This window comes from Physcomitrium patens, chromosome 2, assembly GCF_059467195.1.
Source record: "Physcomitrium patens ecotype Gransden chromosome 2, ASM5946719v1, whole genome shotgun sequence".
NCBI classification, from domain to species: Eukaryota; Viridiplantae; Streptophyta; class Bryopsida; order Funariales; family Funariaceae; genus Physcomitrium; species Physcomitrium patens.
Genome location: NC_143411.1, coordinates 16,792,982 through 16,865,070, shown reverse-complemented (window position 1 = coordinate 16,865,070; position 72,089 = coordinate 16,792,982). Strand labels below are relative to the sequence as shown.

The 72,089-nt window shown below is 33.7% G+C and overlaps 4 protein-coding genes and 1 long non-coding RNA gene across 14 annotated transcripts in view; all 5 read right to left on the bottom strand.

Moving 5' to 3' along the window:
• Positions 1 to 10,129: 10,129 nt before the first annotated feature.
• LOC149989765 (uncharacterized) lies at positions 10,130 to 12,912 on the bottom strand. The gene is made up of 2 exons (XR_016501212.1): positions 11,241 to 12,912; positions 10,130 to 10,943 (listed from the first exon to the last, which is right to left on the bottom strand). It is a non-coding gene; the product is annotated as an uncharacterized LOC149989765 (long non-coding RNA).
• A 5,702-nt stretch (positions 12,913 to 18,614) lies between these two features.
• On the bottom strand, positions 18,615 to 24,121 carry LOC112278824 (cyclin-T1-3). Of its 8 annotated transcripts, none has more exons than XM_090248067.1 (11): positions 23,776 to 24,100; positions 22,984 to 23,033; positions 22,574 to 22,693; positions 22,375 to 22,447; positions 22,142 to 22,223; positions 21,865 to 21,999; positions 21,493 to 21,665; positions 20,994 to 21,145; positions 19,731 to 20,679; positions 19,065 to 19,348; positions 18,615 to 18,918 (listed from the first exon to the last, which is right to left on the bottom strand). In XM_090248067.1, exons 6-9 carry the CDS (start codon positions 21,979 to 21,981, stop codon positions 20,327 to 20,329), a joined length of 795 nt encoding a protein of 264 aa, XP_090104193.1. In that variant the 5' UTR covers positions 21,982 to 21,999; positions 22,142 to 22,223; positions 22,375 to 22,447; positions 22,574 to 22,693; positions 22,984 to 23,033; positions 23,776 to 24,100; the 3' UTR covers positions 18,615 to 18,918; positions 19,065 to 19,348; positions 19,731 to 20,326. The 8 variants fall into 8 exon arrangements, with proteins under 8 accessions (XP_090104193.1, XP_090104188.1, XP_024368405.1 ...); XM_090248062.1 differs by having other exon boundaries at positions 19,591 to 20,679; positions 22,379 to 22,447; XM_024512637.3 differs by having other exon boundaries at positions 22,379 to 22,447.
• A 775-nt stretch (positions 24,122 to 24,896) lies between these two features.
• LOC112278823 (uncharacterized) lies at positions 24,897 to 31,874 on the bottom strand. 3 transcript variants are annotated; one of them, XM_024512633.3, is made up of 10 exons: positions 31,395 to 31,858; positions 29,464 to 30,502; positions 29,173 to 29,254; positions 28,910 to 29,044; positions 28,438 to 28,613; positions 28,062 to 28,139; positions 27,623 to 27,774; positions 26,481 to 27,514; positions 25,789 to 26,087; positions 24,897 to 25,535 (listed from the first exon to the last, which is right to left on the bottom strand). In XM_024512633.3, exons 2-10 carry the CDS (start codon positions 29,697 to 29,699, stop codon positions 25,433 to 25,435), a joined length of 2,295 nt encoding a protein of 764 aa, XP_024368401.1. In that variant the 5' UTR covers positions 29,700 to 30,502; positions 31,395 to 31,858; the 3' UTR covers positions 24,897 to 25,432. The 3 variants fall into 3 exon arrangements, with proteins under 3 accessions (XP_024368401.1, XP_090104184.1, XP_024368403.1); XM_090248058.1 differs by having other exon boundaries at positions 31,509 to 31,646; XM_024512635.3 differs by lacking the exon at positions 28,062 to 28,139 and having other exon boundaries at positions 31,395 to 31,874.
• Positions 31,875 to 50,581: 18,707 nt separating this feature from the next.
• On the bottom strand, positions 50,582 to 53,484 carry LOC112278267 (ABC transporter F family member 4). Its single transcript, XM_024511514.3, has 2 exons — positions 53,384 to 53,484; positions 50,582 to 53,265 (listed from the first exon to the last, which is right to left on the bottom strand). Exon 2 carries the CDS (start codon positions 53,238 to 53,240, stop codon positions 51,057 to 51,059), a length of 2,184 nt encoding a protein of 727 aa, XP_024367282.1. The 5' UTR covers positions 53,241 to 53,265; positions 53,384 to 53,484; the 3' UTR covers positions 50,582 to 51,056.
• A 16,095-nt stretch (positions 53,485 to 69,579) lies between these two features.
• Positions 69,580 to 72,089, bottom strand: part of LOC112279011 (ERBB-3 BINDING PROTEIN 1) — a 4,345-nt gene continuing 1,835 nt past the window's right edge. Inside the window, exons 4-9 of the mRNA XM_024513040.3 lie at positions 71,858 to 72,011; positions 71,424 to 71,639; positions 70,845 to 70,981; positions 70,511 to 70,602; positions 70,045 to 70,224; positions 69,580 to 69,853 (exon numbers count right to left, since the gene is read on the bottom strand). Coding sequence (XP_024368808.1) covers positions 69,777 to 69,853; positions 70,045 to 70,224; positions 70,511 to 70,602; positions 70,845 to 70,981; positions 71,424 to 71,639; positions 71,858 to 72,011 — 856 coding nt within the window. The 3' untranslated portion in view covers positions 69,580 to 69,776. The remainder of the gene's footprint in view (positions 69,854 to 70,044; positions 70,225 to 70,510; positions 70,603 to 70,844; positions 70,982 to 71,423; positions 71,640 to 71,857; positions 72,012 to 72,089) is intronic.

Here is a 72,089-nt window from a genome sequence, read left to right as displayed (position 1 = left end):
ATAGAAGTAATAATCAATGGTCATAATAGCTTTGTAGTATTTAATATCATTAGATCTTCCTCTAATCTAGTCATTTTAGGTTTATCGTGGTTAGAAAAATACAACCCTCAAATTGATTGGATTTCTTGAACTCTTACTTTCTCTAAAAGTATAACTAAGAATGTAGTTAATCAAGTAGAGAGTCATAAGTCCAGTTCAATTAAACCCGTATTTATAGGTGCAAAAGCTTTCTTGTATGCTGCTATGAAAGAATCACCATATATTATTTATGCTACACCCGTTTCTACTGGTGAAAAGACTTCAAGTGGCATTCCAAGCCAATATCAAGAATTTCAAGATGTATTTGAAAAAAAAAAAAATACGAACACACTCCCAGAACATCGTTCCTATGATTGCTCAATTGACCTTCAAGAAGGAGTACAACCACCATTTGGACCAATCTACAGTTTATCACAAAATGAGTTGGCTGAATTCAAGGAGTATATTGAAGAAAATCTAGCCAAGAATTTCATATGCCATTCTAAATTTCCGACAAGAGCTCGAATTCTATTTGTGAAGAAAAAAGATGGATCATTGCAGATGTGTGTTGATTATCGAGGATTCAACAAGATTACCATCAAGAACAAGTATCCACTACTTTTAATATCTGGACTTCTTGATCAACTGAATCAAGCTAAGATCTATACAAAAATAGATCTTCGGGGAGCATATAATCTAGTATGCATCAAAGAAGGAGATAAATGGAAGACTGCGTTTCGACCTAGGTATGGACATTTTGAATACAACATCATGTCTTTTGGACTTACAAATGCACCAGCAGCTTTTCAATATCTAATGAATCATGTTTTTTGAGAGTTTTTGGATGATTTTTTGGTCTATTATCTAGACGACATCTTGATCTATTCTAAGAATCAAGAAGAACATGAACTTCATGTTTGTCAAGTGTTACAAAAATTAAGAGATGCAGGATTCTATGCCAAGATAGAAAAGTGTATGTTCCATACTACTCAAGTCAATTTCTTCGGTTACATCATTTCAAATGATGGACTTAAGATGGATCCTAAGAAAGTTCAAATTATTATAGACTGGAAGATCCCAAAAACGGTAAGAGATGTCTAATGTTTTTTGAGATTTGTCAACTACTATCGGATCTTTATCAAAGACTTCTCTCGAGTTGCAGCTCCACTTACACGTTTGACTTGTAAAGACAAACTCCAATGGAATCAAGAACCGAAAGTTGCTTTTGAATCTTTGAAGACAGCGTTTGTTTCTGCACCAATCTTGTATCGTGTTGATTTTTCCAAAGCATTCTTTATGAAAACAGATGCATCGGACTTTACTCTGGGTGCAATTTTATCACAAATAGAAACAGATGAAAAACTTCATCCAATAGCCTTTAATTTAAGAAAATTCTGAGCAGCAAAAATCAATTATGAGATCCACGACAAACAACTTCTTGTAATTGTAGATTCTTTTCAAGAATGGCATCATTATCTAGAAGGCGCTTCCAATCCAATCACCGTATATACAGATCATAAGAACCTCGAATATTTTATATCAGCATGTGTATTAAATCATCGCCAAGCTCGTTGGAGTATGTCTTTATCAAGATTCGAGTTCATCATCACTAATTGGCCAGGAAAAGAACAAGGTTTGTTCGATGCCTTGTCTAGACATTCTTATTTTATACCAAAAGAAGGAGATGTAGCTTTTGAGCAACAAAGAACGGTTCTCTTAAAGCCACAGCAATTTCATCTTTGAGCAATAAAATCAACATTGACTATTGATTTAACTTTTCTTAGGCAAGTCCAATTAAGTATGTCTTCAGACCCTCTTGTTCATGATATCAAGAATAATTCTTCTAAATCTCATGATCCTTCTAAATTTGAATTCAAGCACAACCTACTCTATTTCAAAGGACGCCTATATGTTCCAGAAGGAGAAGCACATTTATGTGTTCTTCAAGCTCGTCACGACTTCCCAGCAGCAAGATATTTTGGATATAATAAGACTTTGGAGCTGATATCTAGGGATTTTTGGTGGCTTCAAATGAGGAAGGCAGTTAAAGATTTTGTACAATCATGTGATATTTGCTCAAGATTAAAAACTCCTCGTCATCGATCTTTTGGACTTCTTCAGCCATTACCCATTCTAGAACAACCATGGTCTTCTGTTTCTATGGACTTCATCACGGATCTTCCAATCTCATGTTCTTATGACTCTATATTCGTGATAATAGATCGTTTTACCAAGATGGCACATTTTGTACCATGTACAAAATCTATCACAGGTGAAGAAATAGCTAAGCTCTTTCTTGATAATATCTATCGCTATCATGGATTATCCAAGGATATTATATTAGATAGGGGAACTCAATTTGTATCAAGATTTTGGCGGACTCTTTTCAAGATTCTTAAAGTGGATATAAAACTATCTTCGGCATTCCATCCTCAAACTGATGGACAAACGGAGCGTGTTAATCAAGTTTTGGAGCAATATTTAAGATATACCATTAATTACCAACAAGATGATTGGACAACTCTTTTACCATTGGCAGAGTTTGCTTACAATAACACGGTACATTCTTCTACAAAACAAACACCTTTCTTTGCTAATTATGGTTATCATCCACGACTTGATACTTTTAACTTTTCAAAAGTTGATAATCCTGCTGCAAAAGATTTGGCACTTCATTTATCAGAGTTACATGTAACGATGAAGGCGCAGTTAAAAGAGGCTCAAGAACAACAAAAGGTCAATGCGGATGTCTATCGAAAGGAACAACCATCATTTATCTTGGGTGATAAGGTATGGCTACTTTGTCACAATATCAAGACCACTCGTCCTTGTGACAAGTTGGACTATCGAAGGCTGGGACCATTTTTTATTTCTGCACAAATCAATCCAGTTGCATATCGTTTACATCTATCGGAGTCAATGAAAATCCATCTAGTATTCTACGTGTCTCTTCTTGAACCATACAAGATAGTGGACATACCAAGAAGACGACAAGCTCCACCTCCTCCTATAGAAGTGGACAATAATGAAGAGTTTGAAGTAAAAGAAGTCTTAGATTCAAGGCGGCGCTGAAATAAATTAGAATATCTTGTCCATTGGCGTGGATATGGTATTAGTGAATGCACATGGGAGCCAATAAAGAATCTTGCAAATGCAGCAAAAGCGATGGAGGCTTTTCATCGATGACATCCATTAAAATCAAAATGAAAACTTTATTTATAAAAGAAACAACATCTAGACATAATCATGTAAGCTAGTAATTACATATATGAATAGGTAGAAGTAAATAAAAATAGGTAAAAGTAAGTAAATTCTATAATATTTAATATGGAAGCTTCTTAGAAGCTTCATAGACGCTGCTTTGACTTCATAGGTGTCTTTAATTGACTTTTTGGATTAGAAACGTAGTCAACAAGTTGGTCATGTGCCACACATGTTGTTAGCTTGAAGATCAAGCTAACTATGTGGCCCACACAGAGAAGAACTTGCCTTGTAAGTTAAGGCATGTGTCTTACAAAGTCAACACATATTAGATGTCCTATAGAACGTCGCTACATAGCCCCTAATTAGATAGTATATATAGAGACAAGAGTGAAGCCTTCTTCACTCTTGTCAACTCCTTTCTTGCTTCTAGTCTAGTTTCAAGGGTCTCTTATTTTCTTGTCTTTTGACAATAGCCATTCCAGTTTCTCTTTCAATATATATACTTATGTATATATATTTTGTTACCTCTCTTTGAGTGAAGGCTTACTTGTCTGAATTTTTTTTCATCGAGTTCTTATCCTTGACATATATTCACCCTCACAATCTCCAATTGTAATACTCACCCTCACAGCTTTCAGTACACAATTACCCTCATTCCAATCACTGGAATTCTTTACTCAAAACTGCCATTCATGTTATGGTATTTCATACAAAGACAGACTCATTCTCTATGCTGAACTACAATCAGATTTCAGCATTCAATCTTTCTTCTTCTCAAATAATACCAATCACATTTCTATTCCATAATTCACTTCACAATATTCAGAAACTCTCAATCCTCTTATTCAAAAGTAAATAACAAACAAAAGAAAAGAAGTAGCACTAAGCTTACCCTGGCTCACAACTATCACATCGATGGCACCTTAATTAACTTCTACAACTCCTATATACTTTCCATTGATTCTCCAGATTTTAACCGTAATTCTGTAATTAATCACTTTTAATAATTAAATCACTCATCCGTCCTCCTGAATTTCCTATTATATGGACTATTAATATATTTTATCAATATCTTTCAAAAACGAATTAATATCTATTCTACAACTTTTAACATAAAAAAATTTTTATAAGAAAAAATATATATAGCCTAATTTTTATGCTTTAGAGCCAAATAATTTATGCTCTTAAGTGAAAATAATATCATATTTCAAAAAGATATTTTAAACATAAATTTTAATTTTAATAATTTTTTGGAATTATTGACATCTCTCACATTCTATAAAACAATTATGAAAGTTACAAAATGTTTGAGGAAAGAGATGAGGTCACATTGCATGCAATTTATTTTCTACTATTTTCTTTGAAAAGTAGAATATATTTATATGTGCAATAAAAAACCTCTCTTCTTCTTATTTTTTAACCCAAGAAAATTGAGAAAAAATAAGGCTTTTGAATTTCCCTCCTTATCATCAAAATTAAAAGAATTAAAGTCCATATAGTATAAATTAACTTGGTGGTATAAGTGCATGCTTGCCTGCCCAAGAAGATAAGTTTTGGATCTATTTGAAATATCATTTTGAAAAAGAGAGTAGTTGGACAAGTGTAAAGGATCTAAATCTGAATTTTAATATCTATGTGCAAGGATTTTTAGCTTTATTATATATACTAGAAGTGAAGTTTTTTTTTTTTTTTGGCAAAAAATCAAAAAGATGCATCTAATTTGTACTTGTTATTACTTGGTAGTTTGAGTTAGGAATAATTTCTAAAGTTAAGAGATCCACTTCTTTCATGGGCCTTGATTTTTCAAGGAAAAAAATATTTTTTAATAATCTTTAAAAATGGCAGGCTTCCTTCTACAAATTTAACATGTTGTCAATAGTTGTTGAGCCTTGGGCGGTAGGATCTTCAGAGGTTGAGATCCTAGAATCTATAAGATCTTGAAGATTGTTGTTATTTTAGTTAGGATGTAGATTAAAGTATACCCACAATTAAAGTCCACATTCATCCTTAAAGTACAATAGATCCTTTACTAGCCATAAATTTGTAATCTGATTTTTTTATGTTTGTTCTTTGGCCAAAGAATGAAGGTTAATAATAATAACAATGTTATCACAATCAAATAAATTTCTTACAATTTTAAACATAGATACTTATGTGATTTTAAATACAATCTTGATTTCTTTTCTTTCAATTTTTATAATTTAAAATTATTTTTTCTTTAATTGAGTAATAATTATAATGACTTTGTAATAGATGATTATGCCTAAATTTTTTTGTAATAATATCACTAGCTTGTAAAATTTTTAGTGTCCCTACATGCATGTTAAATTCATCTATATCAATCTCAACTAAACTATGAATATATTTTTTGTATTTTTAGCTTTAGTCTTATTGGATAATTTTATAACATACTATGAATAAGTAGAGCCCTTTTAAATCTTATTCTTCATGTATTATACCATCACAAAGCAATTTGAATTTCAAATACATATTCTAGAAAGTTTCAAAAGATGAGATATATTATTATTTAAAAATAGTGGTATTGGCACTAATATAGTCTTAGCTTTATTGATTCCAAAAATAGAAGTAATATTAGCTTTTATTTTATATATTTTTATTCTCTTTTTTTCTTCTTTGCTAGAATTAAATATTCTTTGATGCAATGTATAGTTATCAAATAAAATCAACTCCAAATAGGAAAAACCAAATAATCAATACAAACAAAAATGTTAATGTTGGTGAAGAGGTTTTTTTCTTTGAATTTAAGTTCCAACCGACCTAAAATTCAATAAAAATAAAAATAAAAACCAAGGTTTTAAAGATTTTTTGTTTTTTGTTTTAGTTTCAATGTTTTTTCTAGCTTAATTGCAATATTTTTTATTAGAAGTAGAAATTCTATCAACATAATTTTTTATGCAATCTAAGTTGATATTTTAAAACGATAAGAATTTTTTATATGGATTTTATACAATGCATATATTAAATTTAAGATTTTAAGCTTGAAAAGTATAATGTTTAAAAATAAATTTGAAGAATAATAAAACTAGAATTTTGTGCACCTCTTTTGAAGAAGCTTTGAGATAGATGTAACTATGGCCAATATTCTTTTAAAGAGAAATATTGCCCTTTGAAAGCCTTTTAAGTTCTATCTTCTAGTTTATAATTTGGAAAATTTTGGTTTGTCAAAACAAAACAAGCTATGATAATAGATTTACAAAGCTTCTTCACTTCTTTCAAAATACTTTTTTATTTAAAATTATCTTTTTTGGCTCAGTTCTCAAAAGAAAATCAATATAGCTATATGAAAATCCAAAAATAAGTGATTCACCAACTAATTGTCAAATTAGATGCATTTGCCTATTCTTTTTGCCAAAGCCATAAGTAGTCAAAACTTCCCACTTCTTTGTTGATTCTAATGGAAGTTGATACATTGCACTTTTACTTTTAAAGCTTCTGCAATTGTGTTCTTCTATATGCTCTCATGTGTTGTACTTGATTATATTTATATAAGTGATAATTGTATATTATGTTGTATTTTAAAAAATAAATAAATAAATAAAATAAAAGATAGTTTTATTATAATATCTCATAGTATACTTCCTATAGTATATTATTAATTGTGTACTTAATAACATAGCCTCATATGTACATATTAAGTGTTCTTTGAAATCCTAACTTTGTTGCTTTGTCCTTGAGCACCATTCTAGTTTTTTTTTAATCTTTTTCAATCTTTCTAATCTTAGTTTATAATTCCAATAAAGAATTATTTACAAAACCATAACGTCTCTTATGCCAAATAATTGTACAATCTCCTACATCCAAACTATAAAGACAATCTATAATAAATTTTATACTTTTTTATTATTTTTATACCACCAAACTTTAAATTATGATAATATAATTCATTAATTTATACAAGCATTGATACATCACTATTAAAATAAAAATATATATATTTTTGTTTGTAAAGAGTTGAAATCTTTCAAAAAAAATTAAAAATATAAAATATACAAGAAAAATAATAAAGATATAAATAATAGACTTAAATTCAAACTAGAATAAAAAAAACTTAATAAGAAATATAAAAATTAAAACATTATTTTTTTCTATTGTAAATCATAATAAAAAAATTAATTTTTTTAGAATATTTTTCTTATTTATATTATTTTATGAAAAATTAGTATTTCCAAATGAAAAATGGTTTTTTTCAAATTAGAAAATATAAATAATATTTAATTTTTTCCTTCATTCATAAAAAAACAATAATAATTTGGTGTTTAAATTGTAATTTTTTTAAGTCATTATATAAACTATATAAGTATAACAAAAGTTTTAAATTATGAAAATAATACTAAAAATTAAATATACATATAATATTTTAAAATATTTCAAAGTATCTCTTAAATAAAATTTTCTAAAATCACAAAACCTATTTTTTTTTAAATCTTGATTGAATGTATTTTTTTTAATATATTTTAGTAACCAAGTTTGATTTGATCATAGAAATAAAAACACATAGATTCTTTTTTAAATCACCATCAAAAAAATTAAATTTTATTATTATATATATATATATATATATATAGTTATAGTTATTATTTAATTTTTAAATGTGAATGATTTCCATATATTTACATGTTTCTTTGATTTTCTTAGTTTTTAAATTAAGTTTTGCCATTGGAAAGAGATTTTGCAAATGTGATTTATAAATAGTGGCACTATTTGCCATCTTTAAAACATTCAAGTGTTTTTGTCACCGTGCCATTATTTAAAGCTCAAGCACATGCTAGACCATATACATGCATTATCACTAAATAAAGAAAAAGACACCAAATTGGAAGCAAATCATGGTTCACAAATACTGCACAAAGATGGCAGATTAATACAGTGAGGTTAGCAATTCAAATCCCAATTTTGTGTGAAATCCTTAACTTTGTGTGATGAATATTGGAATGAAGATAATGACTTTCTCGTGACAAAAAACATTTAAAAAGGAAGAAGATAACAATAACAATAATAATGATGTAGCACAAGGCAGTCCTCTGCTGGTAAAGATGCTGCCATACAAGGCAGCTCATTGCTCCTCGTCCTCCCCACCTGGTCACATTTCCAGCAATGTGAGCTCCAGGGCCACACACCCCCATTCCAACTTACAGTTTTAGCATTTGCAGTATCAAGACAATTCTAGTGTTGCTCAGTGAAGTTGCAGCACTGCTGGAGGCGGCTTCACAGACAAAACTTGGACCATGGCTTTCAACTACAAGTCTCCAACTTGGCAAAGCTTCAGAGACATGGAAGTCGCGTTTGGGCCTGACTTGCTTCTGGATGATAATGGAGCAACTTCCCAGAACAGTCTTTCATGTGGGGATTTGAACAGCATTAAGAAACACTGTAAAATTCTTACCTCCTAGCCTTTGCATTTGTAGTTCCACTTGTGTAAACTTGCATGTAAACGTGAGTTTTAGATTGGCCTCGGACTGACCTTGCTCCTGGGCTAGTTACTACGTTGAAAGGAGTTTTCGGGCTCACTAGACATGTCCTGCATGAGCATGTGTGCTCAAACCACAATTTACTGAAACAGTATCACTGAGTTGATTCACCTTGCCGAAGTGCTCCCACGTTGGCAATTAGCACAAAGCACAATCTAAAAATATTCTCAATAGCAGTGGATTCAGGGAGTGATTCTGATCGTGAGAACACCAGAGTTGATGTCGTCTCCTTCTGATTGGCGTTGGTTATTTTTACTGGAGTCTAAATAGCTCTTTCTTGTCTCACGTGCGCTCCGAGCAGAAGGTTTGATGATGCTCTGAGATAACTCGGGCAACTGCATAGTTATCTCAAAAAGTTCGAACCAGAAAATAAAAATAAAAATAAAAATAAACCTGCGATGTAAAAAAAATATACATATCGGGAATTCAAATTGAAAGCTACTGGGCATCCTGAATTGGTAGTACTTGTTTGTCTCCCCGCAGGATGCCGGACTCAAGGTGTTGTTGATGCACACTGTCCTAGTAGATCTGTCTCCCTGCAGGTCACAGCCACAAGTACCCGACGGTGTGGGTGTTGCCAGAGTTGAATAACCAAGTCATGTGTGAAGGTCAAGAGTGTCAGAAGAACCTAAGCTGTGACCGGATGAGCAGTCAGAATTCAGCACAACTTTTTTCAGAACTGCAACACAATCATCTGGTCAGCCGTGTCTATGCAATCCTTCCTCAACATGAGACGAGGCCCTGTCACTCACATCGTGCCTATGCCTTAAGTGGACGAATGTTGGGAGACTAAGTGGTGGGGTAAAACTAACTCCAGTCCGTGTGTCAACATATAAGATACTAATTACCCAAAACAACACCTCCACTTCCGTGTTGTAGGCCTACCCAGCTCGACTGTCTGTGGCTACAGGACTACGGTCAGTGCTCAGAATTCACATTAGATTGGGCTGCTGGAACGTGAAATACGGCGTTACACTTCTGCAACTAATTGTAGAGTAACTAGCAAGTTTTGTTTCAGCAGAAAGATGAGATGGGGGACATTTCACGGTCAGTGGCTGCAGCTGTGACATCACTCCACTGCAGTGAGTACCAAATCCTGACCACCCAGAGTTGGGAGGTTGAGAACACTGAACGACGTTTACAGTGCCAACTTGGTGTTCAGGGGTTGAATACACCTGTTGCGATCTAAGCGTAGGAGATAGAACAGACGATCCACAGAGAGGAGCTTGATATATTCTCTGCACCGTCTAATTCCTTACAACCGACGACCGACCCACGATAATATGACTTGCCCAGAGTTAAGAGTAGGCCAACTACGAATGAGGATTTTGTAGATAACCATAGGAAATGAGTGCATGCTAAGAGAGACACAACCTAATGAAATTGGATATTTTGAAAAATCGTTTACAAAGCAGGAATTGAATGTCTTCGCTTTTATTGAGATAGTTTGAGAAGCACACAGCTTGTAAAGATGTCAACATGTGATGAGAGCAAAAGCCCTTACATGACATCGCATTTGTCTAGATTCAAGGCATAGTGCACCAACAAATCAATAACTCATGATGAATTCCGAGAAGAGAAGAGTATTTACGCATTAAGTGTCAAGTTGCATGAGAGGTTTAGATTCAATTGCATGTGCAGAATCCTGAGCAATAACGCTGGATTCTGCACCGCGAGCCAACTGTTTCTGCTCAAGACAGTAGCTGTTGAGTCCCATTGAGGTTTAGGGTGCACAAAGAGGCATTGCACTGTTTCGCATGTCGAAAGAGTCACGACTGACATTGTTCAGCAACTTAAGTATATGTCTTGTACCCAATGGAAGTGATACCATCGTAAGCACACCCACAACCAGATGTTTCAAATGCTACATTGTGACACAAGTTCGAAATGAAAACCTAGAGCACCGCTGAAGTTAAACACTGGATTCATCCGTCATTGTACTAGCAACGAGCACAAACTTTGACGAGGCACTTTTCTCATGCTAAGAGAATCCTTTTCACAATAGCACCATAAGCACAAAAAAACTGTCACACCTGCACACTACCACGAGTTTGATCATAATTTCAGGCTACAAAACACAAAACACTGGAGAACGGTTCAGAACATTCGTCACATCCACAAGTAACCAATGCTGGGTTCATGGAGGTGTTGCAGCATACAAGTACTACAATGATGCCGATTACACTTCCGCGCATCGAGACTCTGAAGAACTGATTCGGATCAATAGAAGGGCTGCACCATTACCGGTATTGTCAAGATACTACTAGAATAACAGCACAAATCTATGAGGCAAACAAGGTTAGTAAGAATTGATGACCACCGTAGCTTAGCTAGGATGCTTCAGTTCCACAGTGTAAACAACACATCTCACTAGAACAAATGATAATACAATATCTGATGAAGGTAGCAGATAGTTAGAAGTACAAAATCATCGGCTGTGAAAATCTAGTAAGATAAGCCATTAAATTGAAACCGGGTGTACATGAGATGGAATGACGTGTAAATTTCGCTGGAAAAGAAGGAGTTTACCTCTATTGATCAGCAGGAGAGTTGGAAGAGAAGAAACCCGAGCTGAAAGTTGTGTAAGCACGAGACACTTGCAAAGCTCAGAATGGATAACGCCATATCTCTGCCCATAGCTAGCACAAGCTGGTTTACCAAGTGTCGATAGAGAAGAACAGAGAATGGCGCTATCCCTCCTGAGCTTCGTAATTGTATCATGCAAGAGGAACCACTTCATCTTCAGGCTGCAATCTCTTGGCGAGCTGGAGAAACCAAATATCCATGTCGAACAAGATATACCGCAAAATTGTGAAACTACTAGATCTATGTGCCATCGTCACACTGGGCAGTATATAACTCCCCTTGCAAGCGATTATATCCTTTTTGCGCATTTTCGTGATCGCTGTTTAACCGACCAAAGCGGGGTTGCTTGATGTTATTGTACCCAAAGAGCACTAGATAGCTTTCGGTAACACATGATTTGATCATGTAACATCATGTTTCAAGACTGTTAACCACCAGCTACACTTGCAAACAGGGCAAACCTACCTAAACATGTTGGACGCATGCAATTGGGACAAAACGTCTGCTAATTCAACTGCGACAAGTGCGTACAGCGCAGATGGGTGGTGTACCACAAGGGTTACAGAACGACAGATTGATCCTCATTAACTCAAAATCTCATTTGAATCCAGACACCACACTAGGCCTATCTGCTGAATCAAAGTCCAGGGTTCATAAGTTTTGGGGCTTCCGCACCTGTCGTCTGCTGCCGCGACATTTTTTTACATGCACCAGATTAGCAAAAGTGACAGATAAGAGCCCTGCATTCTAAAGTTATAGACCAAGTTACAAATCAGGATTACTACCAACGCTCAAGGATTCCCTATTCATCCCTGTCAGAAGCTGACTCGTAATCGGTATTACGTGAAACACATGACAACACAAATAAGAGATCTCAAACCACCAATTCTGTGACTGGAGCCAACGGATAACATATGATTATAAACCAATCTCTGAAGACGGCGCAAGAAGGTCTAAGGCGGCATACAGCAGCACGACATGAAACAAAACAGTAACTCTGGCGTCGTTACACCGCTTCGGTACACACAAGAGGTTTTCAGATGGCTCCGAGTAGACTCATATGACTCACAAGTGATACGCAGCCGGCATAAGAGAAATGGGATCAACGGCTGCTGGAGACGGTGCAGACTGGACCGAGGTAAGCGGCAAAACGTTGGGATATGAGCACCGGGAAAGGGTGTGCTTAGCAAAGATAGAAACATGTGCGAACAGCCCCCACCCTGCACTCATTGCAATCGCAGAGCCTTCACTGTGGCACTACGATTCCTCCTCCACCAAAAAACCGCATGACTGAATCTAGACGCACAAGCTTGAGTGGAATGAGGACTATATACGGAGAGAGGTATATATGGACACCGAGGGTGTAGGCGCTGGTCCCCACTCTAGCTTGTCATGTGTAGTTGACAGGTAAAGTCTGAGCGATGGAGTCCATCGTGACCCTCTTCTTGCCTGCTCACACGAACATCGCCCAGTCGAACTGGAAAAAACTGAGAAGGGAAACAAGTTAGCCAACACGGAAACAAACCCTTTTTTCAGGACCCTAGGTATTCTGGGAAAAAGCCAGCTTGCTTCAGCGCCTTCATTGCATTTGCGGCAATGCCGCAAGTCCTGGAGAGGAATTCAATTACCAGACTGATAAGTGTCGGAAACAGAAGCGTAAATAAGGATCCAACTGGTAATAACGTGCGATTTATGGGAATTGGGCAACGCCGAGGTGGTCAGAAGCATTGCATGATACAATCAGAATCCAATCTCCTTTACAATCAGCACCACCACGAAAAATCCACATATTATTATTATTATTATTATTATTGTGATTATTCTGGAATGTTTAGACCAAATAAGGAAGATACTGATAGGTTGAACCGATCGACTGCCGATTATCGCACCGACAGTTGAGCTTGCACCACCGTATGAACACCAAACCTTGTGTGGGTTCGACCCGTTACTCTTGTTTTTTGTTTTGTTTTTTGTTTTGTTTTTTTTTTTTTTTTTTTTTTTTACAACTGGCAGGGGAGGTGCCCCCCCCCCCCTCCAGAGGAATTGCAGGCTTCGTCCAGGCCGAGGTTGTTGTAAGCTTTGTGGCACGGACTACAGTGAAAAGGAGCCTCCCACTCCCACTCCCACCTCCACCTCCAAAGGTAATGTGGCAAGTGATCGAATTCCGCGTGGCAATGTTGATTCGATCGAGGCTGGAAAACAGGCGATTGACTAAAGCCACACCTGCCACACCAAATGGCAGCGACGGAGTCGGACTAGAAAAGAGGAAAAATCCTGCAGACCGATACATGCGACCGCAATACTGTTCCTGTTCGCAAATGATTACCACGCCCTGCTCTCAATCCCTGTGACGCTGCTCCTGCTGCTACCTCGCTGGTCTCGCTGGTCTCGCTGGTCTCGCGGTCTCGGGTGGCAAGACCACATCCAAATCCTGAACCACCACCACCACCATCCCTCATTCTTATTTTACCCAGAAAACCAGAGCTGCGTGGCGAAACGTCACCACCCTACCTCAGTCTGACGGTGCAGACAGGCTTGCGAATCCAGAACCACCACTCAAGCACTACTAGACCTCCGATAGGGAGGGAAAGGAGGCCTTTCTAGATGCGGGAGTTATCATGTGCTGCTGCCATGTATGAATGATCTCTGTGTCGTGAAGATTCCAGCAATGGTTTTGGTTCCACTGGGAGGGGGCGAAACGAGGAGGGGTGGGGGTGTGCGCTGCTGGGATGATGCTGGTGGAGTGCTCCTCAAGCTTTCCGGAACTCCGTCCATCATCATCATCTCATCATGCCTCCTTTGCAACAGGCGACGCCTTGAATTATGCCCCCTAGTGCCTGAAATAGTCCGTGGCGCCAGGCATGAAATACTCAGCGCAGCTCTCGTTCTACTCCCTTCCTCCCCCAACTGGTTCACCTGCAACCGGTAAAGTGCATGACCAGAATAGCAAGCAATCACCGCAACCTTATCACCAGACTGAGTAAGTGAGTGAGTGAGCGAGCGAGACCGAGAAAGAGAGAGGGAGAGGGGGCGAGAGAGAGCGTCGTGAAGCCACAACGAGACCATGACGAATCCACTCCGATGATGATGCACTATAATCGTTGCATGAGTTTTGTGTTGCGATGGATCGTCATAGGAGAGCTTCGATCTATCCAGTACCAAGTCTGAAGTCGGAGGAAGCAACTTGCTCGCACTGTTTTAGAGTCTGCGTCTATGCTGATGTTTGTGTAGATGTTTCAGCGATTTTTGTGTTTCCATGGCAAATTCTCTGTCTTGTGTCGAAGCCACAAAAAAATAGATCGATCCATGGATCACTGCATGGAATGTGAATATTCCTTTGTGCCATTACATTAAAAACGGCATTTGTCACTCCACCCACTTGGCTTTACAGTCAGCGCAAGCCTCGTGAGGATGGTCAAACTTGGTAGAATTCTACATTTACATGTTGCTCTATGTTTGTTTATTTGTTTGTTTGTTTGCGTGTGTGTGTGTGTATTATTAAATAAGATTAAGATTGTCGTTTCTGATTTTGTGTATAGTTGAGCTGCCAATGAAGTCTTTGGATCACCAGTTACTAATATCGAAAGACTAAAATACTCCATGAAAACAATAGCTGAAGCACTTCCAAGGCATTCCTACGCAATACCCAATCATTAGCACTTGAAGTTTTGTGTCGGAGAATTATTCTTATGTCAAAATAAGAATGTGCAAAATATAGGCATTGAGTCTATCTTTTTCAAAGTTGATTGTCTATTGATATGTGTGTATGAATATGTTTGTGTATATAGAAATATATATTTATATTTATATAGTTAACTAGTTAGTAGGAATATGATGACAATTTTTATTTTTATTTTTATTTTTTTCTAAATTCTCAAGGAGAGTAGATTTAAAGTTTGAAGAATATGTGTACAACTATATAATTACAACATGATTCTATCTACGTTTTCTTTATATATTTTTTTCTTTTTTCATGTTTTGATTTACATGAAATGCTTTTAGAAAGTCTCTAGTTGTTAAATACTTTAGATTTTCACAAAACTGCATTGTTGTTGAGACTTTACAAAATTAATTAATTAATTAATTAAATCTAATATGAACAATAAAATGGCTCCATTTTTTACTGTTCCAAAATGTATTAAAATTCTTACTTTCTACACTCTTTTCGGGACCAACTCAAACCAATCTCATGCTCACTTTTACAAGTGGTGTTCACAAGACCTAAAACTTTCTGTCCTCTTTTTCACACATTTTGGCTTGAAAGCTTTGTCACAGTATTTATGGCAAAATGCTATCTTGTGTACATTGTTCATTTATTTCTTGTAATGTTTTACAATTTTTATTATGTTCAGCAATTTCATGAAATGACTGTAAAAATATCAATTCAGAATACATTCAGTTTTCTTGAATTGATTTTTAGAACAAATCAATAAATATGAATATTCTAGTTACCATTATCTCTGGATACAAAAACTTTAAAACAATCCAAATGAATGGAATTCATTGAAAATTTCTTAAACAGGTCACAAGAGTTATTGTTAACTTCACAATTTTGATTAGTTTGACACAACATTACACTCAAACACAGCACCAAAGTTAGTATATACGTGTGTAAGTCACTGTAAGTTTGTGTGTGTGTGTTTGTGTGTATATATATATATATAACAAAAAAATTAACATGACAATTCTTTTCATGTTAACATTACTCTGTGTTCATCTAACTATTGAAGATTTCATAGTATTATAAACTTTCCACCCAACTTGCCATTTAAATGTGCACAAGGAAATGAATTTATTACCTAGATAGTGACCATAGTGTACAATGGATAATATGTGTGTGTATATATGTGTGTATATATGTATATATATATATATATATATATGCAGGATATGATATGATATTTTCATTCACTAGTGATGGGATTGGAGGTAAAGTCCCAAAGGGAAGGGAATGTGGAAGTGCGACGGGGGAGGGCATGAAATTTGCTTTGCCATGTGATATGATCAGATGGGCCCCAGATTGCTGTCCCTCATGGATGGTGTGATCCATCCCAAGTTTCCCTCCCGAAATATCTAACGAAAAAGAATTCTTACTGAAGAAGAAAAAAGACGAAAGAAAAAGAAAAAGGAGAAAAAGGTAAAGTCAGGGTGATGACGTGGAAAGGGAGCAAGGGAACTGGGTGTTGCGCTGGGTTTTCTGAGTTCAACTGGAAGATTCTGGATAAACAGTCCAACGAATGAATGAATGAACGATATACACCCATTCATCCATCCATCCCCCCTCGTGTGATCCTTCCTTGAATTTTTGCTTTTTATCACATTTGTCATTCACATGTTGGTTTTTTACCAAATATGTTTCATTTTTGTGGGCTTGTTGTAAATTGGGTTACTATATAGAATGTGTAGAACTTTTTAGAAGGTTGAATTATAGGTTGCATAATTTTCAATCCATTGAATGTATTTCTAGATATATATATATATATATATAATCATGCTTATGTGATCATGGGAGTTTTTATGAACCATGAGCATGATTCCTACATATTAAAAAGCATAATTCTTTCAAAAAAAGTGAAGATAAATAAATATACAAATAAAATAATTCTGAGAATGAAATGCAAAATGATTATATCAAGGATATTTTATTTATCATGTTCAATTTTTCTACAACATAAGATTCTAAAGTGGGAAATGAATGGATAGAATGTACATATTTCATTAAATATATTTATCTTAATATTTAAAATTAAAATTAAAATTAAAACTTGGCTATTTGAATTATAGTCATCTGGATAATGAAAAGTGAAAGGTAGAGAATTGCTGTTATAAAATTATTTATTAACTAAACCCACAACTGCTTTAATTGTTAGAATGTTAATCACGTCAGCTGTAAGACCCACCTACTAAACTATGCACATTTAAGCTTTTTCTGACATGAGTTTATTGCAATCAAACCCACACTATGCTCATATTGATATCAAGTCAATCAATGTCTCAAGTACGGATTTTATTGAGTTGATTCATTTGTGGACATCAAAAGATAAGACGATATAATTTATAGTGCATTTCCAAGTGAGGCAATGTCATTCCCAGTTAATCACGACTTGTTGAAATTTCCAATCCTTAATTGTGTTTTAAAATATATTACAAATGATATTTTTGTAGGGGCTCATTTATGTCTCAACAAACACCAAAAAAATATCCTTAAGATTTTTTTGCTAGATAGGACTAAAACTCCTATTGGATAATGCCATAACACCTCTTTTCACACGAAACAAGACATTCATATCCCTAGCCAAATTGTTTTTGACTTAGGTGAATAATCCATGACCTTCAAGTCATTTGATGCAGACATTACAATGACTTAGACGTTACAAGTTCATTTTGATGATTTTAAAGAAAAAGGTTATTATGATACCCCACAATCTTAATCAAAGAATCTAAGTAAAAATCATGATAATAAATATTGGAAAAAAAATGATCATTCTTTAATGATTTTTATCTAGTTTTTCAGATGTGTGTGTATATACATGTAGGGAATTGTAGGGAATTGGTTGAGGATCCAACCATTTTTTTATTTGTTTTTGACCAATGTAGATTCAACACTAAAGAATTGTTTTGATGATGGTTAGAATGGGTGGGTCAATTTAGTAAATGCCTGGGTCAATTTAACAATTTTCTATATATTTACATTACAACAAACAAACTTGTGAAATTTCAAATTTTGTGAGAAGGATCTAGAATATTCAGATAAGTGATAATTACAAAATAAAGTAAAAAATAAACAAAACGTCTTTAAATAATATCTGTTGACTAGCCAATAGAAGACCATCCTTCTTTTATTTTATTTTCAGACTATAATGTCAAAACATTAATTATATATATTTACAACATTTTATTTTATTTTATTTTGTAATACTTGAATGAACTTTGTCATTATTTCTTCTCTTGTGTAATGGTGCACTTGCATTGTTGTATATGTGTGTGTATGTGTAAAGTCTTGAAACATGTGTGTGTAAAGTCTTTCAAACATAATACCTCACTTAGTATGTATTCATATCCGAATCCATATCAAAGTAATGTTTAGATCTTTTTTATTTATTTATTTATTTATTTTTCATAGTATCTCTAAGTTTGTTGGCCATGGTTGATATTTTAGCCACAACAGAAAAGAATATTGTTTTCAAACTTATTCTATTTTAAAGTAAAATATGTTATTAAGAAATGTTAATACCTCACAAACTACGAAACAACTTATTGTAATGAAATGTAACTTATTGAAATGTAACTTATTACTGGGCCATGAAAAAGATCAAATATTTGAAATGTAAAATATAATTTCATGTATTAGTCGTGAAAAGCAACATTGCTTTTCACAGCCTCAATTGGGAGTTTCTGAGTTCCTTGCCTAGTGATCACCAACTGAGCACTAGCTCTAGTTACGAAATCGATGAAACACAGTCCAGAACAATTTCCCTGCCGCTGAAGACGACTGCCTCGTGAAAAAGCTCCATTGAAAGTACCCAACCAGAGCACAGTCGAGAACCTGGAGTCCATGCAATTTCGTTGAGGAAGCTTGCTGCAACATTGGGTCTAACATCCACACGGTATTTGACCACACCTGACGAACAGAGCACAACATAAACAGAAATTAATATAGAAATGCAAACCCAACAACCCAGCCAAATGAACGAGTATTGGGGTGAACAAGATAATCAACATATCAAAGAAGCCACGCATTCACACCAAGTGCCATATAGAGCAAACCTGTGGAATGAAGAATGTTGATCTCTGAAGTGCTCCCGCTTGTGAGAGGAATGCCTTATTCCTTCTTTCCATATCCCGTTCTATTCATGGCTTCCTAATGTTCTGAGCATCCAGACTTGGACTATGATCAGGTAATGAACTCGTATATGTTGGTTGTGGTGGAAATCTCACGCTGCCGCTTGTAGTAAGCACTACATCCTCCAAACTTTCGGTACAATCGTCCCTATTCCACTAAATCGTCCCATTCTCACATCGGTGAAGTCACTGAACTCAGGTGGATTCCCCTGCAAGCACATATGCATCTTAGAATCAAGCTAGCTAGGTGTTCTGTAAAATATGCATTCGACAGTGAAACTGACACCTAAGAACATTACAAAGCCTCGAACAAATGGCCCAGTCCTAAATAAATTTTGGATCATTCAATTCCAATATCCGCCGCAGCTCGAAAATTATGAACGAAGCTATACCGCGACAAAACTGATGAAACTAAATAACATTCGCTGTTTAGGTTCAAGATGATGCTTACTTGGAGATAACAGCCCATGGAAAGAAAACTGCTTCCATGTCATTTAGTTGTAGTTTGATCATTCAGGTTCTTAGCATGGTCAAGCAAAATTCAAATTGACAGAACCAAAGCAGAAGGGTATCTAGAAGAACGAAATATACCTGTTCCCTAATGCGCCTACAAAATTAAGCCTCCTTCAAAAAGTTCTTGGAAGTCAACAAGAAAAATAATTCCCACGAATCATTTCAAGCCTGATCACACTAATGAGTGACAACGTTGGCCTCTCCTAAATCTTTTGGAACCCTTGATTATTCGAAAGAACCGACACGATGGTACCTTCTTAATACATCGACTTTCCCAGCTTTGTTAGCAAAGTCCCTAGCCAACATATCCTCCTCCCAACAAATTTTCATTGGGGATCACATGCTTGACGCCTGAATCCTTTATCCCTGAACATGTGACGCGTATTTTCTTTCTCACTTCAGCTTCCTTGGTGACATATTCAAACTTATAAATCCTCATGTCATTTTCCACCGCTGTAACTCGTGTTTCTGATACCATTGTTTCTACATCGCAGCACCAGATTAGACCATGTTGACCTTTCCGTTTCTACCCAGTTCAAACCAAAGCATACTTTCTTTGCAAATCTCATGCAACAGGTTCTCCGTCCCTTTTACCGATTTTGGCAGCGTTGAACTCGTCCTTTCTGTAATCACGACACTCAGGTTTGTCGCTACTAGATCAAACCATTCCATTACTAACAGTTATCTCCTGCTTCATCCCCATTAAGGTTTTGTCCTCCAGGTGGCTCGGGAGTGCACTTCCGTCGAGCATTCGAGGATTGATTAGGAGTTGACGATGACCGCAACGTGCCGACAGTATTATCTTCAACCTCGCAGCTGGAAACTTCATTCGCATTTGTTTCCACTGGTTGAAATATTCCTGAAACGCTTTGTTGATGGCGATTTCCATTTGCAGATGGTGCTTGGATGGAGCTTACAGGAGCATGGCCTCGATCTAGTTCACTGGGGCTTAGTTCGTTAGCCAGTGGCCCAGTTGCGCCGTTAGTTCTGTTCTGCTCGTAAAGCTCCAACATCTGATTGCTTACTTCTGCAAAAGATTTAAGAAATGAAATCGAAATCAAAACCAAAATCAAACTTGGCTTGGTAGAAAAGTAAATGATCTGAACGCCAACACATTTTCATGCGAGAATCCAACTCGACAACCATCAATTGGAAAGTAAAAGATCCACTCTAGATCGAATAGGAGAAGGCCTAACAAAAGTAGAACAAAATTAGGGACAACCACTGGGAAGAAATACAAGTGGCATGAGACATGGTGTGAAAAAGGGCGAAAACGATCGCAACAAAGTACCACTGTAAGCGATGCACAATCTGCATACATAATAGGAACAAAAGGTTAACCTTCTAATTGTCTGGGTGTGACGTCGAACCCTTGCCACCACACCTTGTCACCTTCCTCAGGCAAGTTCACCTTCAGAAACTTAGCAGCCAGGAAGATAGCCCCCGCAGCAATATGATGAGGCTTAAATTGTAGACAAAGTGATGTGCGGAGACTGCACAATAATTTACACTCCCATCAGCCCTTTCCTTATACAGAGGGGAAGTACTTTCTACAAAATATTCGTTCACTGGCAAACTCTGAAAAGTTTTTTGTTTTTTGAATTTTGAATTTTTTAACTTAAACAAAACGGATGTTGATCGAATAATATTACCGAGCACGAGGATGAATTAATAAATAAGCGAACTAAGACTAGGATGTGTTTTCAGTACACACGACAATGCAAACCATCCAAAATCTGTTTCTATAGAATCTAACAGAACAGCTCCGTGATGGAGAAAATCCTTAAATTGATGAAAACCAGCACGGCCAGAGGGAAGCAGAGTTTATGCTCCCACCTACCTATCATTCACAAAATTCCAAGCAACCTGCGCAAGGGTTTTCTGAGCCTTGAACCTCTTGATAGCTGCTACTAAGGGTTTATAAGGATGATGTATGTTCAGGTCAAAACCCAAAGTGGTCAGAACCAAACGCTCCCCAGCCAAAACCAACTCCTTCTGTTCCTCAATGACTTCCTGACGGACACAAGAAACAATATATGTTGGCAAGTGGCACAGAGGAATATCACTTACTTCACGCGTAGTCCCCAATGTAGACTGCATCCACATGATTTGCAATTCAATATATTCGAAAGAGTAAATTAATCCAAGCTATTCTTTGGTCATTCATCCAGTAAACATCTGAATACAGGTAATGGACAAGTAGCACTATTACCTTTTGTTCGATTCGCTCCTTAGCTAACGGATCTATCCTGAACCGAATGTGATAAGAGAACACGATAACTTCTCGAATAGGACGATGTGTCTCTTCTACTTTTCCAGCCAAAAACATACATGCAGTTGCTATAATCTGTAAAAATACACATACTCATGAGCACAAGAACAAATAAAAGTTACAAATTGTTCACAAATCCGCAAAGCTGTAGTACATGCCTAGGATCACAATTCCCTGGACCTAAATAAGGAGGAATCCAGGGCTTGCAGATACTCACAAGTCTGTCATTTTTTGCATGTGATTGTCGATGGAAAAACCGATGGCAGAATACAATGGCAGTTGCAATAGTCACTTGGGGACTGCGGTTTCCATGAGGATTAATAAAATACACTAAGATCAAGCCTAATGAAAGTCAAGCAGTGAGCAGGAACGGAGCTTAACAGGTGATTATACACCGAGACACAATTTAAACAGTGACAGAATGAGACTCCTTAGTAAGAAGGGACGTACCGACCTAAAAACGCAATTGCAAACGGATAGGAATATCAAAGACAGTATGATAGTGCCCGCTGGAGACTGCGGCCTGACATTGAAGACGATAGAATCTATTTATATCATGTTTATCTTCAAATAACAAGGCATCGGAAGAGAAAACAATTGGAGAGGGATGCCCCACTGAAATAAAGCGACACCAGATTCGAAGTCTTACACTTTCAACCGCATGCCAAGATCTTGCAAAAATATATAATATTTTTTCCGAAAGTATGTCTCCTTCTTGAGATCAACTCCATCCAATCGGGAAGGCGAAAACTTCTCAATCTCTTCCCATCTGAAATATCAATTGACACTTGAATAATCAGGCTCCTCGAGTCTGCCGTTCACACTGAATGTCGCGCCTACCAACGCTGACTGAGCTGACATGTCTGACAGTGAACACGCCATGGCACAGAGAAGCAGTATGCAAGCCTTTACTCGTTTTCCTTCAACAACATAAACTTCTCCTTGACAAAATTTTGATAAAGCCGCGGCAAGATAGAATAACCTCCTGTTCCTGATAAAAAGATCGACAGAGGCCTTTGCATGCTCTCAACAGGATTCCGATTAAGTTTTAGAACTCACTATGACACTTGATGATTGAAACTTCTCAGCCGCAACTATGGCACTGGGACCTGAAAAATAACAAGATAAATATAATGGCCGAGATCTCTTTACAGCTGTTGACACAATACCAACAAAAATGACAAAAGAAAATAGAAGAGGCTCGACATGCTAAGCAAAGTTGGGCAAAACAGTTACTAACTCTAAAATGCCATACAAGGATAGTAAAGAAATCGCTCCACGATCACGAAAAATAACGTCTGCAACCCTTCTTGTAGAATTCACTCGTTTATCCAAATAATTGAGAAATGAAAATAAAACAGCAAAAGACACTATCCTCATCCTCACAATTCCACCATCTAAGCCCCAAAGACCTAACCACGCTCTCTCTACTGGTACGGCATCGCAACCCTAAGCATTGGGAATACCATTTCGGAAACTTTCATAAAAATATAACATCCATATTCACTTGACTCTCATCGCGCGGACTCGCTAAAAACAAACAAAACACCTCAAACATCGCTTCATCTAAAAATTTAACCGTATCTCAAGGGATTCAAGGCAACCAAGTCCAGCCATACCCGCAAAAAATCGCTCTGCACCAAGCCAAGCGAAATAAAACAAAAACAAAACAAACCGACGTTCACGACTACAAACCTCCTTCCTAACTTCTTGATTCCAAAGAAGAGCAGAACACTTCCCTGAATTACAAACACCCAAGAGAGAAGAACGCAGAAAAAACACACAAAAAAATTAAAAAATTAAAAAAACTAGATATAAATATAAATATAAATAGATGGTTTTTAAACATACCACCGAATCACCAACGCTACCACGACGACCTCCCAAACCTCGAACAGCGCGTTCCATTCCAGAATCTGATCTCAGCCAATCCGATCTCCAACCACCACACCCCCACCGTGCTAAAACCTCAACCTCAGACCCACCAAACTGACACAAAACGCGGCCAAACCGAGCGCGGGGGGTTCAAAAGAAGCGGAAAGGAGAGGAGAATATCGTCAGTGTCTCCTGGAATGGAAACAGAAACTCCCGATGGAGAGGGAGAACAGGACGAAACGCAAAGAGCGATGGCGAGGGCCTACGGAAGAGCACGAAGCTGATGAAAGGTCGCAAGCCCTAACCAGTGCTCTGTTCCCATTCATACACTACTTACTGCTCCTAGTTTCGCCTCGTCCCATTTCAAATTTCTAAAATCCTTTGAAAGTCGTTTTCCCCACTTTAACTTTTTGGTCTTTTGCCTTTTTCCGACCAACTGTGACCTTCTCTAGCTGACTAGGATTTCGATGTGACGACGGCAGTCCACTTGGGCGAATCCGATGCCACCGTGGAGGTCGCCATGTCATGGTTTTGGCGATGTGGCAAGCTATTGCCGGGGTTTGGTGGTTACGTGCATCAAACCATCATCATTTGCAAACTAATCCCTAAAAATTACCCAGTAGTTTCAGAACAAGAAATGCACTTCAAATATAACATCTTAAAAATTATAGTTTTGAAGTTTTAAACGTAAATTGCTCGAGTTCAAGTACACATCTAACACTGGGTTTCAACTATCATTCATCCTTATTTGTCTAAACATCTTTACAAACTTAAGTGCATGAAAACTCACATGCAGCTCATCATACACATCTAATGTCGCAACATGTTTTAAGATATGTATCATGATGTGTTGAATGTATATACAAACACTTCTAGATATTTGTTACAGAAAAGAAAATGGAACTGTGCGCTTCAATATTTCTGCTGCATTAGAAAAGTATCACCTTTCCTATTGAAGTTACAATCTGCGACATTCTGGAGAAATTCAATTACTGGTTATTTGCGATTAACTCATACTTTGAGCATTATAACTTTCAGCACATCTCTAACTTTCTAGTCACTGAAACAGATCACAACATGGGAGTCACCTTGGGAGCTAGTGGCAAAAATATGCCTCAAAACTTGAGAACTATGCATTAGCAGATGGTTTCTGTCACAATGCAAGTTTGAAAACCGTACTGTGTGTGGCAACACAAGTAATGAGTCATGAAAATATACCAGAAAAAAAGAGCTTTGCTCTTGTAAGGACAAATACAACTCCACAGAAACCTCCACTAACTGACATGCACTCTATAATCTCTAAAAGGACCAAACTCTCTAGGCATCTATTAAAGAACATTTTCTCTTTCCTACCTTGCCTTGTTCACACATGATAAATATAACTGATGGCTTATCTTGCATACAACCAATTTAAGGAAGCTGCAGCATCCACTGACAGGATAAATGGAATCACGTGTGGAGACGAAATACTCAGTAATACAGCAATCCAGTGCAGAAACTCTCCTGTCTTTGGAGAAGCACTGACACTCGGCTGAGTCATTAAGAGGCTTCAATCTAAGCAGCCCAAGAAAACATGTGTGGACGTTTTTCCTGAAAAACCAGATTACCAACGCCCAAATAGCAAGTAAATTGATCAGTCGTGACGAGCCTTCTTGTGATCACGGTCAGACCAGTCCCTCTCTTTGTGATCACCTCGATGGCGATCCCTGTCACCATCTGAACGATGCTGGTCGTACCTGCCAGAGTGGTAAATTATTAGTTCACAAGAACGTATCCTGCCATCAGAACAATACAAAAAAAAAAACCCAGAAAAAGGAGAGAAGAAGAAAGTAAAAAATAAAGAAAAATCAGAACATCTGAAAACTTTAGAATGAGATGTAGATACAATCACTATTTACCCTCACGATATATAAGAGAAGTACCCCTAAAGAACAAAGATCCGCGGAAAAACATCATGTGGCATCCAGCACCATAAAATGAAGTAGGTACCTATGGTGTGAAGAATGGTGATCTCTGTAATGCTCCCGGTTGTAAGAAGAATGTCGCGCGTCCTTGTAGCCTTCTTTCCGATTCCCATACTGATCTCGGCTTCCATAGTGTCGCTTCTGGCTTCCAGGACTCACGCTACGATCAGGAAAGGACCTCTTATCAGCTGATCGTGGTGGAGACCTTATACTGCCGCTTGTGCTCGGTACTTCACCTTCTTCTACCCTCTCTGGAGTACGTTCCCTTTGCAACCTGTTGTCCCTTTCTACATCGGCGTGGTCACCACTTTCAAGTGGTTTCCCCTAAGACCAAGAATACATTTTTGAAAAAACATTATGCAGTGCCTCATAAAGTCTGTGACTTTCAGTGTGGTCTAATAAGAAGGCAGATTTTCAGGAAAAAAAAAAAAAAAAAAAAAAAAAAAAAAAAAAAAAAAAAAAAAACTCAGTGAAATCCATTAAGGCCTGGGAAGGATTGCATAAGGGGATTTTTCTCTACCAGAGCCTGTGAGAGAGTATAATTTCATATTTCAAAAGTTAAAGCCAATATCGAATAAGAAACTAGAGAAAATGCCAAGGCAAACTGTTATAACAAATTTCTCATTCTAAAACCTGCATGGTAGAAACAACGGAAGAGAACACAAACTGTATCTGTACTGACGCTACACACACTAATTGCAGGATTAAGGAATGTACCTGCTTCCTTTCAGGTTCCTTCACAGTTTTCTTCCCATTCGGAGGAGCAAGATCAGCGTCCGCAACTCGTTTCTTCAAATCCGTCACATCATGCTCAATCCTATTCTTAATGTCTCCCTCCTCTTTTACCCTTGAATTTTTGGCCCCTGACTGATAGTCTTTACTAACTAAAAGGTCATGTTCACCCCTTGAAAATTTTCTATCCCTTCTCTCTTTAACAGATTTCTCGGCCTCCGCTGCTGCATCCACACCGCTCTCAAGCTCCCGTTCTAATAACTCTTCTTCGTTGGTAGGCTCATGCTTAACACCTTGAGGTTTAAATTCTGATACTACGCGTGATTTTCTTCTTTTCTCCAACGCTGCTTTAATCTTGTCTTTGTTCACTTCATCCAAACTAACAAACTCTTTCTTGACGTCTTTTTCTTCAGCTGGCTTTGTCTTGGCCTCCACCATCTCAGGCTTTACCACTGATGATGCCTTCTCCTTGGGCTTCTCCTTGACAATCCACTCCTCAGTTTCTCTACGTCGCTCCCGAGTACCTGATCCACCATCGTCATTGCGATCACCTCGACTACCAATCGTCTTCAACTCGCGATATTCATGATAATGCTCCACTTTCTCGCCATTTGAGCGCCCAACTTTTTTAACAACTGTCTCCTGCTTTACTCTTTCGTTCAACATCTGTGCTCCAGATGTCTCAGGAACACCACTGTGCCTTGCATCCGCCTGTCGATCAGAAGGGGTGTCACTGTAGGTTCTCACCACATTAGGCGTGTACAATGGTGAAGACGACTGCATTCTGCCGCCAGCATATTCGTCATCGCGCTGGCTGAATGCTTCATCCACTTTTGATTCAACCAATTCTGGCTTTGCTGAATGACTTTGGTGCTGATGATGATGCCCATTCATAGAAGGAGCTTCAGATTGGCTTTGACCCCGGTTCAATTCGCTGGGACTTGGATCATTGGCAAGCGAACCCGTTGGACCATTGGTTTTGTTCTGCTCGTACAGCTCCAACATTTGATTGCTTACTTCTGCAAAACAAACGAATTATCAGTGAAGTATTTTGATGATTGCATATACTATAATGCAGATAATGCAGCTTTCTGATTAAACGAAAAGTATGAGAACGTGAGATTCACCTTCCAATTGTCTAGGAGTGACGTCAAACTGCTGCCACCACACTTTATCTCCATCTTTGGGGAGGTTCACTTTAAGGAACTTGGCAGCCAAGAAGATAGCTCCCGCAGCAATATGATGAGGTTTAAATTGCAGACATAGCGAGGTGCGAAGGCTGCACAACCCTCCCCTTGCCTCAGCCATTCACTTGCAACAGACATGTACATTACACATGTTCTTCTGAAAAATAGGCTTACCTGGCAAATCTCTATGGAGAACAATATGACTGTGTAAGCAGAATAGCAGCTATGTGTTGACCGGACAATCTCACTGGTTGATAGATGGATTAGAGGAGAGGAAGACCTTGATGGGATTAATAAAACACCAGATTACCATTTCAAGCGACGTTTATTTGCAGCAGCAATAAGAAGACCCAAATCCCAAAATACCGGGCCTACTTACCCATCATTCACGCAATTCCAAGCAACCTGAAGGAAGTCATCCGGAATCACTTGGAACTTCTTGCTTGAGGATTGCTTGCTTTGGAAACATGCAAACGTATTTATTACAAACGTATTTATGCAGAGAGCACAGATGAGCGGGAGAAAATGAGGAGATACAGGTGTCTATACACAAAGGAAAGAAAAATTGCAAGGAGAAAGTATCCACAGAAGATAATATGGATCTTCATCAAGCAATCCTCAAGCCCAGAAGTTCGAGGAGTATGCCTGACTGCGTCGGACAGGAGTTCCCGAAAAAGGCGCAACATTCACAAATCAGCTGAAACTGACGTAAGCATTACATATATATGAGTTTTAATAATTTCGATCGTACTCACCCGTCATTTACAAAGTTCCAAGCGACTTGCGCCAGGGTGTTCTGTGCAACTTTGAACTTCTTGATAGCTGCTACCAGCGGTTTGTACGGATGGTGTACATTCAAATCAAAGCCCAAAGTGGTCAACAATAACCGCTCCCCTCCTAGCACCAGCTCTTTTTGCTCTTCGTAAACATCCTAACAAATAATAATGGAGACTCAATATCAAAAAGTGTCATAGTCGCTTCAAAAATAAATTGAAATAGCTTTACGCTATTTAGAAAAGCACATTAAATAACCTTACATTTTGTACAAACCATTTAAGATAAAGTCTGACCAGCAGGATAAACCATGCATGTTAGAGACACGACAACAATAATTTGAAACTCCTAAAAAGAAGGCCCAAACCACACAAGTCCCAGAAAGAGATAAGAATCTGAAATTTTATCATTGAAACAACTCAGGAAAGAATCAACAAGCTAAAAAAACACTACCTTTTGTCTAATCTTCTGAACAGCTACAGGATCTTTTTTGAACCGAATTTCATAAGAGAACATGATAACTTCTCGAAGAGGACGAGGTGTCTCCTCCACTTTCCCAGCCAAAAACATGCATACGGTTGCTACCATCTGCTACCACACACCACACCGTTGTTCACACAACTGCAGAAAGGCTCCCTGCAAAATAGATTCAAATCATAATACTTCCAATCCCCAACTAGAAAAATGGCCTAGACTGAGGTAGGAGAAAAACTCACGTGTCTGTCGTTCTTTTTATGTGACTGACGGTGGAAAAATCGATGGCAGAATACGATGGCAGTTGCAATGGTCACTTGAGGCCTGCATCATCGTTTAAAAATCGGATTCGGGGGTTCAGATGTGAATTATTACCAACCAAAGTAAAAACAACAATGAAATTTATCTGGTGTCTTTTTAACGGACCTTATCGATCCAAAACAGAGAGTAACAGAGTCAAAATGAAAACTAACCATAATTTGATTGCTGACTAAAATAAATGAGGACAGACTGGCACCAAGTCTGGGTCTTACACTTTTAATCGCATGCCCAAATCTTGTAAAAAAGTGCAGTACGATTTCCGAAAGTAAGTCTCTTTCTTTATGTCGATTCCATCCAACCTTGAGGGCGATTGATTCTCAATCTCGTCTCTAGTGAAGTACCAGTTTGCACTTGAATGATCAGGTTCCTCGAGCTTTCCACTCCCAGTGCTAGCGCCTGCTAATGCCAATTGTGCAGTTGCATCTGCGCCACCTAGTAACCCTGCCATAGCAGAGTAACCTAACGAGAAATACTTGCACTTCTCAGCCCTCTTCGGGTATGTGGGGAAATCAAACTGAGTAACACTTTGTGAGAGCTGAAGCAGGAAAGACCTCCACACAGAAGGACAGTCACCAAGTTCTGGTTGAAGAATAATACTAGGTTGATCATATCCTCAACAGTTACTGATGGGCTGTAGATTTCATGTCCAATAGCATTTCTCCAATGTGGTCATACCACACAGATGACTCTGATGTTGCTGGTCACAATTGGCCGAAAAGAAGCTCTTTAGGCTCACATGGTCCCCAGAAGCCACTTCATTCGTCTACATTTTCTCGCACCCTCGAGAATGTTAAAGAGCAGAGACCAACAATACGACAGCTAACTATAATGATCAAAAAAATAATAATGATAACGTGCGAGAAGAAAATATGAAGAGGTTATACTACCTTCTCTGTGTTATCAAATCGAAAAACCAGAAAGAAACTGGGCACCAAGAAAAAAATGATTCTTCTTTCCCAAATGGTGCTAATATAAGACTTACACTTACACTATCAAAGTTCTAACTCGATTAGAGTAGGAACTCGAGGAAGACATGAACATGCCTTTTATGTACCTCTTAGAATCATGCAAGCACGGAGGCTCAAAATTATGTGAATCTAACAAACTGAAGAAAGAAGAAGCGGGGCTACATCAACGTATAGTTGCTGAGGCTACGCGCCTCTCACCGAAAAGGACCACCACGAGTTTCTCAAGGCAAATTGTGCCACATGCAGGTCACCGCTCTTCGGTATAGAACTTCGACATTGGAACCTGAGAGGGCGATTCATGCAAAGTAAAGATTAAAACTTTAGAACGAATGCATAGAGACATCTACTACCCAACGGAAAGGCAAAAAAGAAGAATAAAAGCAGTAGCAGCAGCTCCGATAAATTAGACAGAGTACAAACCACTCAGCTACAAACCCTAAAATTATACTAAAAGATGTGGACCAATCGTACTGATGAGGAAGTTAAGAGATACTAATAATAATCCACACTGCAATATTAAGTGCCGAGAAATACACTCTATACTCAACCATCAGTAAACAGCCCACGATCTACTAAAAGCGTTACACCTTCTTGAGACATTCAATGTTGCATTGAAGCCAAGTAAGTAATGCACAAGTTAACAATTGATGTTTCTTTTGTCGCACAATTCGATCGTGAAATGATTTATACCCCAATCAACAACCTTAAATATATCTGCCCATATCGTAAGGGTTGAGCAATGACTATAAGCCCGCAAACAGTTCAATCCTGCAGATTCAACCCTTATCGATCGACCTTGTGCAAAATAAGCGCATACAAGTCCTCTAATTTCTTCGCAGACAAGCACACTTGCGTTTCACTGCGTATCTCAAAGCACTTCTCTACAGACCTACGCTCAGCTAAAGAATACCGAAAACACAGATTGCCGATAGATGAGTCTGAGATTCTCCTCAAAAAAAAAAAAAAAAAAAAAAAAAAACACTGAGCACTCTCTTCAGCACAGTACGATGCACCCATCCTTTCCAGTTCAGCCCAGCGGCTTGACCCAATTTCAAGCCGCCTGGTATCAAAAACCCAAAGTCGTTCATTCTAGACAAACTAAACATTCCCTATCTATCTATCTATCTATCTATCTATCTATCTATCTGTGTCTGTGTACAAGCATTGATATATACCGTTCCAAGACGCCGAATTCATCAATTGAAAGACCCAGAAGCGCAACCAAAGCCCAGAGCCTCACACCCACTGCTCCGCGCCAAATTCTAGCAAGTTCCGGGGGGAGAGCGCACCGCCACGGGGAATACGATACCTCAAACTCTCCCCCGCTATCAGCACTCTCTTCCAGCCGTCCGCTCAACGCGTCACCAATCCGACACAACCTCACGACCCGACACTGTCCTCAACTGCACCAGCCAGAATCTGCTGACATTATCCCAAGCAGACTCAATCCAGGGTCAAAACAGCCCAGGAAGAGGACGCAGCGCAACGACGACACCACCGCGACAACCGACGCAGACACCAAAGAGAAGGAAGAGCGAGAGAAGGGAGCAACTATGGCGATACGAGGCAGGAGGGGTGGGAAAAAGCACGCAACAAACCCTAATTCGTGTGGAAAGGCAAAGACAGGCAGACACAGAGAAGTAAGTCTGGGCAACATGCCCCACTGCGCTGATGTTCCTCACTTCTGGCCTTGGTCTTGGTCTCAGTCTCCGCCTGGAGCCAGCCTCCGTTTCCTTTCGATTCCCAAGACCCACCGTCTTCCGGACCCTACCTTGCCTTCGTCTCGGGGTATAATATCCGGTGCTTGCTCTTCAGTTCTTTGGCGCATGGAAATACCACGTCATGGATGGATCAACGACGCGATCGAATTGTGTATGAATGGATAGATATGGGTGTCATCCTAATGGAGATGATAAATGATACTTTCGTGGTTGCCGATGATAAGTTTGTGGGAGGAGAGTCGGATGAACGGATGTGAGTTGGACGGATGGTGCGATGACTGGTGTGAATGAATGATGTGCTTTGTTTTTATTCTTTTGTAAATTTGATCTTTAAAATCAAATCTGACTCACACTAAATTTTTCAAAGTAAATGAGGATAAATTTTAGGTTTTTGTTACCAAAAAAAGAAAAGAAAAAGTGTATCATGTAAAAAGAATCCAAATGTGGATATAATCAGTGGATCTTAATTGGTGGAATTGTTCAAAGTATAGTTTTAAGTTATTTAAATACAAAATATTAAGAATAGAGATTTTTTTCTTTCTTACTATTTATGTATTTATTAGAATTCAAATAGATTTGTAAGCTATAAGAGTTTCATTAGAATATATATATATATATATATATATATATATATAAGAATAGAGTCTTAATAAGTATTAGAAGCAATTATCTTAGTTTTTTTAGTATTTTAGCTTACTATTAACTATTAATGTTTAATTAAAAAAACCAATGTCTATATTGGCCTCATATCTACATATTATTTATAAAATACCTATAAATATTAATTAGTAGTTAAAAGATGCATAAAAAAGAATCTCATATTTTTTGGTTATTTACAAAAGAGATAAGATTTTTAGTTTATTTCAATTAATTTTATTTCTATAAAAAATTACTAAACTTGGAAAAATAGTTATAATTTGATATTAGAAATACAAAAATATTATAGATATTTTTAAATTTTATTTAGAATTTATTTTTAAAAAATAATAAAATTTTAAAATTATTTTCTAAACTTACATAAAAATAAATTTTATCACATTGAGAAGCCATTATGAAGAAATAGAACGAGATTTGAAGATTATTTAAGAATTCATAAATTTGGTATATTTGAATATCATGGTGAAGTCAAAAATAAAAAATTAATAATTACTCTAGCCAAAAATAGGAGAATCAATAACTAATATAGTCTTTGTAAGAAAGGGATGTGAATAAGTCTCATAATAGTTAAAGCACTTTAGATGTAGATAGGAGGATAAGACTAAGGCATTGTGGCTTCTCTAAGACACCTTTATATATTACTTGTGAACCTAAATGAAGCTCAAACTCTTGATTTATTAAACATCTTACTTTTGAAGTAAAATTTATTCATTTAATTTTTTCATAATTTATATTTTATCTTTAAACTATTATAATTTATTCATAATAAATTTAATTTATATTTTTATACTTTTAGAAAGATTAAAAAATTAATTAATTAAAAATAATTTTATTTTTTTATAGAATAAAAATGTAATACAAATTTTAAATAATTTTGTAGTGTGTAATTGCTTAGTTGCACTTATTTCACTTGTACTGATTATTTGCACTTATTATTTGTACTTATTATTCTTTTCTTCTTATTATTTTCTTCTTTGACTTTATACCACTAATGAAAAACAATTCTTAATTAAAGCCATTTTGTAATTTGAATTAAAAGGTGATTTTTACTTTCACATTCCAACAAAAACTTGTATCTTATTTATGAATAAAATAAATAAATAAAGAAAAATAAAAAATACTATAAATATGTGAATTATTAATGATCCAAAAAGATTAATATTAATAATAGATATTGTTTATCTTTGATATTAAGACTTTTTAATCAGTAAAATTAAACAAAGACTTATAAAAAAATAAATCTACAAAGAACATAAAACCTTGTTAATATTAATATAAAAAATAAATGGAAGACTATGTTTTAAACCAAGTATGAACATTTTGAATATAATTTCATGCCTTTTAGACTTACAAATATACTAGTTACATTTTAATATTTAATACATGATATTTTTAAATAATTTATAGATGATTTTTTAATTTTTTATTTAGAAATCAACTTAATTTGCTTAAAAATTTTAAAAAAATATAAAATTCATATTTTTGGTGTATTACAAAAATTAAGAGATGTAAGATTATATGCTACGATAAAAAAGTACATATTTCATATAAATTAAGTGTTTTTTACAATATATCATTTCAAATAATGGTCTTATAATAGATCTTTAAAAAATTTAAACTATTATAGCTTAGAAGTTTTTAATGAGAAAATAAAAGTAATAAAATATAAATTTTTATTTTTTAATCACTATCATCTTACTATTTAATTTTTTTTTTCAAATTTCAGTTCTATGTTTGACTTGTAATAAAAAACTTAAGTAGAATAAAGTAGCTAAATTAGCATTTGAAGCTTTAAAAACAACTTTCATAGCAATATCAATATTGTATTTTTTTTTTTATTTTTTTAATACATTTTTTAATGGAAATAGATGCATTAGATGTGATGTTGTTATAAATGGGAGTAAATGACATGCTCTACTTTGTAGCTTTTCATTCAAAAAAGTCTCTAAAAATTGATAATAATTATAAGATTTATATCAAAGAACTTCTTGTAGTTGTAGATTTATTTCATAAATTGTGTTACTATCTAGAAGGCGCTTCTTGTCTATTGATTGTTTATATGAATCAAAAGAACCATTAGTGAATAATATCAATACATATTTTGAATTATTGCCAAGCTTATTGAAGCATGATAGTGTCAAAATTTATATTTGATTTAATTTATCAATTATAAAAATAATAAGATTTTTTATTTGTCCCTTTTAGATGTCATATCTTCTATCAAAAGAAGCACTTGCAAATTTTAATTAATAGCAATTAATTCTTTTGAAAGTAAAGCAATTTCATCTTCAAGCAATAAAATCAATATAAATTATTTATTCAATATTTTTTAATTATATTCAATAAAATATGTCTTCAAATCTTTTTGTGCATGATATCAATAATAATTCTTCTAAATCTCATAATAATTCTAAATTTGAGTTCATATGTTTTAGAAGATGAAGCATAATTATGTAATCTTTAAACTTCTTATAATTTTTTCACCTACAAGACATTTCAGGTACACCAAGATTTTAGAATTGATTTCAAATAAATGTTTAGAGGCTTCAAATGTAAAAGAAAATTAAAAAGTTTATACAATCACATAATATTTATTCAAGATCAAGATTTTCCTTATTATTGATCTTATGGACTTTTTCAATCAATACTTATACTAAAACAACAATGGTCATTTGTTTCTATAGATTTTTTTATTGATCTTCTTATCTCAAGTTCTTATAAGTCTATTTTTATAGCAATAGATTATTTTATTAAAATAGCTTATTTTATATTACATAAAAAAATTATAGATAAAAATAATATATATATTTTTAATAATATTTATTATTGTTATAGATTATTAAGAGATATTATATTAAATAGAAGATAATACTTAATTTGATAAAATAGAAAGTAATGATATGTAATTTATATCTAGATTTTTAAACAACTTTTTATAAAATAATAAACATGGTTGTTAAATTATTTTTCGCCTTTTATTGTCAAAGTGATAGGTAAATAAAAGAAGTGAAGAAAGTATTATAATACTATTTGAAATATATCATCAACTACCATCAACATAGTTAGACATTTTTTTTGCTATTTAAAAAGTTGGCCTCTAATAATATAATACATTCTTCTATTCAATAATCACCTTTCTATGCTAGTTATGGTTATTATTCATGACTTGATGTTTTTGGCTTCTTAAAAGTTGATAATCTTGTAGCAAAAGATTTAACAAATTATTTATCAAAACTACATGCAACAATAAAGGCACAATTGAATGAAACTCAAGATTGACAAAATATCAACATAGATATCTATTGCAAAGAACAACATCAATGTTACATGGAGCAATAAGGTATGATTACTCTTTTCTAATATTAAAACTTTTGACTTTTGTAACAAATTAAATTATATAGAGTTGAACCATTTTTTATTTGTAACCAAATCAATCTACTTGCATATAAATTACACCTATTTGAATCTACAAATATCCATCTTGTTGAGCCATACAAGACATTGGATATATTAAAAAGAAGATATATGTTACTTTCTATTCTAAAAGTGAACAATTATCATGGACATACACATGTTAGCCAGTAATTATATATATAAATAAATAGAAGTAAGTAGAAGTAGATAAAAATAAGTCAATTCTATAATATCTTCTATAAGAGCTTCTTAGAAGCTTCATAGATATTGCTTTGACTTTATAGGTGTCTATAATTGATTTTTTGGTTTAGAAAAGTTGTCGACAAGTTGGCCACGTGCCACACATGTTGTTAGCTGAAAGACTAAGCTAACTATGTGGCGTACATGTAGAAAAACTTACCTTGTAAGTCAAGGCATGTGTCCTACAAAGTCAACACATATTGGAGGTCCTATAGAATATTGCCACATAGTTCCTAGTTAAATAGTGTATATAGAAACAAGAGTGAAGCCTTCTTTACTCTTGTCAATTTTTTTTTTGTTTCTAGTGTAGTTTCAAGAGTATCAAGTTTTCTTTTCTTTTGGCAATAAGCCATTTTAGTTTATTTTTAATATATGTACTTTTTTATTTCTATTTTGTTACTCTTTCTTTCACACAGATTTCATTGGTTTATGCATTATCTTTTAGTCATGTCCTTGACAAATTGATAAGAGTCCACTTACAATATCATAGCTTTGTCTTGTCTTAATTAAGAGTTGATTACTCCTTTCTCATGATAAGACATAAGCATATTAAAAATTGCGGGTTACCCTCTTCTAAACTTATATTGTTTTTAATATTTTCTTTGTCCTCAAGTCTTTTTTTTTACTTGGCTTGAAAGATATCAGATATTTTTTTGAGTGTTATTATGATAGATCTTGTTGAAATGAAGAGTGCAATGGCACAAATGCAAAAGCAATTGAAAGAGCTGATTCTTGCAATGCATCAACTTAATATATCACCACAAGGATCAACAAGAATAGTTGGAAGTGAGAATATAGAGATGATGAGAGCTGCTTTAACATCTGCACTAAATCATATCCTTCCACCCACGATGGAACATCTTTTAACTGTTAGAGAATCAAGAGTTATTTTGCCCGAGAAGTTTGATGGTAAAATATCCAAATTCTGAAGATTTATCAATCAAATACAACTTGTGATTGAACTTCAACCTCAAAGCTATCCAACTCCAGGATCATAAGTTAGATTTATTAGTACACTTCTTTCAGGTTCAACATTATCATGGTTTTCATCTTTTTTTGAATAATGAGATCTAATATTAGATAATCTAGAGGCATTTTTGATGGAATTTTGGTCCATGTATGGAGAACATGATGCAACTCATGTTGCAACCAATAAGATCTATATTTTGCAAGAAAACAATCAATCTGTAATGTTATATGCTTCACAATTTTGACAACTTGCAGTTGATATCAATTGAAATGATATTGCATTTATTAGCCAATTTTTTTATAGATTACAATATGAGGTAAAGAAATTGATACTCAACTTACCTTATCCTCAAACATTGAGTCAAACAATTGACTTTTCTGTTAAATACAACAATCAACTTTTTGAATTTTGATCTGAGAGTCGCATAAATGGGCCTCAATGTTACTAAAATTTGATGGCAACACCAACATCTCTTCAATACATATACTCAGAAGTAGAAGATATGCAAATTGATGTGGTACATTTTAAACGTCTTCTCAAGCAAGAAAAGACTCATTGTCGTCAAAAAAGATTATGCTTATATTGTGAAGAACCTAAACACACTACTCAATATTGTCTAAACAAGCGATAAAATCACAAAATGAAGAGCACATCTATCTAAGAAGACAATATCTTAGAAAACGAATTTGTCCAACTATAATAGGAACCATACAACTAGAATTCTATATAATTTTTAATGAAGGTTCTATCCTCTCCTCAAAACCGTCTCTTTATTTTATAATACATGTGTTTTTAGGACTTAATAATTATAAAGCCTCTGCCTTAATAGATTCAAGAATCTTAGCTTATTTCTTAAATGTAAGATTTATTAAAAGTCATAAAATATTATTAGTACAAAAAATCAAACTTGTTCATATAGAAGTCATAAATGGTCATCCGTTGTCTTCTGTAGATGATACTTATGAAACACTTCCTACAAATCTAGCAATAAATCATCATAGTAGTTATGCAATCTTTAATATAATTAGATCTCCATCTAATCCAATCATTTTAGCTTTATCATGGTTAAAAAAGTATAATCTTTGCATAGATTGGATTTCTCATATCCTTGACTTTTCTAAAAGCATAATTAAGAGTAAAATTAATTTAATAGAAAGTTATAAGTTTAATACAATAAAACCTATGTTTGTAGGTGCAAGAGCTTTCTTGCATGCTGCAAAAGAAATATCACCTTGTGTCATTTATGCCACACATGTTTCTAATGATGCAAAGACTGCAAGTGGCATTTCTAACCAATATTAAGAATTTTAAGACGTATTTGAGAAGAAGAATGTGGATACTCTTTTAGAACATTGTCCCTATGACTATTCAATTGACCTTCAAGAACGAGTACAATCACCATTTGGACCAATCTATAATTTAACACAAAATGAATTAGCTGACTTCAAGGAATATATTGAAGAGAATCTGGCCAAGAATTTCATATGCCATTCCAAATCACTACCAAGAGCTCCAATCTTATTTGTAAAGAAAAAAGCTGAATTATTGTAGATGTGTGTTGATTATCAAGGACTCAACAAGCTCACCATCAAAAATAGGTACCCTCTACTTTTGATATTTGGACTTTTTGATCAACTAAATCAAGCCAAGATCAATACAAAAATAGAGCTATGAACAACATACAATTTAGTACATATTAAAGAAGGAGATGAATAGAAGACTACTTTTCAAACTAGATATGGATATTTTGAATACAATATCATGCCTTTTGGACTTACAAATACAATAGCAACTTTCCAACATTTAATGAATGATGTTTTTTGAGAGTTTTTAGATGATTTTGTTGTCTGTTATCTGGACAATATTTTGAGCTATTCTAAGAATAGAGATGAACATAAACTTCATGTTTATCAAGTGTTACAAAAATTAAGAGATGTGGGACTCTATAAAAAGATAGAAAAGTGTGTATTTTATATTACTCATGTCGACTTCTTAAAATACATCATTTCAAATGATAGACTTATAATGGATATTAAGAAAGTTCAAAAAATTATAGATTGAAAGATTGCAAAAATGGTAAGAGATATCCAATACTTTTTAGGCTTTGCCAATTATTATCAGATCTTTATCAAAGACTTCTCTCGAATTGGAGATCCACTTATATGTTTGACTTGTAAAGACAAATTTGAGTAGAGCAAAGAAGCTGAAGTATTTTTTGAAACTTTGAAGTCAACTTTTATTTCTACACTAAACTTGTATTACATCAACTTTTCTAAGGCATTTTTTATGGAAATAGATGTATCAGACTTTACTTTGGATGCCGTATTATCACACATGGGAATAGATGATAAACTTCATTCAATAGCTTTTCATTCCAAAAAAATTTCAATAACCGAGATTAACTATGAAATCTAAGATAAAAAATTTTCTTGCAATCATGGATTCATTTCAAGAATGGCATCATCATCTAGAAGGCGCTTCTAATCTAATCACTATATATAAAAATCACAAGAATCTTGAGTATTTCATTTTAGCATGTGTTTTAAATTGTCACAAGGCTTGTTGAAGCATGACTTTTTCAAGATTTGATTTCAAGATTACATATCGACTTGAAAAACAACAAGGTTTGTGAGACGCCCATTCTAAACATTCTTATCTGATATCAAAAGAAGGAGATGTATCTTTTGATCAACAAAGAATAATTCTTTTGAAGCCAGAGCATTTTCATCTTCAAGCAATGAAATCAACATTGACTATTGATTCGACCCTTGTGAAATAAATCTAATTAAATATGTCTTTTGATCTTCTTATTCACAATATCAAGAATCCTTCTTTTAAGTCCCAAGATACTTCTAAGTTTGAGTTCAAAGACAACCTACTCTATTTTGAAGGTTGATTATATATTCCAAAAGAAGAAGCCTGATTACAAGTTTTTGAAGCATGTCACGACTTTCCAACAGTATGACATTTTGGATACAACAAGACTTTGGAATTTATATCTAGAGATTTTTAGTAGCCATAAATGTAAAAGGGTATGAAAGAATTTGTTCAGTCATGCGACATTTGTTCAAGATCAAAAACTCCTTATCATCGATCTTATGGACTTCTTCAACCATTATCTATTCTAGAACAATAATGGTCTTTTGCTTCTATGGAATTTATCATGGATCTTTCAATCTCAGGTTCTTATAACTCTATATTCATGATAGTAGATTGTTTTACTAAAATCACAAATTTTGTACCATATACAAAATCTATCACATATAAAAAAATAGCTTAATTCTTTCTTGACAAAATCTATCACGTATGAAAAAATAGCTTAATTCTTTCTTAATAACATCTACCGCTATTATAGATTATCCAAAGATATTTTATCCAATAAGAGAACTCAGTTTGTATCAAGATTTTGGTGGATTCTTTTCAAGATTCTAAAAGTGGATATAAAACTATCTTCAGCATTCCATTCTCAAACTGATGGACAAATGGAGCATATTAATCAAGTTTTAGAGTAGTGTTTAAGATATACCATCAACAACCAATAAGATGATTGGACAATTTTTTTGCCATTAGTAGAGTTTGCTTATAATAATATGGTACATTCTTCTATAAAACAAACATCTTTCTTTGTCAATTATGGTTATCGTCCATGACTTGATACTTTTGACTTTTCAAAAGTTGATAATCTTGTAGTGGAAGATTTTACAAATTATTTTTTAAAGCTACATACAACAATGAAGGCGAAGTTAAAAGAAGCTCATGAACAAAAAAAGATCAATGTGAATGACTATTGAAAGGAACAAATACCATTCCACATAAGTGACAAGAAATGATTACTTTATCACAATATCAAGACTATTCATCTTTGTGACAAGTTGGACTATCATAGGCTTGGAGCATTTCCTATTTTTACACAAATCAATCCAGTTACATATCGTTTATACCTACCGAGTATTCCATGTGTTAATCCTTGTTTGTAGTTTTTTTGTAGTTGTGATGCTAATGTCACGGACATACTCATGTAAGCTAGTAATTATATATATAAATAAGTAGAAGTAAGTAAAAGTAAATAAAAATAAGTTAATTCTATAGTATTTGGTATGAAAGCTTCATAGATACTACTTTGACTTCATAGGTGTTTTTAATTGACTTTTTAGATTAGAAACGTGGTCAACAAGTTGGCCATGTGCCACACATGTTGTTAGCTTGAAGACCAAGCTAACTGTGTGGCCCACACGTAGAAAAACTTCCCTTGTAAGTCAAGGCAAGTGTCATACAAAGTCAACACATATTAGAGGTCCTACAGAATGTCACCACGTAGCTCCTAGTTAGATAGTATATATAGAGACAAGAGTGAAGCCTTCTTCACTCTTGTCAATTTCTTTCTTATTTCCAGTCTAGTTTCAAGAGTCGTCATATTTTTCTAGTCTTTGGCAATAGCCATTCTAATTCAATATATTATCACTTTTGAGTGATTTGTAAGTATTTTTGAGTGACACAAGAGTGTATTCAGATTATCTTTCTTTGGAGTTCATGTCCCTGATAGTTTGACAAGAGTGCTAACATATTGTTTCTATCTTATTCTAGAAGTGAGTGAATTATTCGACTTCTATTATTGTATTTTGAAGGTTGCGGACTACCTACCTTTAAATAAAATATCTTATTTTCTAACATTGATCTTTTCCTTAAAGAGAGTGGATTATCCCTCTTTGTTGAATTTGGTTTTAGAGGTTGTGGATTACCCCCATTTTATTTAACTTTTGAATTCATTTGAGTTGTCTATAGAAGAAGAAACCATGGATGCTATACTTGGTGGAAGTGAAAATAGATTTGCAACTATTGCAGATCTTCATGACCTTGTCAACACTCTTAGGACCGAAATTTCACACTTCACCAACATCAACCATGGAAACACTATTTCTACTACTATAGAAGAAGTTCAGCGTCTATGCCAAGAAGTTGTACAGTTGAAGGAAATAAGTCGATTAGCCTCGCAACCAAATTCTCGGAGTTTTACTTCTACAAGCTTGAGGGAGGCAAGGAATAGTATGCCTGAAAAGTTTGATGGAACAAGATCAAGATTTCAAGGATTTTTGTAACAAGTTAAACTCTACTTAAGGTTGCATTCTTTCCAATAACCTGATGGAATTACTCAAGTTGGATTAATAGGTACACTTCTATCTGGAAGTGCTCTCTCTTGGTTTGTACCTTTGATAAAAAAAGATTCATGACTACTCTATGATTTGAACTCATTCTTGGAAGTATTTACGGCTACATTAGAAAAAAGTGATCAAAAAAGGGTAGCAGAGACCAAGCTTGTATCACTACGATAGGGATCACATTCAGCCACCACGTATGCCACTGAATTCTAAAGTCTTGCTTGTGATGTGGACTGGAATGTTAAAGCCCTTATCAATCAATCTCCCTATGGATTAAAGGATAAAGTCAAAGATTTGTTATTGACAATGCCAAAAACAAATTCTTTAGAGCAATTCATTGCTCAAGCTATTGCATGTGATAATCGTTTATTTGAAAGATGTCAAGAACAAAGATATGGATGGAGAGGAACAAATTAAGTCACGGCAACACCTTCTAAAATTTTGGAAACCTTTCCATCAAGGCTAGAGCCAATACAAATTGATACGGTACGTTTTAAATCCCTCACAAAGCAAGAAAAGACTTGACGACATCAAGATGACTTATGTCTATATTACGGAGAAGCTAAACTTACTGCTCAACATTGTTCAAAGAAGCAACGCAATCACAAAATGAGAAGTATGATTGCAAAAGAAGACAATGTGTCAAAAAATGAGTTCCTCTAGCTACAATAGGGACCGTGCGACTGGAACCATGTGCAACACCTAATCAAGGTCCTATTCTCTCTTCAGATCCCTCACCTTGTTTTACAATAGATGTGTATTTAGGATCCAAAAATCATAAAGTTTTTACATTATTAGATTTAAGAGCCTCAATTTGTTTCATAGATGAAGACTTTGTCAAAAAACAAGAAATATCATTAGTCAAGAAAATAAAATCCATACATGTGGAAGTCATAGATGGTCGTTCGTTGTCTTCTGGTGATGTTACCCATGAGACTGTTCCTTTAGATGTAGTAATTAAAGATCATAATAGTGTAGTAATATTTAATGTGATACGATCTCCTTTGAATCTAGTCATTTTAGAACTATCATGGTTAGAAAAGTACAACCCTCAGATAGATTGGATTTCTTGTAATTTTAACTTTCCTAATAGTTTATTTCGAAATTCTATTAATCAACAGAAAATACATAAGTCTAGTGCATCTAAGCCCTTACTAGTAGGGGCAAGAGCTTTCATGCATGTAGCCAAAGAGGGGTCATCTTTTGCTATATAAGCCACGCCCATTTCAAATAGTGAAAAGATGTCAAGTGGTATTCCTAGTCAATATCAAGAATTCCAAGATGTTTTTGAGAAGAGGAATGCAGATATTCTTCCAAAACATCGATCTTATGATTGTTCAATTGATCTTCAAGAAAGAGCTCAACCGCCATTTAGACCAATCTATAGTTGATCACAAAACGAGTTGGCTGCACTAAAGTAGTATATTGACGAGAACTTAACTAAAAACTTCATACGCCATTCAAAATCTCCCGTAGGAGCGCCGATCTTATTTGTGAAGAAAAAAGATGGATCTCTATAGATGTGCATAGACTATCAGGGCCTTAACAAGATCACCATCAAAAATAGGTATTTTTTATCTTTGATTTCAGGACTTCTTGATCAACTCAATCAAGCAAAGATCTACACAAAAATAGATCTACAAAGAGCATACAACTTGGTCCACATCAAAAAAAGAGATGAATGGAAGACTGCTTTTCGAACTAGGTATGGATATTTTGAATATAATGTCATGCCTTTTGGACTCACAAACGCACCAATTGCTTTTCAATATTTTATAAATGATGTTTTTCGTGAGTTTTTAGATGATTTTGTTGTTTGTTATTTAGATGACATTCTAATCTACTCTAAGAATACAGAAGAACATGAACTCCTTGTTCATCGTGTGTTACAAAAATTAAGAGATACAAGAATATATGACAAGTTAGAAAAGTGTGTATTCTACACTATTCAAGTTGACTTTTTAGGATACATCATTTCCAATGAAGGCTTGATGATAGATCACAAGAAGGTCCAGACTATCATAGATTGGAAGATTCCAAGAACAGTATGAGATGTGCAATGCTTTTTGGGCTTTGCAAATTACTATCGAATCTTCATCAAGAACTTTTCTCAAGTTGCAGCTCCACTTACGTATTTGACTTGTAAAGATAAATTTGAGTGGAATAAAGAAGCTGAAGTAGCGTTTGATGCTTTAAAGAAGAAATTTATTTTTGCACCAATCTTATATCACGTCGACTTCTCCAAGGCATTTTTTATGGAAACAAATGCATCAGACTTTGCCTTAGGTGCTGTTTTGTCACAAATGGGAATAGATGACAAGCTCCATCCAGTAGCTTTCCATTCCAAAAAAATTTCAGTAGTCAAGATTAACTATGAAATCCATGATAAAGAACTTCTTCCAATTATAGATTCATTTTAAGAATAGCATCATTATGTAGAAGACACCTCAAGTCTAATCACCATGTACACGGATCATAAGAACCTCGAGTATTTCATGACAGCACATGTATTAAATCGATGTCAAGCTCGTTGGAGCATGTCTTTATCAAGATTCAAGTTCATCATCACTTATCGACCAGAAAAATAACAAGGTTTGTCTCATGCCTTGTCTAGACGTTCTTATCTTGCGCCAAAAAAAAGAGATGCAGCTTTTAAGCAACAAAGAATGGTTCTCTTGAAGCTAGAGTAATTTCATCTTCGAGCAATAAAATCAACATTGATTGTTGATTCAACTTTTCTCAAGTAAGTCTAATTAAGTATGTCTATAGACCTTCTTGTTCCTAATATCAAGAATAATTCTTCTAAATCTCATGATTCCTCTAAATTCGAGTTCAAGAACAACCTAGTATATTTCAAAGGATGCCTATATGTTCCAGAAGGAGAAGCAAGTTTACGTATTCTTCAAGCTCGTCATGACTTTCCAACAACAGAAAATTTTGGATACAATAAGACTTTAGAATTGATATCTAGGGATTTTTGGTGGCTTCAAATGTAGAAGGCAGTCAAAGATTTTGTACAATCATGTGATCTTTGCTCAAGATCAAAAACTCCTCATCATCGACCATTTAGAATTTTTCAGCCATTATCCATTCCAGAACAACCATGGTCTTCTGTTTCTATGGACTTCATCACAGATCTTCCAAGCTTAGGTTCTTATGACTCTATATTTGTGATAATAGATCTCTTCACCAAGATGGCACATTTTGTGCCATGTACAAAATCCATCATGGGTGAAGAAACAACTAAGCTTTTTATTAACAATATCTATCGCTATCATAGGTTACTCAAGGATATTATATCGGATAGGAGAACTCAGTTTGTATCAAGATTTTGGAGAACCCTTTTTAAGATTTTACAAGTGGAAATAAAACTATCTTCGGCTTTTCATCCTCAGACTGAGCGCGTAAACCAAGTCTTGGATCAATACTTAAGATGTACCATGAACTATCAACAAGATGATTGGACAACTTTTTTGCCATTGGCAGAGTTTGCTTATAATAATATAATACATTCTTCTACGCAACAAACACCTTTCTTTGCCAATTATGGTTATCATCCACGACTTCACATGTTTGACTTCTCAAAAGTTGATAATCCTACAGCAAAAGATATGGCAAATCGGTTGTCAGAGTTACATACAACAATGAAGGCGTAATTAAAAGAAACTGAAGAACGACAAAAGATAAATGCGGATGTCTATCGAAAGGAACAACTACCATTCCACATGGGCGATAAGGTATAGTTACTTCGTCACAATATCAAGACCACTCAACCTTGTGATAAGTTGGACTATCAAAGGCTGGGACCATTTTCTATTTCTACACAAATCAATCCAGTCGCATATCATTTACATCTACTAGAGTAAATAAAAATCCATCCAGTATTCCACATGTCTCTTTTTTAACCATACAAGACAGTGGATATACCAAGAAGAAGACAAGCTCCACCTCCTCCTATAGAAGTGGATAATAATAAAGAGTTTGAAGTAGAAGAAGTCTTAGATTCAAGGCAGCGCCAAAATAAATTAAAATATCTTGTCCATTGGCATGGATATGATATTAGTGAACGTACATGGGAGCCAATAAAGAATCTTGCAAATGCAACAAAGGTGGTGGAGGCTTTTCATCGACGACATCCATCAAAATCAAAATAAAAACCTTCTTTATAAAAGAAATAAGATCTAGGCAAGATATCATTCTACTTTCAATCCTTCTTTATAGCTTCTTTGTAGTTGTGACGCTCAAGAGATGGAGAACCAACAACCAGCGGATTGGACTCAAGAGCCTTTATTTGTTGATCTACCAGACGAGACATTACGATTGTTTCAACCTTCAAGACGATAGAATCGAGATGAAGATCTTCAAGAATGACATATTCTTCTTTAAATAGATGGCGAGATACAACTCGTTTAGTATCACGACTTGGGAAGGGACTCCCGATGTTTGGTGATTTTACTAGAGGTAGAAACAACTCCTCATGGTGTTCCAAATGTTCTATTTGAAGGAAGTTATAAAGGCCTCAACAATGACCAAATAATTGGGTGGTCTTCCCGCTCTAGTATGGGACACTACCGATGGTTGAGAGGCCCTATCAATCATCTTCGAAAAGAACAAAAGTCAGAGTATGTGGCGAATATAATTTGTCGCATTATAAATTTTCTCAACATATGATGACCGCTCCTCGTAGAACTCGTGCTTAGAAGGGGGGGTAATGTCACGAACATACTCATATAAGCTAGTAATTACATATATAAATAAGTAGAAGTAAGTAAAAGTAGATAAAAGTAAGTTAATTCTATAGTATTTGATATGGAAGCTTCCTAGAAGCTTAATAGACATTGCTTTGACTTCATAGGTGTCTTTAATTGACTTTTTGGATTAGAAACGTAGTCAACAAGTTGGCCATGTGCCACATATGTTGTTAGCTTGAAGACCAAGCTAACTATGTAGCCCACACAAAGAAAAACTTGCCTTGTAAGTCAAGGCAAGTGTCCTACAAAGTCAACACATATTGGAGGTCCTATAGAACGTCGCCATGTAGCCCCTAGTTAGATAGTATATAAAGAGACAAGAGTGAAGCCTTCTTCACTCTTGTCAACTTCTTTCTTATTGCCAGTCTAGTTTCAAGAGTCGTCATATTTTTCTAGTCTTTGGTAATAGCCATTCTAGTTCAATATATTATCACCTTTGAGTGATTTTTAAGTATTTTCGAGTGACACAAGAGTGTATTGAGATTGTTTTTCTTTGGAGTTCATGTCCTTGATAGCTAAGGAGATGGAGAATCAATAACCAATGGATTTCATTGAAGAGCCTTCATTTGCTATCCTACTGGACGAGACATTGCAATTATCACAACCTTTAAGACGATGCAATTAAGATGAAGATCATCAAGAATATCATATTTTTTCTTGAATTGATGGCAAGATACAATTCATTTGGTATCATGACCTTGGAAGAAACTCCCGATGTTTGGTAATTTTATTAGAGGTAGGAACAACTCCTAATGGTATTCTAAATATTTTATTTGAAGGAAGTATGAAGGCTTCAACAACGACCAAAGAACAGGGTGGTCTTTTTGCCTTAGTATAGGACACTATCAATGGTTGAGAGGCCCTATCAACCATCTTTGTAGATGACAAAGATTTGAGTATGTGGCAAATACAATTCATCACATCATAGATTTTTTCAACATATGATGATTGCTTCTAGTAGAACTCATCCCTAAAAAAGGGGATAATGTTATGAACATACACATGTAAGCTAGTAATTACTTGTATAAATAGATAGAAGTAAGTAGAAGTAGATAAAAAAAAAAGTTAATTCTATAATATCTTCTATAGAAGCTTCCTAGAAGCTTTACAGATATTGCTTTGACTTTATAGGTGTCTATAATTGATTTTTTGGGTTAGAAAAGTCGTCAACAAGTTGGCTATGTGCCACACATGTTGTTAGCTTGAAGACCAAGCTAACTATGTGGCCCTTACATAGAAAAACTTGCCTTATAAGTCAAGGCATGTGTCCTACAAAGTCAACATATATTGGAGGTCCTATAGAATATCCCCACATAGCTCCTAGTTAGATAGCATATATAGAGATAAGAGTGAAGTCATCTTCACTCTTGTCAATTCCATTCTTGTTTCTAGTCTAGTTTCAAGAGTCTCAAGTTTTCTTATCTTTTGGCAATAAGCCATTCCAGTTTCTTTTTAATATATGTACTTCCTTATTTCTATTTTGTTACTCTTTCTTTGACACAGATTTCATTAGTTTATGCATCATCTTTTAGTTCATGTCCTTAATAGCTACAATCAAGAATTTGAGGTAGAAGATGTCTTAATATCAATGCAACATTAAAAGAGGTTGGAATATTTTTTACACTGACAAAGATATAATATTAAAAAATACTTATAAAATCTATTTATGACTCTTGTAAATACAGTAAAGAAGGTTGATGTTTTTTATTGACAATATTTATCAAAATCAAGATGAAGAATCAAGAAATTTTTTGTCATATAACAAATTAAATTTAATAAATATTATATTTTATTTTCTATCATTGTTTGTAGTTTTTATATATTTATAATATTAAAGAAATAGGGAATCAATAACAAGCAAATTTAACTAAAGAACTATTGTTTATTGAATTATTGGATACATCATCGAGATTGTCATAGCTTACAAGTCAATATAATAAAAATGAAGAATCTTAAGAATGATATTTTTTTTTAAATAGATGGTAAGATACATCTCATTTGATATCACAAATTTAGAAGAGACTCTTAAATATTGATGATATTATTAGAAATAAGAACCATTCTTATTGATCTTTCAAACATATTATTTGAAAAAAGTTATGAATGCCTTAATAATAATCAAATAAGATGGTGGTTTTTTTTACACTAATATAAATATTATTGATACTTGATACAATAAATCAAAGGAAACAAAGTTTAGAGTAGTGACTAATACAATTTGCCATATTTTGAAATTTTTCAACATATGTTTACTATCCTTTATAGAACTTATCCTTAAAATGGAAGATAATGTCACAAACATACATGTTGATACAAATAATTATTAAGATAAGAAGAGTTATGTAGAAATAAAAGTAGATATATTTGATAATATGTTGTAGAATATATTTAAAATTTGGTAATTTAGTAATCTTATCTAATCATTTATATTTAAAAAAATATGAATTTTTTTGATTATCTCAAAAACATTCTATACAAATATCCACAAGTTGCCAAAAATATTTTGTAATTTAGATAATAGAGCTAGGAATTAAACTAATAATATGTATTTGCAAACAAACTAAGACAAGCCTTTTAAATGAATTTGTGATGCTTTTAGAATACATGAAGGTTGTGTAATTGAAGCCAATATATACCTTTAATAATGATTACACCAATCTTTATTATAAAAGTAAATACATACAAATTGGAAAGTTTTATGAAATACTAATCACCAACAAATTGCAATTGCAAAATGCAATACAATTTTTAATCCATTACATGTTTTTAATAACAACAACAAAGTTACATTTGCCAAAAATCATGTATGATAAATTCATGGAGACTAAATTAACTGAGTTACAAATCCTAATTACAAACATGTGAGAAACTTAAGCTTGTTAAAATTAATTACAATCATGCAATTCTATAAATTTATGCAATCTAGAAAATTGTGAGATCTATTACACCCTGGTTACTATCATGTCTTTGAAGAATTTAAACCTGTATTCACGTCTATTATTGCAGAATTTAAACCAAGATGCTATTGACAGACACCTTTTTTCAAAAGTACTGGCTGAGTGATGTTTAAATTTTGAAAATTGAACCTTCAAAATATTGCTAAAATTTACGATTAGCCCTTTTTGTTTCTTTTTTTGTAAGAAAAATACTTTCTATCACAAAAGTTCACGTGTTCACAAATAGGAGAATAAAATCGCTTGTGGCATTTGAGTAGAAATGCCTGTCAGTACAATATGTAACTTCCCAGCATATTGTAAAAGATTCTCAACGAAGTTCTTCCTCTCAAAATTTCATAATTATAATTTATCCATTTTTCATTTTCACTTAAGACGTCATTCAAACATGTAAAGGATTGAACGATGACACAAACAAACAATAAAGATTCTCGAGCCATCCCACATAATTGAATTAAGCGTATAATTCAATCATTTCATTCAAGGTCCGGAACTGATAGATAAACACAATGAAAACTTAGATGGATGTCGAATGAACAACCTGTTCGTCAGCCAATTTTAGCTATATGAGGGTTTCAGGGGCTAACCCTAGCCTTAAACAGCCCTGATTCTCGAACATTAGAGACTGTCATGTCAGATCAACAAAACCCTACATGTCAAATCACCAACAACAACCAACTACCAAACCTCAATAGAGAGTCATCAATCCCAAAATGTATCTGTAAACTCTTCAACCAATACACAACCTGTACCTAAGGTTTGCCAACTCCAACAACCCGCAATTTAATGGCTTCATTGAGTACAAGACAAAGATCTCACTCACAAATCCAAAGAGAGCTGGGAGACTCTGTATTGGCTTTTAAGGAAAGGATCCATCAATCTTGTCGAAGTCGAAGTTGCAGGTTCAGCATAACAATACGTACAATGACTGGATTACCTATAATAAGAAAGAAGTTGAAAATAATTTACTGTATCTACTCGTCTACCTCTGCTCGGATCTCTTCCGTCAGCTCTTTCTTGTATTCATCGAAGCTGTCGGGATACTTCCGCACAGATCCATCTTCCACAACCCACACTTCACTGTTCTCCTCTTCTGAACAAACCCGAGATATCAACCGAGAATCGTGACTAACAAGCACAACTCCTCCAGTAAATTCGTCCAAAGCATCCGCCAGTGCATCAATACTTTGCATGTCAAGATGATTGGTAGGCTCATCGAGTAGCAGAATATGCGGCCGAGCCATAGATATAGAAGTAAAAACAACCCTTGCTTTCTGCCCTCCAGAAAGCTTCACAATGGGTGTAAGATGGTTGTGACTGGGTAGCCCAAACTTTCCAAGTTTCGCTCTCACAGCTTCTTGTTTACTGGGACCTTCTTGATCTGGATGAAGTCGAAGGAGATACTGAACTGGTGTCTCGTCCATCGTCAAAGAATCTACGAAGTGTTGGGAGTATCGACCCACTCGAAGCTTCTGACTCTGTCTGGACTCCCCTTCAGTAGGTTGAAGATCTCCAGCCAAAAGGTTCAAAAGCGTCGATTTTCCAGCACCATTAGGCCCAACAATTGCCACTCGCGTACCCATATCCACACCGACATCAATTGACTTCAGAGCAAAATCTGGGCGGCCAGGGTAACTGAAGCCGACATCAATCAATTGTAAGAGTGGGGGCGTCAGCTCCGTGGGTTCTGGGAAGTGGAACTCCACACTGTAATCACGCCATCTCTTCGGAGCCTCAGCAGTGGCGTCATCATCATCAGCTGCAACTTTAGACTTGCCCTTGGACTTAGCATCCTTGCCAGCATTGAATTTCGCACGATCCTTGACTTTGTCTTGCTGTGCCTTGCTCCCACTCCTCTTTGCAGCTTTCAACTGCTTCTCGAAAACCTCAAACTTCTTATTATTTTCACGACGTTTCTGCTCGTACATCTCCTCAAAAGCTGCAAAATTGCCCTTGTACGTGAGCAGCTTCTGGTCATGTAGATGGATGATGTCTGTAGAAACAGAATTCAAGAAGTCGCGGTCGTGGGATACAACAATCAATGTCTTTTTCCACCTCTCAAGATACTGCTCGAGCCACATAACAGCTCTCAAATCTAAGTGATTAGTGGGCTCATCAAGCAACAACAGCGTAGGCTGCATAAACAGAGCCCTCGCCAATGAAATTCTCATTCGCCAACCTCCACTAAAGGACTTCGTGGCTCTCCCCTGCATCGCTATGGAAAACCCTAGACCTGCCAAAATCTTGGAGGCTCTCGATTCCGCGGCATCAGTCCCAAGTGCCTGCATTTTCTCATAGAGAGCCGTCAGCTGCTCTCCAATGTCATCGGCTTCCTCGCCATCATCACCTCCATTACTCGCCTCACTCCGTTTCTGCAACTCTGCAGCCTCTTCTCGCGCACGCATCAACTCCTCATCCGCAGATACCACCGATTCGAGAGCTGTTTTCTCGTCTCCGACAACCTCCTGCTCCACTAACAACACATCTATGTTCTTTGGAACGGGAATTTGACGCCAAGCCAAAAGCTTAAGAAGCGTGGACTTCCCGGTACCATTGGGCCCGACTAAACCATACCGCCGCCCATGCACGATAGTGATCGTTGTATTCTTCAGCAATTCCTTACCACGCGCAGACACAGAGAAATTCTCAACTTTAATATCCTTCATACTGGCCTCCGCTGCATTCTCCTCACCCTCCAAGGCCGCTGCCTTCGCCCCAATAGTCACAGAGAAAGCATTCTTATCATCCTTCATCGCCTCCTGTTTCGCCATTTCCGCGGCCGCGGCAGCCATCGTCTCCTTCTTCTCTTTCTTCTTCGCAGTCTTATCCGTCACGGTCAAATCGAGCCCCTTCCGCTCCCCTCGCTTCAAAGCCAACGCTGCCTCCTCATCGCTGTCCATCCCCATATCGTCCTCGTCCTCAGGAGGCAAATCTATATCCCCATAGGCGCTCGTCGCCGGGGCGGGTGCTTTCTTCGCACCTTTTGCACCTCCAGCCATCTTCGACTTCGCCGGCTTGTCCTCCTTCGCCTTGTCCAAACTGTTCAAAAACGCAGACACCGAAACACGCTCCTTCTTCACATTTCCTCCTCCTCCTCCTCCCGCTTTCGACTTCCCACCGCCCGCCATGCTCCCCGCATCATCCTTCTTCCGCACCATTTTCACCAAACCCTAAATAATCCTCCTACGTAGACACTCAGCACAAAGCTTACAAGTCAAGCAAACCAACACTGGCCTACAACAAAAGAAGCATTCCCCTAACAAAATAAAATAAAATAAAATAAAACACGTTAAAATCGCACCACTGCCGTGGCCAACGATCCACAATGTTTGATCCGCTGAGCTCCCAATTCCTCAACCCTAAATTGTGAATTCGATCGAGCAAGACGACGAGCCTGTGTTTGAGGAGGGCGAAGTGATAGATCTGGATAGATGGATGCAAAAGTGGCAGATGAATGTATTTTTCGGACGGACGGATGAACACAAGATATGTGGATGAATGTAGGGTGTGTCGTTGGTTTGGTTGTGGATGATAATGTGCCAACGATGGGGTGCGTCTCGCAAACTCTGTTCGTCCTCTCTACTTTCAAAGCTTCGCTGTGGTCTGCACGTTCTACTGAGGCCCCTTCATCGCTTGCCCCCCAATCTCAAAGGATGGCACAAATAATTCAAGATATGGTAAGTTTGACCAAAATTTATATGTAGTTTAGCACGAGTTGGTACTGTGTATACCAACTATTGGTATAATTTATAACAAGTGGGTTAAAATATGTGTGTTTTTACAAAAAAATAAGAACCCTATTTTTATATTGTTATTTTAAGAGTATTTGAAAAGGTTATGATTTGTATTGTAACAATATGTGTTGCAATATTTAAATTCATTTTCGTGAAAATAAGTATTATTGTGTTTATAAAAATGATTACCTAGCACATGAGCTTCTGCTCTTGTGTTAGTTTTATTACAAGTAACAATAGTTTTGAGGATTTCTCTTGTGGATTTTAAATAGAAAATGAACAAATATTATGGCTTTGAAATTAAAATTAATTTTGCTTTCACTGGTTGAGGAATGAAACATTTTTAATAAATCTCTTTGAGTGGTTTTTTGACGTGGTATATTAATGATATTTCTGTTCTTAACGAATATTATGAATCCCATTTTGAAACAAGTTATGTTACAATAACAAGATATTATACGAGCTTTAAATGCCTAAAATTGAATCATTTAAAGGATGTTGTTCTTAAGTAATTCATAACATAGGAAGATGGTTACTTACAACAACATCAAAGTGACAAGGTCCTTCTTATAGTGTTAAATTATTTTAGGGTAATGATTTTCTCATAACCCATTAAAATAACATTTATATGTATACTTTTTTAAAATTACAAAACAAGAATTTAAAGGGAAACAAAATTTCAATACGTTTAGAGATAAGAATACATACGAAGGAAACATTTTAGTTAAAACGAAAATTTTATTTAAACTATTTTTATCAAAATAAATGGAATATGAAAAATTTTAGTAGATTACATAAGTCAAGAATTTGGATACATGTAGAATTTTGTGGTGTGTGTGCTTACTTTGCAAGTGTAAAAGGTACCAAAGCTATGCTATTTCAAAATAAAGTGACATATGTGGTAAATAATATAGAAACCTAAATGTTGGTCTATCATGGCCACTTTGATCAAAACCCACTTTTCACACTCACCTCAGTCTCTAGTACTTGCAAAATCTTCTAAAATATCTTAAAAGTTTGTATGGAAAGAATGATTATATCCTTGTTTTTTGTGTTAAGAAAATTGTAGGAGGGAGAAAAATTCTTTATCTAAATGCCACCATGTGGATAATAATTCACGGGGAGGCATTCATCCAAGGAGTAAAAGTTTATAAGGTTGTTCTATCAAAGAAATTGTGTTGTACATTTTCTAATATTGATATTATTTCATATTGAAGTGTAGAGTGGATACCATATCTTGATTGTTTTTAAAAACTAATTCATATAACAATCTTGTCATATTCATCATATAAATAAGATCTTTATTTACTTTATTTCAAATTTTCAAATTTTCAAATCCTTTACTTTAATGCTCTTTTTTACATCAATTTTCTTTTATTAGATTAATTTTATCTTTAAAATAGATAGATAAATAAATAAATACTGACACATTCATCTTAATATGTTTTTTTATTATTTTTTAAAAATATTTCAAAAGGAATTTAAAAAAAAGTCATAAAAATGATTTAATTCACTCTAAGGTCATATTTTCTACAAAATTTTTATTTTAAATACTTCTACATATATAATTTTACATGTCTATTCCTACTGCAGTTTATTAATTCACATCAAAATAGTACATTTTTTATAATTTCAAAGATAAATATTTATAAAAATTCCAATTTATTTTTTTAATTGAAGAAAGAATCATATATGTGCACTTTTCAAATTAAAAAATAAAGGTTATTATTGATAGTAGAATATATATATGTTATTTGAGTAATTTTTAATAATAAACATAATTTGTGTATTCAAAAAAATAAAAATAAAGATCAAGACTTTTTTTTTGTAATAATTGCATATATATATTTACAAGTTTGAAATACATCAATTTGAACTTCATAAACATGAATGGTTTTTAGGAGATTTCTTTGCACAAGATAAAAAGCTTAATGGAATTAGGAAAATAAATTACAACTGCTGAATGATATCAGTAAGGTGTTCAAGCCAAGCATGCTAACTATGTTGATGGGTGTGGGTGGTGCTAAGAAGACATCAATGATAAATGTATTGGTAAGATGGAAGACAAGTAAATACATCATAAGGATCATCTTAATTATTAGATTTCTATTGAAGAATGAGACTTTTGTCAATATCTTTAGATAGTACAAGCAGTTTGACATCTACTTTCTTAATATCATAGTCCTTAAGTTCGTCATTTATTGTGTTTAGATTTACTTGTCTAAAAATATCAAACCTTCTATATGTAAGATTAATCCTCTTTATAAGTCTTATTTTATTTAAAATATGTTATATGTGGCATTTTTTTAAAAATTATATTTTTAAATTTATGATTTAATGAAGAATAAATGGTAGAAGAATAATTAATTTTTTAAATAAAGTATGAATTAATTTTTTTTTTTTTTTTTAAGATTTATCTCTAAACCAAGTCCTTGTGATTTGTCACTAGGTAGAAATCATGAGTTATATCCACTATAAATTCAATCTATAAATTATTCACTCATTGCTTTTGACAAGTTAATGATAATTGATAACTACACGAGATTTTTTTTGTTTGTTTGTTTGTTTGTTTGTTTGTTTGTTTGTTTTTTTTTGTTTTTTTTGTTTTTTTTTTGTTAATATTTTATTAGAAATAAAAAATTAGTGTTATTTTAATTTTGAGTCATTTTATAGATGGTGGTTTTGAAAATCTAGTTGTATTAGGATGCCATTATGATGACTTGCTTTTGAAAGTTGAAACTTGGAGAGTGATGCAATAGAGAGTATATTTGCTTATAATCTAAAGTCTATAATAATTATTTATATGGCCTTAAAGATGGTATCATAGATATTGATTGTTGAGGATTAGAGGATAATGTATATATGTGAATTTGAATGGCAATTAATGTATCTACTGTTGTATGAAGACAATATCATCTTTTAGTATACAACTTTTTAATGAAAATCTACCTAATAGATGATGATGAGAATTATGAAACTAATTATGAATAAATAATAGATATATGAGAGATTTTTTGATAAGAGTTTGTAGAAGAGGTGATATAACTAGTAAGCTAATATCATAAATATGTATATTTATTTCAATACTTACTTAGATAATAGAGATATATAGAAGTAGATAAAAGTACATAATTTTGATAATATCTTCTAGAAAAGCTTCTTAAAAGCTTTACAAATATGATTTCATCTTTGTACATGTCTAAGGTTGAATATTTGGCCAATAAGTTAGCTACATATCATATATATTAGTGGCTTGTGGTATAAAGTAACCATGTCATGCACTTAAATGAAACTTGCCTTATGAATTAAGACACATGTTTTGCAAATTGAATATATGTCAAAGATCCTATAAAATATTTTTACATAGCTCTTAGTTAGATAATATATATAGAAGGAAGAATTAATCTTTTTTTATTATTATAAATTCTATTCTTGATTTTAATCTAGTTTTAAAAATCTCTAGTTTTCTTGAATTTTAGCAATAGCCATTGTAATTTTGGCAATAGCCATTGTAATTTCTTTTGAATATACATATTTTTTTATTTTTATTTTTTTAATCTTTTTTTGAAAAAACTTTCACTTCTTTATTTATCTTCATTAAGTTCTTGTCTTTAAAAAATTGATAAGAGTAGACTTATAATATTAAAATTTTATCTTTTCTTGATTAAAAGTAGGTTAATCTTTTTTTTTATAAGACATAAGTATATTAGGAGTTACAGATTACCTTCTTTAAAACTCATATTGTTCTTAGCAGAGATTGTTAAAATAAAGAATATTATGGCACAAATATAAGAGAAATTGAAGAAGTTAATGCTTGTAATGCATCAATTTAATTTACCACCATAGGAAACAATAAGATTAATAGGAATTGAGGATATAAAGATGATCAAAGCTGCTTCAATATTTTTTCTAAATCAAGCTATTTTTTCTTTAGTGGAATATTATTTTAATATTAAAAAATCAAGAATTATCATATCCAAGAAGTTTGATGGCACAAGATCAAAGTTTTAAAGATTCATTAATCAAGTATAACTAGTGATTGAACTTCAATTCCAAAGCTATCCAACTCTAAGATCACAAGTCATGTTTATTGAAATATTACTTTTTGATTATATTTTATCTTAGTTTCATCTTTTTTTGAATAATGAGATCCAATATTAGATAATTTAGAGGCATTTTTGGCAAAGTTTTGATTCATATATGGAGAATATGATGCAATTTATGTTGCAATCTATAAGATTTGTATTTTGCAATAAGGCAATTGATTTGTAACATTTTATGCTTCAAAATTTTAAAAACTTGTGAATAATATAATATGAAATGATATTGCGTTCATTAGCTATTTTTTCTATAGATTACAGCATGAGATAAAAAAATTAATGCTCAACAAACATGATCCTTAGACATTGAGTCAAGTGATTGATTTTATTATGAAGTATAATAATCATCATTTTAAATTTTAATCTAAAAAGTACAAAAATAGACCTCAATATTTTTACAATTCAATGGCAATACTAATATATTCTCAATATGTACATTCAAAAGTGGAAGATATGCAAATTAGCATAATTTGTTTCAAATTTCTTACTCAGCAAGAAAAGACTCTTTTTCAACAAGAAAAATTATACTTATATTGTGAAGAGTCTAAATACATTGCTCAACATTGTCCAAAGAAGTGGCATAACTAAAAAATAAAGAATATGGCTATTAAAAAAGATAATATATTAGAAAATAAACTTGTCTACCTACAATAAGGACTTTGTGGCTAGAATCTTTTACAACACTTAGTGAAAGACCTATTCTTTTTTCAAAATCCTATCATTATTTTATATTAGATATTTATTTAGGACCTAATCATTACAAAGCCTATGTTTTATTAGATTCAAGATCCTCATCTTTTTTCTTAAATAAAGAGTTTGTAAAAAGATATAGCATATCTTCAATAAAAAAAATAAACCTATTCATACATAAATCATAGGCATATGTAATGATATGGTCGTCTATTATCTTCTAGAGATGTTATTCATAAGACCTTTTCTATAAAATTAGTAATTAGTGGTCATAATAGCTTAGTGATATTTAATATAATTAAATCTCTCTATAATCTAATCATTTTAGGTTTATTGTAGTTTAAAAAATATAATCCTTAAATAAATTAGACTATTTATGGTCTTAATATTTTCTAAAATAAAATTAAGTATTTTTCCAATTAAATAGAAAGTCAAAATTCTAGTACAAAAAAATCTTTATTTGTAGATGTAAAACTTTTCTTGGATATTGTAAAAAAATAATTGCCTTATATTATTTGTGCTATATTTATTTCTAATAATAGAAAGACTTTAGATAGTATTTTAAGTCAATATTAAGATTATTACAATATCTTTGAAAAGAAAATGTGGATGATTTTTCAAAAAATTGTATTATGGACATAATTATTTACCTAAATAAAAAGTATTAGATAGAAAATAAATGTAGGTATATTTGATATTATCTTATGGTAAAGTTTTTTAGAAGATTCATAGATGAATATTTGACTTTATAAATATTTATAGTTGATTGATAGATTAAAAACTTGACCAATAACTCAGCCATGTGTTGCAAGTGTAGATTGCTTGTGAAACAAGCTAATGATATGGTGCACATATAAGAAACTTGTTTTGTGAATTAAAACATGTGTTAGAGGTTCTATGTCATATTGTTTTTAGCTCTTGGTTGGATAGTATATACAGAAGCAAGAGCAACGACTTCTTCACTTTTGCCAACATCTTTCTAGTCTTTAGTCTTATTATCTTTGATAGTAGCCATTCTAATTCAATATATTACCATCTTTGAGTGATTTTTATTCTTTTTGAGTGACATAAAAGTGTATTAAAATTTTCTTCCTTTGATGTTTATGTCCTTGATAATTTGATAAGAATTCTAATTTGTTGTCTTAATTTTGAATTAAAAGTGAGTAAATTACTCCAATTCTATTGTTGCATTTTGAAGGTTGTAAACTATCCATCTTTAAATCCACTTTTAGTTTTCTAACATTAATTGTTTTTATTAAAGAGAGTAGATTATCTCTCTTTGTGATAACTTTCATTTGATATTAGAGATTGTAATTTTTTCTCATGTAAATTAACTTTTATATTTGTTTGAGTTGTCTATAAAAAAAAAATTATAGATGTTATTTTTAGCAAAAATAAGAATAGATTTGTAAATATTGTAGATCTTCACAAGCTTGTCAATACTTTGAAAGTAGAAATTTCACATATCTTTAATGTTAATGATGGAGGTAGTATTTTGACACCTATGAAAGAGGTCAACAATGAAGTTTAAAATCTATGCCAAAAAATCTATGCAATAGAAACAAGCAAGTAAATCAAGCTCATAATTAAATCTAAAAAATCTTATTTTTTTTAAGTTTGAGAGAAATAAGGGTAAATATGCCTAAGAATTTCAATAAAATAAAAATAAAAATTTGAATATTTTTACAATGAATAAAGCTCTATCTAAAGTTACATCTTTTTCAATACCTTGATGGATTTATTCAAGTTGGATTCATAGTTGTATTTTTCTCTAAGAGTAATTTTTTAACTTTTAAATTTGATAAAAAATATTTACATCTTTTTTATGATTTAAATTTATTTTTAGAAGTATTTATAGCTATTTTTAGAAAAAATATTAAAAAAATAATAATAATCAAATTTATATTTTTACAACAATGATCACATTTAGTTATTATATATAATATAAAATTTTAAAATCTCACTTGTGATTTAGATTAAAATAAAAAATACTTATCAATCAATTTTGATATGGATTTTAAAATAATGTCAAAGACTTATTACTGACAATGCCATGAATAAGCTTATTAGAACAATATATTATTGAAGCCATTGCATGAAGTAGTCAATTCTTTGAAAGATGCCAAGAAAAAAAATTATTTGAAGAAGTACAAATCAAGCCATAGTAACAATCTCTAAATTCATAGAAGCTTATTTATTAAGATTTGAATCCATGCAAATTGATAGAATACTTTTCAAGTCTCTTATTGAACAAATTTTTTTTTAATGTCAACAAGAAGGTTTATACTTATATTATGGAGAACCTAAATACAATATTCAACATTGTCCAAAGAAGCAAGGAAACCACAAAATGAAGAACAAAATTACCAAAAATAATGATGTATAAAAAAAAATAAGTTTTTAAAACTACAAAAGGGACCATGCGGATTCTATTATGGACATAAAATGAGTGAGCTATAGCCAAAGAATAGATTGATGAGAACTTGGCTAAAAACTTCATATATCATTTTAAATCTCTAAAAGAGGTTCCTATCTTATTTGTGAAGAAAAAAGACAAATCTTTCAAAATATGAACTATCAAGGACTCAACATAATTACCATCAAGAGTAAATATTTTTTATCTTTAATTTCAAGTCTTTTTTATCAATTCAATCAAGGAAAGATCTATATAAAAATAGAGCTATAAGCAATATATGTTTTGATACACATCAAAGAAGGAGATGAATAGAAGAATACATTTCAAACCAAGTATAGGTATTTTGAATATAATATCATGCTTTTTGGACTTACAATTGCACAAGCTACATTTTAACATCTAATGAATGATGTTTTTTGTAAGTTTCTTGATGATTTTTTTATTTTTTATCTAGATAATATTTTAATCTATTCCAAAAAGATAGGAAAGTATGAATTTTATATTTTTTACATACTACAAAAACTAAAAAATATAAGTTTATACACCAATATTAAAAATTAGGTATTTTATATTATTCAAATTGACTTTTTAAGATATGTCATTTCAAATGATGGCCTTATGATGGATTCAAAGAAAGTCAAAACTATCATAGATTAGAAGATCTCAAAAATAGACAAAGACATATAATATTTTTTTTAAGATTTGTGAATTATTACTAGATCTTCATCAAGAGGTTTTTTAAATTTTTAGTTCCTCTTACATGTCTAGAAAATAAAGAAAAACTTTAATGGAAAGATTTTTCATAGCGTCAAATGTGAAAGGTAGTCAAAGATTTTGTATAATTATGTAATATTTGTTCAGATCAAAAACTCCTTGTCATTGACCTTATAGACATTTTTAGCCATTACATATTTAGGAACAATCATAGTCTTTTATTTCTATAGATTTTGTTATAAATCTTTTAATCTCAAATTTTTATGATTCTATATTTATAATAGTAGACTATTTTATTAAGATGGTATATTTTATACCATGTACAAAATCTATATCTATTGAAGAAACATCTAAATTTTTTCTTGACAACATCTATTCCTATTATGGATTATCTAAAGATATAATATTAGAAAGAGAGACTCAATTTGTATCAAAATTTTGAAAAAAATGAATAATCTCAATTATAAATAGGAATAAGGTATGGTTATTTTATTACAATATCAAGACTAACGACCCTTGTAGTAAGTTGGATTAATATAGGCTTAGATCATTTTTTATTTTTTAATAAATCAATTCAATTTTTTATTGATTATATCTACCAAAGTCTATGAAGATCCATCTCAAATTCCATGTATCTCTTTTTAAGCCATATAAAACAATAAATATCTAAAAAAATAATAATAATAATAAAAAAATGTAATCTCTTTCTATAGAAGTGGTTAATAATCAAGTGTTTGAGGTAGAAGAAGTCTTAGATTTAAGGTGGTACTAACATAGGTTAGAATAATATTCATTGTTATAGATATGATATTAGTGAATGCACATGGAAGCTAACTAAGAATCTTGCAAATGTAAGAAAGAAGGTTAATACTTTTCATCAATGACATCCATCAAAACTTAGATAAAGAATCAAATAGATCTTTGTCATAAAAAAAATGATATTCAATGAAGCTTGTCTTCAATCTTCTAATATTCATTATAATTTTTTTCTATTAGTAATACTAACAAGATAGAGAATCAACATCTTATAGATTCAATTCAAGAGCTATTGTTTGATTACTTGCCAAACAAAAGATTGTAATTGTCACAACCTTCAATAATGACATGTTTTTCTTTGAAAGAAAGCAAGATACAATACATTTGGTATTATGACCTTGAAAGAAATTATTGATGTTTGGTGATTTTATTAAAAATAGGCACAATTCTTGATAATATTATAAATATTTTATTTGAAGAAAGTTACAAAAGCTTCAATAATGATTAAATAATAAGATAGGCTTCTTACCTTAAAATAGGTCATTATTGGTGGTTGAAAGGACCTATCAACTACCTTTAAAAAGAACAAAGATTAGAGTATGTGGCAAATACAATTTGTCACATTTTAAACTTCATCAACATATGATCACCGCTTCTTGTAGAACTCATTTCTAGAAAAGAAGAGAGAAAGAGGAGGTGATAATGTCACAAGCATATACATTTATTTTAATAGTTATCTAGATAAAAAAGATAAATAAAAGTAGATAAGTTTGATAATATCTTATTGAAAAGCTTCCTAGAAGTTTAACAAATATAATTTTATTTTTATACATGTTTATAGATAATTAGTGGGTTGAATATTTGACCAACAAGTCAGCCATATATTATATATATATATAAATATATATATATAGCTTATAATACAAGCTAATCATGTGGCATACATATAGGAAACTTGTCTTATAACTTAAGGTACTTGTCTTGCAAATTAGACACATATTAAAAATCCTATAGAATATTGCTACATAGTTCTTAGTTAGATAGTATATATAGAGACAAGAGTGAAGCGTTCTTCACTCTTATTAACTCTATTCTTGCTTCTAATCTTGTTTCAAGGGTCTCTAATTTTCTTATTTTTTGGAAATATCTATTTTAGTTTTTTTTTAACTATACATACTTTTTATTTTTACTTTGTCATCTTTCTTTGAAAAAAGTCTCACTTGTTTATTTGCTTTCATTGAGTTCTTGTCTTTGAAAACTAATGTTTCAAAGATTGATTCTTATGGACCTTCCAAAATTCAAAAGCCTATCTATAAAGGTACAAAAGCCACTAACAATTTTTATGAAGCTTGTGGCAAACTTATATATAATATTTATGGATGAGTTATCATTATGGCTAAATGCATGAGCTATAATTATTCTAATGAGCACCATAGAAACAAAGTATATAATAATTTACACCATCTACTAAATCAACATCAACATCCTCAAGGTTTTTGATGACTGGTTGCTCAAGTAAGAAAGATCAATGAATAAAGTTGATAGATTAGTTCTAAATTTTCTTTAAAGTTCTTCCATCAAAGATAGATTCAACTCTTTTACATGGATGTTGGATGTCACCTTATAGAGCCCTAAGCATATCTTTAGTATGTAATTTATTGATGTTTATGTTGGATCTTTCTTCTACTAGTAAGTATCTTTTATTTATTGTTTGTATTGTAGTATCTTCCATATTTTGGTAGTTTTTTTGCTATTTTTTAATTTTTTAGATATTTATAATTGTCATTTTATTTATTCTACAAATTCATTTCAGAATAAACCTGTATAGGGGAATTCGAACTCAAGGAAAGACTAAGTGCATGAGCTTACAAATTAGGGTCACTCAGTTAACTGTAATCCGAACCACTAAAACACCAAGAAACACTACAATGCTTCCTTTCAGGAACAATACTCCTTCATCAACTGATAACCACAATGTGCAACCCTGCACTCTCAAAAGACTACTCAAAACACAATAATTCCATCCAACACCAAGAAAACAGACTTCATTCCAACCAATCTGGATCCATACAATTTTTGTAATCACAGACTTCCTATGTCTAAAACACACACAACTCTCGATAAACAACAATCATAATCTTCCAATCATAATCAATCTTCCAATAACTTCTCATATAATTCAATCACATAATACTCCAATTATATAATCAATAACTCATAAATCAATCTCTGATTTATTCCATAGACTTACTTCTCAGTATTCAAAAACTATCCATTATTCTTCAACAACAAAGAAAACAAAGAAAACAAAGAGGTAGCACCAAGCTTAACTCTGGCTTATGGCTATCGCAGTCTGGCCCCTCAAACAAACTTCTACAAATCCTATATAATTGCTATTGATTTCCAGATTCTAATTGTAAACCTATAATAACCGCTTTTAATAACTGATTTAACCATCCGTCCTCATGAATTGACTATTCTATGGACTATTAGTCTATTTTATCAATATCTTACAAAAACGAACTAATATCTATTCTATAAAATTATAGAATATTTTTAAGTCTAAGTTTGAAATTTTTAGAATTTTAGAATTTTGAAGTAGAATTTTTGTATCTGAATGAAGAGATTTTGTATTTGGATGAATTTTTGTATTTAAATAAATATTTTTTAAATTTAGAATACTAATACTATATATTTATAAAATAAGCTTCTATTTTCTTTAGTAAGCTATAAAAAAATAAATTAAAGTAGATAAAAAATAATACAAGTATCTTTAAGAAAGAATTAAGATTAATTTGTAGCAAAAATTACTTTAAAAAACTAAAAATTAATATGTGGAGAAGATTGGTTGTGAATCAAGGTCAAAAAATAAATCTTAAGATTCAAAATTGTATAGCTAGGGCAATTGTGAGATTCTTTCATTAATTAAAGAATAAGATTTGAAAGTAAACTAGAGATAGGTTTTTTAGACATTAGTTTTGAGTGATTTGAGTTTGTATTCATATTATAAGGCCTTTGCAAAGTTAAGTTGTTTTGGAATGACTTTAGGCTTTGAGAAATATAAAAAAAATCATATTTTAAAAAATTATGTGAAATTAATAGATGATTTATGACTAAAAGTTTGTGATTGGATATTTTTTATTATGTTGAATCTTTTTTGTAAGTTTAAGCTTGATTAAATAGTTCATTTAAAGGTTATTTAATTTCAAAGTATTGGAATCTCAAGAATTAAAGTTAAGAAGAATAATTAGGATTTCTAAGATTTGCAACAATTTGCTGATTGAATTAAAATAGAAGTTTTAAGAGCTAGTAATAAATTTCTAAGTCAAAAAAAGTAATTGGAATTTAACTCCAACACTAGTAAACATAAACATGATCAATGTAGTAGTAGAAGTGAACCAAACTCTCTTATCAAGTTTCAAATTAATAAGTATGAATCTTTCAAGATTTTGTATTTGTAGATAAAGAGAATTTTTAGAGGTGGCAAAGTTGGCCAAAGAAGTGTAGGCAATGTGATTAAAAAGAGGCAAGGAGAGAAATAACTTAGGCAAAGTTGTGAACAAGACAAGAGTGAGGTTAAAGAAGAAAGTGTTGCTCTTTAGCAATCTCAACATAGAAGACATGACAAGCATTTCAACATCTTTATGACATGTTAGGAACTAGTAATCACAATTATTACCATCAAAATAATACTATAATAATAGTATCAAGATAGAGATTTTTTTATGGAATGATAAATAAATAAGAGTAATATTTTCAAAATATAAAAAGTATAGAAGCATAAAAAAAGTAGTGATAAATTATAATATTCCATATGCAACTTTTAAAGATTGGTATTTTAAAATATAAACATAAAAGAAAATGAGAGTTTAAAGGGTGTTAATTGGAAAAGAAGAAAGAAATCTTATGAAGTACATTTTAGCTATGTACAACAAGATCCTAGGTCTGACAACTACAACTTTGAAAATGAAGGTTGTTGAAATAACTAGGACCTAATGCACACCATTCAAAAACATAATTATTGTTGACAAATGATTGAAATGATTTAAAAACAATCACCTAGAGCACATAGTGAGGGTGGCACAAGCCCTTGTATTCTAGAAAAAAGACAATATGTAAAGAATATGTGCAAAGCTTTTATGATAATTTAAGTGATTTAAATACATTGTATAAGGATATTCTAGATAGATTGTAGAACTATAATAAGTTTGGTGTGCAAAGAAAAAAAAATGTTGCCGCACTTATCATAGCTTAAAAAAATGATCATTGAGTATTTTTTTATCATTTTAGATAAAAAAGAATGGATATTAGTATAAGTTTGCATTAATGCAACAAAAGTAGGCATATCATCTTTTTATATTTTTAGAAAGTAATATTTTCAATAAAACTATATAAAATAGTATAAGACAAGTGTGACTATGATAATACAAGTTAAGGCTTGAAGAACCATTTTTTTTATTTTTAGCATAGATTTCTTATTTTATTATGTGTATAAGATATTTTAATGGCATTTCTCCTACTTTGAGATATTTGTTGATTGTTGATGGATATACAAGCTACATTACTATTAAAGTGACAAAACTAGCACAAGATACAAGATTGTATATTCTAACCTTATTATCTTACACATTGCATGTAATGCACCATTTAAATATATGTATATTTGGACCATTTAAGATTCATTTTAAAGAATACTAAGATTATTGGATATTTAGAAATCTAAACCAACTTAAATAAAAAATAAATTCTTGTGCAATAGATGTCTTTGAGTTTAAAATAGGCTTTGTCAATGAATAATATCACCTATGGCTTTAATTCTATTAGAGTCTTCTTACTTGACAAAATAAAAATGGACATTCACATGGACCCAAGCAAAACCTACATACAATCTTTAGAACAAGTTAGACAAGGTGAAAATGACTTATTTGAGAATTTTATAGAAAATGAAGGGAGATGCATGGAGTTGGTTGGTAAAGATATTGCTACCTTTTTAGTTCATGACATTACACCAAACTTGGAGCTGATCTTGAATTCTATCACTAAACTTTTTTTTTGCTCATGTAGATATATTGGATTTGGAGTTGGCGGATTAGATCTTGTATGTCGTAACCCCAAATCCATATCTCACTCTCTAATATTGCCTACTATTACAAAAAGGAGTAATTTAAGAAGATGCAATGTGAATCCTATAGTGAATTTTTGTAAATCATTAATACTAACTTCAAAGGCATATTTGAACATTATATAGCAAATCCAAGAACAAAATCTTGAATAAAAATAAAAGAATGAAAGAGCACAAATTTAATCCAAAGAATTGAAAAGCAAAAAACTTAATGGATCTTGGAGAGAAGAAGATTTTAAGAGAAATTCATCATGTTATAGTAGCAGAAAAATGAGCCAGCAAGGTTGTTGAACAAGAGGTTGCCACAAAAGAGAGCACTTGCAAGGCTCTAGAGCACAATGCTATAATAAAAAAAAAAATGTGTGTATAAGGCACCTAAGTAAGAAGTTTTGCACAAAATTGCAATGTGTATGAGCATGGAGCTCAATACACAATATTGAGCCTTGTGGGCATAGCCCTACATGTAGAGACACATGTACTGCAGATTGCAAGGGGATCATTGAAAGTGTCACTATTGCAAGCACATTGTTGAGCTTGGTTGGCACTACGAGGAGGTTGTAGAGAGGAGTTGGGATTGTAGGTGCTAATATTCTAACATGTATTATAGAAGGGCAACAGAATTTGCTATTGCTGTGCTCGTAACTAGCCTCTCTATAGGTATACACAATGTGATCAATTTGCATTTCACCACACTCTACCATATGGTTTAAAGCTCATGAACATCTCTCATTTCTTGTTTGGAAATCCATTTTAGAATTATATTCTTCTTATACAATTTATGTTACAATTTCAATGATTACCTATCTACCTCAACATCACATGTTTGCAATACATTTTGATACCTTACAAGTGGCTTATACAATCCCATAGCAAAGAAAGATCTTAAAGAAGCCATTGGAGTAGGGCTAGAAGATAGATGTGAAAGAGTTTGGAGATGAACAAAAACAAAAAAGAATGGTGACAAAAATCCCACATGAAAATGGTGGATTACTTACATTCAAATGTTTGAATTTTAGTTGCTTCATTCACATATTATCCATAGATAGAAATAGGTGAAGCTTGATAGCATAATTAAGTAACAAAATTTTTAATTTTTTAAAAGGAAGATTCTTGATTATGTAATCCACCATTGGATGGAATTAGGATAGCTTGTGTGACGAAATTGGATCAAGAGAATCTTCAGCTAAAACTTTTATAAAAATCCGTTGTTGGACCAAATTGCATAAAAAACACTTGCAATCCACCTGTTTCCTATTTCTCTTTTTGGGGGTATTAGTTTTTTTCAAAAACTTTTACACTTATTGCAAAAATGCTGAAATACTTAAGTTATTGGAAATGAGTCGTCTACCCTATACAATGCTTTTATTCACAATCCATGAGTACATGTTTGAAAAGTGCATGTCTTTTGCATCTACTTTAGATGTTGCTGACAGTATTAGAAAAAAGCCATATACACTTATCATAAACAAAATGTATCAAAAGACACTGCAAAGCATGCACGTGCAACTAAAGGAAGATGTAAGTGCGCCTCGTACAGTTTCCGTACCTAAGACCTTTGCATTATTAGCCCGGCACCCTAAAGCAAATGAACTACTCTCACAGGCACCTAGACTCTCGAAGATTTGAGGTTGCGCCTTTAGAACTTATCTCAAGCAGAGTGGCGAGGGTGACGCGACGAAGAAAGGCACTCGACTCCAGGGCAAGGCATGAAAGGACTAATGTTTCCGTTTCCACAGCCTCGTCGAGTATTGCTTGCTGACTGACAAGTGGAGTTCGTTGGCAGGTCGTTGGCAGGTGCGGTCATAAGAACGGGCTCGTACACGTCTTCGGTATTGCAGCCAAGAGATGGAGCAGCTTGCACTGAGGCGTACGAGGTGTAATATTCTTAAACAAACGACGAGCTTGTATGTTTTTCAGTCATTCATCTTCCATGGTATTTACACGCAGAACCTTTTCAGGATGGTGTGAGAGAATTGAGAGAGAAAATTGAGCAAGCAACGGCATTGCTGAGTAAACATATTCAATGTTCTCTTGTTACCCAATAATATTACTGCTAAAGTCGCATGCAAAACTGAAATGGTGCAAAACTAAGAGCACCTGGTGTAACTCTCGTTCGCTCACTTTACTCTGCACTAAGAGGGCGTGTCTATCTTCGCCGCGATCTAGGCACTGGCGCCTTCCGCGACTGGCTCAGCAGTAGCCTCAGGAGTATCCTCAATCATGGCATCACCTTTCTTACCTGCACATCAAAAACCGATCAGATATACATGGACATAATGCATACAAACTGACCAAGATTAATATCAAATAATAATTACGAAAATTTTGGAGCTCCAAAATTTTTGTAACTATTAATTGATCACGAGGCTATGAAATGTCAATAACAATATCCACTCCACCCCGTGTTCAAACTACAATCGGAGGTTTCACCTTTCTTCTTCTTGCCACCGCCCTTTTTCTTGGACTTGGTACCCAACGCTAACCAGGCCTTGATTTCAGGGTCTTCCGGAACCTTGGTAGGTTCTAATGCCTGAAGTGGAAGTCCAGTAATTTTGTCGGAGCCATTAGGCATGAGCAATACTGTGAACTGAATGTGGGCTACAAAGTCACCTGCCAAAAAAAAACTCAGCTTCAAATTTGATTTTTTTGGAACACAATCTGAAATGCAAACCCTACAAGAAATCGTTTATCTGTGATAACAAATATGATCGAGGATGAATTGTGGGTTGAGATAAATTATTATCTTTGCAGTTGCTACGCTTTCTGAGTTTCGAAGCTCAGAGTATATGGATCTAATCAACAATTTCTGCAGCTTTTCGCAATCCAAAGACAACCATTCAGATAGACCCACTCAACAGGAGACGACCTAAAGGAGCACCAAAAGCTCGCAAATTACCAGGTTTCTCATGAAGGACAGGGTACGGCTGAAGTAGCTCATGATTCACACACTCCACAAGACCAAGACGTGCTCGCTTCTCCTCCAAAGCTCTGAAAAGTCAGCAATCACGATTAAGACCGAGCACATGCCATATGAATCAACAGAAGGCAGAAAGAGGATGTCGTGATGAATCAATATTAATGAAAAAATAGAAGTGATACTATCTAACAAGTGAGAATGATGCACTTGCCTAGGCAGCACTCTTCATGACTTTCATTGTTAAGTATTTACACACATTCATGCACTAACACGGAAATGGAGTATTTGTCTGGAAAACAGAACATGGTTGTACCTGGCTGTGAAAGGCATGATTGGAAACTTTGTGTTTATTTCACTAAAAATGAATCTTGACGCCTTCATCTTGAGATGGTAATTCTTGTCCACAGCCCTCTTGTACACCGTGGTCTGCTTCTCGTCCAGCAGCTTTGGCTGCAGCAGAAAGGTAACAACAAAAAAGAACGTCACAATCTAAATGGCATTTACGGCAGATTCAGTCACAATGACCCTCTAAGGCAATCATTTGCAGTGGGACTTAAATCCGCCCCAAGAAAACAAAGACATAAAACACCGCGGAGAATGTACTCTACACTGCAATACAACGTTGTTTATCAACAGACACCAAAGACTAGCGATGCACAGAGAACCCGTGCAGGATGCCAAACCCGGGCAGAATAAACCATATTAAAATGTTGGTCCAAATGTTTCCTGAAAATATTAAAAGAATTGACAGAATTTCTGACATAGAAATTGCCAGCAAACTACTCCTTAACCTAAAAAACCTCGATTCAGGTCACTAAGACATTCTACGTAATCAGCAATGTACAACAAACTCTTGCACCCAGAGTATACAGAACAAAATAGAAAATTTCACCTTTCCTTCACCAGTGCTTGTTACAATATCAATTGCGTAAACTTCGTTTTCCTCAAATTCAGCATCATCTACGCGTGTCTCCGCATTACCAGCACTCAAAATCACTTTATTCGCATCGATCACAAACTGTTTCATTTGATGACTCAACACACCCTCAGCAATCTTACAGTCGTATGCAGCAGCCACCTTCTGAATGGCTTCCGTTACGTCTTTGTTCTGTACAACAGTTCCACAATAAGTTTAATCCAAGAGCCTGTCTAATGACAAGTATCATATACAGGACCAATTGAAAGATAACTGCGCAGAGGAAATAGGAAAGTGACGGTATTTTAAAGAATTTAATCAAGAAACGAATCACGGATCTCAAGAAGTATTCAGCACTCGATAGATCTTTCCAAGTACTGCAAACCCGAGAAGTACACGCAAGTGCTGACCTTCTTTCCAGGCCTCACTAGACGAAGTGCAACCTCTGCAGCTGTATGGGCAGCAGCCAGGACGTCTGCTGCACGACCTGTAATGGGTCCTTCACAAAGCACATGGGTATGTGCAACAACAGCTACGAATCCATCGACGTGGCAACCGAGATGTCTGCACATTACAGCAAACGAAACTAGGTATTGTGAACGCTGAAACGGAAACAAGTCAATAACCTCAGCCCTTGTAATG

Excerpts from the sequence above, each read along its gene's own strand:
- LOC112278267 (XM_024511514.3), bottom strand. The coding sequence starts at position 53,240 with ATGGTGCGGAAGAAGGATGATGCGGGGAGCATGGCGGGCGGTGGGAAG.
- LOC112278823 (XM_024512633.3), bottom strand. The coding sequence starts at position 29,699 with ATGGCAGGGTTACTAGGTGGCGCAGATGCAACTGCACAATTGGCATTA. Across the intron at positions 28,614-28,909 it reads TTCAGAAGATTAGACAAAAG|GATGTTTACGAAGAGCAAAA; the intron begins GTAGTGTTTTTT and ends ATTATTTGTTAG. Across the intron at positions 26,088-26,480 it reads AGGAACCTGAAAGGAAGCAG|GGGAAACCACTTGAAAGTGG; the intron begins GTACATTCCTTA and ends TCTTGGTCTTAG.
- LOC112278824 (XM_024512638.3), bottom strand. Across the intron at positions 22,000-22,141 it reads ATGCAAAAAATGACAGACTT|ATTATAGCAACTGCATGTAT; the intron begins GTGAGTATCTGC and ends GTATTTTTACAG. Across the intron at positions 20,680-20,993 it reads CACACCCAGACAATTAGAAG|AAGTAAGCAATCAGATGTTG; the intron begins GTTAACCTTTTG and ends AATCTTTTGCAG.